The sequence below is a fragment of the Peromyscus eremicus genome, chromosome 5 (genome assembly GCF_949786415.1).
Source record: "Peromyscus eremicus chromosome 5, PerEre_H2_v1, whole genome shotgun sequence".
NCBI classification, from domain to species: Eukaryota; Metazoa; Chordata; class Mammalia; order Rodentia; family Cricetidae; genus Peromyscus; species Peromyscus eremicus.
The window spans coordinates 85,165,643-85,236,811 of NC_081420.1; the positions used below are offsets into that span (position 1 = coordinate 85,165,643).

Genomic DNA, 71,169 nt, shown 5'->3' on the forward strand with positions numbered 1-71,169 from the left:
ATGCACACATCCAAGCTGGCAGGACACTAAGGTGTCCGTGGGCCTGGAGGACGGAGGTCAGGGAAGCTTTCGGATGTGGACAGGAGAGAAGTCTGGTAAGAAGGCAGCAAAGGGGAGAGAGCACAGGGAAGGACCAGAAAGACCCTAACGGGTGAGGCAGGGTCAAGGAAGGGAGGCTTCAGGGCCATTTGGGGATGGCCTTGGGTGGCTACAGGGACTTTAAATGTTCTGGGGTGACAGTCCCAGCAGCAGGAATCCCTGTGTGTGTGTGTGGGGGGGTGCAGACTCCACCCAGCGCTACAGTTTGGCATCCTGTGTGGACTGGGAGCTGTGACAGCTGCTGATGTGTACACGCAGACGTGTAACATGCAGGTCACAGCCAGAAAGCACAGGGCACTGTCCTCTGTCTTTATTTCGTCTCTTTCCTCAGCATCGCCTGACTCTCTGGGACCTGCCCTTAGGAGAGTCAGCAGCCTTGGGCACCGGGGAGCTGGCCACACACAGGCCACAGCCATGTCCTTCCTGCGCTTGTGAGACTGACACACATCCGTGATCTCAAGGATGACACAGCCAGTGGTCAGGGTCACCCGAGCTCGAACAGTCAACTAGGGTAGAGGAAGCCTCACTTGGGGATTTCATCCCAGTGTTTTTGAATCTGGTCAACCTGATTGCAGGGGAGTGGGGCGTTTCCATTCAAGGATCTCTGGGCCTGCTGCAGGGCCCACAGCACATGATCATCAGGGGGTATCTGCTGTCCTCTGGCCTCGGCCCGCTGGCTCCTCTGGTCACGAGGGGTAGAACTGCCTAAGAAGCTCCTTCTTATTCACCTTTCCCATCTGGTTCCGTGGAATCTCCTCCACCAGCAAGAGCTCCGAGGGTATGGCATAGGGCGCCAGGATACCTCTGCAGAGACAAGCACAGCTTGGGATGATTGCCCCGCCCTGGGGGTATGTAGGCATGACATACCCAGCAGCCATCGTGGGCTCACACCCTGACTCTGTGTTGGGTGACAACAGGATGGCCACCTTGCCCTTTGCAGAGAGAACCATCCTCTTCCCTCTGGCTCCAAGGCCTGCGAAGTCAGGTCGGAGGCAGCAGAGTGACTGGATGTGGACATTGAGCGGGGGAACCAGGGAAGAAGGCAGCAGTGAGGCCCCTGCTCTGCTCATCCAGCCTGGTCTTGTCTTGCCCTGGAGGGAACTGACCACAGGCTTGCCTATTGTTGTTCCCTCCAAAGGTGACTCTGGCACAGTAGAGTGGCCCCTGTAGGTGACAAGCATGGTTAACTACAGAGAAGTAGCTTTTGGGCCACCAGCAGACAGGGGACATTCCTGTTGGTAGGAAAAAGCTGCAGTCCTGATCAGAGTCTCAGATGCACTGAGGTAGGATGTACTCCAAAGGCCACATGGGCCAGCCACAGGTGACTCCTGCAGATGCTCTCCTGCTCCTGTACATGGACAACCCAACCGGAGATCGTGTGTAAGGCCTGGAGTAGAATCCTAGGCTGCCCCCAAGTTCCACTGACCAGAGGCAACTGGTCTTGACTTTACCCAGGGTCGTGAGTGACACATCCAGGATTTCACACTTTTAAGTTCAAATGCACTTTTTAGACTTTAGACCACTCATGGCCTTCTATGTCACACTGTGCTCCTATCTGAACCCCACCGGCTCTTCCGCTACAGACCTGCACATGCTCATGACTCATGTGACAGCTTTGCTGGCCACCTGCAGTAACTGCTCAGACTCCCCAGCAGAGCTTGGTGCCCTGTGGCACTTGGGCTTTGTTTCTTTGCCCACCGTGGGACTGTCCCCACTTCTGGTTGGACTGGCTTTACTCCCTATGGTTTTTACCCCAAGGGTTCCTTTTGGAGACCCCACAAGGAAGGGATCCCAGGCCTCGCAGGGGCCCATCTCCCCTCTGTGTGGCTTCTGGTCCTGCTCTGCTTCCTGGTGCCCATCTTTCTCCTTTTGTCCTGTCTGCCTGGCCTGTGTATTTCTATGTAGAAACTGGGCAGCTTTTTACAGGGAGGTCCAGTGTGCAGTGTCACGTGGGGACTGGGTACAAACCTCTACCATGGGCTGAAGTGGCCAGCTGGCACCCAGTACCAGACAGGGAGGCATAGCACAACCACTGTCTGGACTTCTGGTCCCATCACAAGTAACAGACACGCTAGCGTCCGGATGAACTGTGTGTCTGCGTGGGACTGGGAAGAGGCGGTGGGGATGCTTGCCCTGAACACGGGAGGAAATGTCCAGTCGACTGCTGGTGGTCTCTGAGCCCCTTCCCCAGCTCAGGAATGTCTCCTCTCTGGTGCTGCTGCAAATTCCTGCAAGTGGCACTGGGATCTAGAGACATTCTTTCTGTGTCAACTGAAAAGACTGTACGGCTTTCCCTCTGTAAACACGGCACGCCACACGGACGGGTGTCTGAATGTTTAACCTCACATTTCTGGTATAAGTGCCACGCGATCATGATGTGTTGGCTCTTTTGTGAATAGGACCTAATTTCCAGCATTTGGTTAAGCATTTTGTGTCTGTCTGACAGGAAACTGGTCTGGGCTTCTTGTCTGGTTTTGGTAGCAGGGTCGTGGGTCCCATGAAGTCAGCTGGGAGTGTCCCTCCCCACCGGAATGGACTTGTATGCACTTCGTGGTGTGTCCCCCGAGGTGCTCAGTATCATTTGCTGACAGAGCCTTCTAGGCCTGGCATTTGCTTTATGGTAAAGTTTTTAGCTGGGAACTCAGCTTCACAGACACAGCTCTTCAGCCTCTGGCTTTGGGTCAGCTCTGGTACTACCAGCTCCAAGGACACACTTGAGGCTGTGAGGTCGCACTCTGTGGATAACAGCGACACCTGGGTTCTCTCTGCTTCCTTCTGACTCTCTCTCATCTCACAGCTCAGGCTGGCCTTGAACTTGCTACGTAGCCGAGCTGGGTTGAACTCTTGATGCTCCCACGTCTGTTAGCTCAATGTTTAAATCATAGGTGTGAGCCACTGTGCCCAGCTCTCCCTTTCAATCAATATGGAGAAAATCTGGTGCTCCGTTAGTTCCCTCTCCAGACACTCTCTCTTTCTGGAACTTCAGGAGGCGCACTCCCGTCTCTTCTCCCCACCTGCCTCTCTCTAGTGGTAACTGGACAGCACAGCACTGTGGCCTGAGACGGCATGGCGAGCAGGGCTCCAGGGGAGAAAGTGTGGGTCACCAGCAGTGAGCAGCACCCACCAGGCATGGCCAGGACACCACATGAGGGAGAGGAGCACCTGGGCCTCAGGGTCTCTGCCAGCGGCAGGCTAGCCTTCCCTTGCAGGAGGCACCTGCAGGCTTAGACACTGTTCTCTGGGGAGTGGGTAGGTCTGGGGGTTAAAAGTGGGGATATCTCCTCAGGACCCCTCCCCAAGAAACAACGTGTGGGGAGGCTACCCACTATGGGGACAAAATCTGAGGGGCAGGAAATTCCCTTTGGACAGTCTGCAACTTGGCTCTGCCCTTAGGTCTGGCAGTCTTTCTTGCACTGTCCTGTTCTACACAGCTACAACTCCCAGGATGCGCCAAACCTCAGGGTCTTCTTATACTCAACATGAATACCCAAGCAAGGAGCCCGACTTGAAGCTTAGAGACAGGCCATGAGGAAAGCACTCATGGAGGCCAGGGTAGGACCATAGCCTAAGGAATCCAGGCCAGGGTAGGACCTCCACCCACCGACTACTGTGGATCTCAGCAGAGGATGCCTGGGTGTTTTTCTTCTCAAGAAAGTAATTGTTTAATCAAAGCAGCGACCGGCCAAGCAGACTGTTGCCTCTGCTAAGCTACAGAGCTCCAACTGTGATTTTGCAAATCCAGGGGAATCGGTAATTGCCCAGCTGTGCGGCCCCTGATGAAACAAGGACTCCTGCTGTTTGTGAAGTCTTGTTGGACAGCCAAAAATAGTCCTACGCCGAGAAGAAGTGGGGGGGGGGGGGGCGGGGAGACACAGCAGAAAGGAGAGAACTTCTCCATCTAAAACCCAGAGGTATCCTCCTGGGCCACAGTGGAAGACCAAGGTGGCTCACCCAGCTGTGAAGGTCCCAGTGAGCCCCTCTGTCCTGTGGGTCCTGGGAGGACATCAGAACCCACCAGGGGCTGACATGAGAGACACTGGAGTCTAACACAAAGGATGAGGGTGGAAAAAATAAAAAGCCAGCATGTTGGCAGTGGCACAAGCCCTTAATCCCAGCTCTCGGGAGGCAGAGGCAAGCAGAGCTCTGAGTTCGAGGCCAGCCTGGTCTACAGAGCAAGTTCCAGGACAGCCTGTGCTGTTACACAGAGAAACCCTGTCTCAAAAAACAAAAAACGAGACAAGCAAGTACAGTTGACAGGCTGGAAAGGGCCCCACCCTGGGTCTGAGGAGGGAGCTGCAGGCACAGTCCACAGACACTGAGAGCTAGGGGTACGCCAGACTGTGAAGGCTCCACAGAAAGGCTGAGGCACGAGGCCACCCTCAGGGCAGGAACAGAAAAGGCTGCTGGGCCCAGGCCATTCTGTGGCAGGCTGTGCCAGTCTGGCGGGGTAGGGAGAGGCTGTTGCTCAGCTTAGCGCTGGATTAGCCAGGTGAGGGTCCTCGGCCTCACAATGCTTTGGGGTTTATCTGTAAGTTGAGAAACACATATCTCTGCCTCAGACTACTCCTGACTCCCAATCTAGCTTGCAGGCAGAGGCCCTTCCTGTTGCCAGGTCTGCGCTTATGAGGAAAGACAGCCGCTCAGGGGCCACCTTGCTGACCTTTCCAGCTTCTTCCTCCCCATTTCCAAAATCCAGAATGGTTCACCCCTGCTTCCCAGCTCCTGAAGAGGCCCTTCCCATCCTCCCATTCCAAGATATTCCCTTAGATACCTTAGAACCCACAACAGTCCCTTTTAGCCCTACCTGGCCCATTCCTTGAGATCCCTGTGCGACAGTGAGTGTCCTTCTTGAAGAGCCACTACAGCTGTGACCCGCTGGCCCCATGTCATATCCGGAACTCCAATCACAGCCACATCTGAGGACAGCAGAACATGTTGAGGATACCTGGAAGGCCCTGACGACCACTACAGGTGTGGGTAATGCCAGGCAGTTAATGCAATGCCCGAGCGCCCGGAGCAAGACCATGGGAATGTCCCTCATGGGAGTGGGGCAGCATCCCTAGGGGCTCAGCCTGCTCTTGCTTGATCTGCAGAGCAGGTGCACGTTCTGGCCAGGTCTGTAGGCCCCTCTTGTATAGCAGGCAGCAGCCTGGGGTTGCCATCAGGATCCTGTGTGCTGAAGGCCAGGGAGGGAGCAGGAACACATTTCACAGGATCCCTACTAGCAGGTAGAAGAGGGTCCTTGACAGCCAACACTTAACAGAGTAGAAAAGGTGGTACTGTGTCTTGAGGGCAGTGCTCTGCTAAACCCGAGGTCACCATTCACTCACCTGTGATGCTGGGGTGGGCCAGCAGGTGCCGCTCAATCTCCAGGGCGCTGACTTTATAGCCTCCAGTCTTGATGATGTCCACTGATGTACGCCCTCGGATCCAGTACCTATCATCCTTGAACACAGCAGTGTCTCCTAGAAAAGGGGGTTCTGTGATAGCTCTGGAAAGTCTGGGAGTATCTGGTCACAGGAGACCTTGGTGATCCTGATCACCACCCACAAGAGTCCTAGGGGGCCACATGCATATGTGTGAGTCCCACTATTTCCAGTGTCCGGGCCCACCTCCTGTGGGGACTGGTTCTAATGACATGTGTCCCTCTCCATTCTTTATCCCTATGATACCAGCACCTTGCCTCACAGCCAGCAGAATCCACGGCATGCTAGGAACCCATTGGGCCTCTGGGGTCTGTAACTATCCTGAACTTGTAAGCCAGTGTGGGCCATGTTTTTGTCAGAGCAACGGGCAACAGTGTACGGTATTTTCAGAAAAGAGCAGCAAGCGGTTTACTGCCCATGACTCTGACTCAGGATGAACTACAGCAGGAAAGCAGAAGCCTTGACCCTGACACAATCCATGCACAGCCTCACATAGATACACGCAGGGCACCTCCCTGCCCGGTTCCACTCCTATCCACATAGCTCTGTCATCCTACCGTGGGTGGGTCCTGGTCATTTTCAACTCCTTCTCCGACACGGGGATACCCTGTGATGAACATCCTCCTGCTCTTGATTCCCACCACCCCCAAAGAGCTATGGTGCTTTTCTCCCTAAGCAAAATAATTGTGCCACTTGGCTCTTTTCACAAGGGAGTCTGGGACCCCACAGAAACACTGGCAGTGTCAGGAACAGGGACCAGGCCAGAACACAGGGCTGTATTTCCAGCTGAGGCTCCCTCCTGCACAATGGCGTGGGGGAGGTGTGTGTCTGCACATTAGTGCGCGTGCATGTCCATGCACACACATTTGCATGATTATGACTGTGTGTAGGCATGCAGATGTCAGCGGCAGCTCTGACAGCAGCGATGTCTGTTCACACGCTCCCTGCACTCCCTGTGGGTTATTAGCTGGAATAAATCATAAATATTTCATTATACATCACGTAGTCCGACATGGGAAGGCACCATCCATCACCTTACTACTCCCTGGGACTTGCAGTACAGGGCGTACTCCAGTCTATTAAACAAGATGGATGGGTGGCCTGGACGAGCCCAGGGCTTATTTATGTATGGTAGAGAGGGAAGGCTGGCCCCTGGAGCAAGGACTGGCACTGGGCAGTTCTCTCTCCAGTGTGGCAGCTCTGGATGTAGCAGGTGGCAGAAGAGCTGGATGGATGGCCTCAGCCTAGACTAGGATAGCCCCTTGGGCAGGTACTGACTGGAGGGAGAGGACCCAGGTGTGGGCTACGGAGTATACACAGCTTGTCCTGAGTCCTAAGGGACCCTCCATGATCCCATTCCTGTTGTAGCTCTGGGTCCAGCTGTGCCCCTCAGACTGGAAAGCCCAGTCTTCTACTGGATTATCCTACCCTGTAGGTAGGTATCAGGTTGCTCAACCTCCACAGTGAGGTGGAAGCCTGGCATTGAGGGCCCCAGAATTCTGCACGCACAAGTTCCTGCTTTGAGGCTGTGCTCCCATGCCGCTCTTCTCTCTCTTGAGAAAAGAGATCTGGGCATCGCTGGGCACAGTCTCTTCTTAGGTGGACCCAGTGCCAGAGCTTGAGGACTGGCTCTTGCGTGTGACACACAGGATCACACACTTGGGGAGTCAGGCTGATTGCTCCTCAGGGAGGAGATGCTGTGGACCGGGGAGGGGAGAGCACATGACTAGCTCTCTGGGCGAAAGGCTGGAGTGAGGAGGAATGCAGAGCAGAGGCAATGGTGCCGATGGAAGGGTGTGCCGGGCTGCTCCACAGCAAACGCCTGCCACGGGAATGCTAGGTGCCCTCCGAGGATACCAGCTCTGCAAAGCCACCTCCTGAGTACAACAACAGTAGCTGCCATGGCTTGGGGACAGTGTAGGATGATGGTGCCAGTGTCTGACTACCTTAGTGTCCTCTCTGGCTGGAAGGTACCTGTGTTAGCAGCATTCCTGGGCGGATGGAATTAAGAATCGAGCCTCTGCCTATGACTTCAAACTTCCTTGACTTGGTTATCCTTTATAAACTTACATGTTGGGCAGTGGTGGCGCACGCCTTTAATCCCAGCACTCGGGAGGCAGAGCCAGGCGGATCTCTGTGAGTTCAAGGCCAGCCTGGTCTACAGAGCGAGATCCAGGAAAGGCGCAAAGCTACACAGAGAAACCCTGTCTTGAAAAACAAAACAAACAAACAAACAAACAAAAAAAAACAAACAAACAAAAAAAAAACTTACATGTTACCTCATGCTCTGTCTATAGAACCACTCTGCAGAGTAACTATGGAGGCCACACCCCGGGGTTTCCCTCTGCCCAATGCCACGCTGCTTAGCGCTCATGATTTCCTACAGTCCGGAGGACCTCAACACCAGCGTGCTTTCACAGCTCTGACAATGCTGGCTACGGAGTCTGAGCCATTGGGGGTGAGCTTGGCCTTGATCAACCTTGGCCATCGAGACAGCCTGAATCTCTACAGCTGGTGCCTATGCCCAGGTGATAGCTGGGAGGAGAAAGTGCCAGGCTTCTGCAGTGCTCACATGAGCATCACCAGCCCAGGCCTCCATTTCTACTTGGATGACTGGATTCCATTCTGCTGACCAGGCATGTTCACTGCAGAGTCTGATGCAGGACAAGCAGCCTAGGCCTCTCATCAACACCCCAACCAGAGGGGTCCCGTGCCTTTTGCAGTGTGGCACAGTGGCAGCTCCACGGCTCCAGCCATGTTTTTGCTCTTGTCACTGTCTGATGCTTAGGGACACTACTCTCTCCAGGAGTCTTAGGGACACTACTCTCTCCAGGAGTCTTAGGGACACTATTCTCTCCAGAAGTCTTAGGGACACTACTCTCTTCAGGAGTCTTAGGGACACTATTCTCTCCAGAAGTTTTAGGGACACTACTCTCTTCAGGAGTCTTAGGGACACTACTATCTCCAGGAGTCTTAGGGACACTACTCTCTCCAGGAGTCTTAGGGACACTACTCTCTCCAGGAGTCTTAGGGACACTATTCTCTCCAGAAGTCTTAGGGACACTACTCTCTCCAGGAGTCTTAGGGACACTATTCTCTCCAGAAGTCTTAGGGACACTACTTTCTCTAGGCCACTTGGTATCCTTGGCCTTCAAAGGCCTGAAGGACCCGCAGAGCATGCTGGAGTCGAGGTCTCGTAGACTGTAGGAAATTACAAACTGTAAATAATATGGCATCAGGCAGAGGGGAAACCCCGGTGTGGCCTCCAAGGTTATCCAGAGTGGCTTCTGTGGACAGATCTCAAGCTTAGAAAGGATAGCCAAGCCAAGGTTTGAAGGTAAGCCATAAGCAGAGGCTCAATTCTTAACTTGCCCTCCCAGTAATGCTGCTAAGACAGGTACCTTCCAGGCACAGAGGGGACACCAAGCATCCATGTCCTCATAAAAACTAAGTTTTGGAATTCACAGAGTGCACGGGAGTGTATGGGAGGCGATCTTGATGGTGGTGTTCCCCAGTGGAGACAGAAGCAGGACCTGGTCATTCCCACGGCCAGCCACCACACAGGCTGAGCTGCTTTTGCTCCAGGGCACTGTGCTGAGTCTTTATTCCACATACGGCTGAGCATCGGTGGCTCCATATAAGAACTACTCTAGATGTGCCCTGGGGCCTCATTGTGTTGGGTCCTAGGCTATCTCCAGGTTTCTAAGATTGGCTTAGAAATTGGCTTCCTTTCCTGGGTGGGAATATAGAAGGGTGCTGCCTCTAAAAAAGAGCATGGTGCTGCTCACAATACCCACAAGGCAGAGATGTAGGGTGCCATACTCTTTTCAGGCCACGAGGTTTCTGGGAGGGAGGGGATATTGTCATCATTAGAAAGCTGTACTTAGTGTTAGCATGACAGAGGGAGGCCATGACTGCAGCCTAACTCGGTCAGGCTGCCTCAGTGGCTGAGTTGTCTATACCAGGATATCAGGAGGCTGTGAGCCTGGCTCATCCTGTTTGTGCCCTTGGGCAGAAGGCTTCCTGTTGCCTCAGAAGACAGCTCGGGTACCTGCCAGGGTCCTGAGGTCCTGCCCGGAGACTGCCAGCTGGGATCTCCAGCACAGTCATCCTTAAGCTGCTCATGGTGCTATGTTCCTTCTTCCTGGCACTACTCTGCCTCTGCCCTCCACCCCCCCCACCCCCGCTCTTGCCCTATCTCTGGCTAGTACATTCACAGGAAATCTCCTGGATATCACAGACTCAAGCAGCCTCCTGCTACTTTACTGTCCTGAGCTAATCCCTTAGAAATTCACCTAATTTCTGACTTTTAGACTTCTCAGTGTGGAGCCATTTTGGCCCCTCCAGCTTATCCTGGCCTGTTCAGCACAACCCCATTACCAAGGGCCAAATTAAATAATTATTAATTAAATTATTAATTAGAGACAGGGAGGCTAGGGCCAGCGGGCAGGGAAGAAGCTCCAAGCGCCCGAGACACCAGGCTGCTGGGCTGAGAGTTAAAGACAGAGTCTTCATTTTGAAGAGCACATCAAACAAGTTAAGTAACTTTTACTTTTTATAACAACATATTTGTCAGAATGCATTGATCTGGATTTAGCCCTCCTGCCAATGTGCCTCCTTGGTCTGACCTGACGTGTGCATCGAGGGAATTTTGTTCCGACAGAAACAGCATGCGATCAATAAAATCTTATTACATGGATTTATGCACTGCTTTCAAACCCAGTGCTAGTTCATGTCTCTGCCTTAAACTGTAATTGAAAATAAACCTGTGATAGTCGGATTTCAGTTTCTGGATGCAAGGATGGAGTAGGAGCCAGTCCCTTCCCTGAGGGGCCGTGCCAGGGAAGCACTTCCTGTGGTCAGTTCACTCCCCTGGCTAGGGACCCTACAAACAATAGCACAGCACCCACTCTGCTGAGGACTGAGGGCTGCTAGTCTGGCACGATGCCAGGCATCCACAGGCAGCTGCAGAGTGGCATCCTACACTTGGGCTTCTGGTCCTCAAAGCTTTGGGGACCCAGGACTACCTATCCTGTGGCTGCTCTGTCACATCTGCCAGTTCTGTCTCCCAGCAGCTTCAATCCCACCTGGGCCTCTCCTGTCTGATAGAGGAGGTGGCTGAGGCAGGGAAGGGGAGGCATCATGACCTTGGCAGAGGGGAGGCAGCTGTCACTGGCACCAAAGCAGAAAGCCTCTGAGACCTGAGCCTGGGGGCAGAACCTAGGGAGGTATTAGAAAGAGCAAGGAATAAAAGCAGAACAGATGCAATAACTTCCCAGGATCCTAAACCTCACCCAAACCTGCCTGGGACAGTGGCAGACGAGACACAGCTAGGAAACCCTCAGACAAAATTAACTATAGTTTATTTGATCTTAAAGGCATAAACCCTAAACTAGGGAACAAGCAGGAGAAATTATATTTCAGAAGTTGAATGCCAGAAGGCAGACAGGCACCAGGTGATCAAGAACTGTAGAGCAGGAGCGCCACACGGCAAAGAAAGAACGCACAAGTGTATACTGATCATAGGCCTCTAGATGCCGTGGGCAAAAGAGCAGGGCCTCAAGAAGGAACTGTAGGTACCTGAGACCTACGGATTCTGGCCTCTCCAGCACGAGTAGGTAGCATCCACCAGCCTGAGCTAACTGAGCAAATACTGCATGTGGACTAAATGGGCTGTGGGCACCATCTTTGGGAGTAGGGTCCAGCAGAGGATGGAAGAGTATGAGTTACCAAGTGGCAATACTAGCTCATCATCTGGGAATGGGGGGTCGGCATCCCAGAATCCACCAGTAAGGCTTGGGGGAGAGGATGGAAGCAGCAGTGGTTTTTTGTTTTCACATTAACATTATCCTGGAGTCTTGAGTCTTCTGGGCTGGCTGGGTTGGGAGAGTCTAAGCCATGGATGGATAGGCACATAACTCAGATTTTTAGCTTGCAAACTCCTGCCTAGAGTTCACAGCTCATTAAGTAGAAACAAACCAGGGACCTCCTTTTTCCCGTTTCCACCAGCCAGGAAGGTATTGCTATTTTCTCATCCTCCCAGTTGATAGTCACACAGCAAAGCAAGAGTAAGAAGCTCAAAGGTCAAAAATGAAGACCTATACATACCTCCATTGATTGTGATGCTAAGAGTCTATGGGAAGACTATTAGGGCTTGATCAATCAACAATTGATTAAAAAACCTAAAGCTCTCCAATCCGTCAATGCTAACCTTTAGAGGTCGCACTGGAAGCCTAAGGAGAGCTAAGGAGGCTTCACAGCAGCACTTGGTACTAACCTGACCAAACACGTACAGAACCTCACAGAGAACTTGGCATACACTGGGAGCAGAGGAGAAAATGGAGCCCTCTGCCCAGATGGCAGGGTGGATGGGGTAGTGTCACTTCTTTGCCTGGCTATCCTGGCCCACATCAGGTATGTGGTAAGTAGTGGGCAGTGTCACCATCGGGGGTGGCCTCTTCCAGGCTAAGCTCTGGCTTCTGCATGTCCCAAGTCCCCATGGAAATCCATGTTAGGGGTAGCACAGCCTGTCTGGAGGATTCCAACCCCCAAGACACCCAGTGCCTCTGGGGCTCTGCTAACTCACGCCCTCCCTGCTGATGCCCTGCTCTCCTGATGGGCACGCTAGCACAGACTGCCCACCATGTACAGTTACTATGGTGCAGGAAGGCAAGGTTGGCTCCCAGCCCAGGTCTTGGCTGATTCCAATCCTGCAGGTAAACATCTAGCCTCTATTGACTGCACAGGGGACTCAGGGGTTCACAGACCCTGACTCACAGTACCGTCATGCCTATGGAGGGCATGGGTAAAGGTCAACAGGTTACATCTGAAAACCATCTAAAACCATGCATTCAAGACAATTGAAGCCCAACTCTCCAAAAGTACATGATGGTCTAGTGTCGATCAACATAGAAGGGCAAAACCCCCAAAACTAGCCACACAAAACAGACAACAGCAGAGCCCCAACAGCTAGACACACATGGAGGCAGGGTACAAAATCTGAAGGTGGGGCATCTGTACAGGGAAGGCCCGTTTGGAAGAGCAAGTGCATTTCTCTCTCTTTCTCCCAGTAGCTTGGAAGTCCCTGGTGACTTTCCTCAGATCAGGGGACAGTTCTCTAAGGCCCTGCCTTGCTGGTTTATTAGTAACCACACATGTTAACGTGCACACTGATGGCAGTGATTCATGGCTCCTAAGATCCTACCCACTCTCCTGTAGGGCTCTGACCTTGCTCTTTAGCCTTGGTGGTCCTTAACCAACCCCAGGAGAGTTGCTGTTTCCTCCTGTCACCCGCCACGAACAAAAAGTCTAACTCTGCACTCCAGGCTCACCTGTTACTGCCTGCCTGGGCCCAGCTCCAGAATCACAGGGCCATAGGTAGGCCACACATTCCAAACAGTTTTGTTGGAAGTCTCAGAGTTAGGAGGACTAATGCTGGCAGTGAGGGAGGCCTCTGCTTCTTCCTGAGTAGCCACCAACCTTGTGAGCTTCTCTGCACATCCTCTGGGGCAAGAATAATTGCAGAAGTCGGGTGGCGAAGGTGGGAGCATTAGGGGTCAGGTGGGGGACCCCATCCTCTCATCTTAACCCCGAGGATGACCTGGGAGAGCTGGGGATGAGGCCCTTCCCAAGGGCCTGGGACAGTTTTCTCTCGAGCTTATGCCACAATCCGAGCGGCAGGAGGGACAGCTAGGGAAAGGGTTAAGTTTAATTTATCCTGATTTCTACTTAATATCATGCTCTCCCCGTAGGAGCGGCAGCTGCGAGCTGATTGCACGCTCTCATTATGCAGTCTGTATCGCTAATGGCCTGTGACAAAGGCTTGCCAGCTCCCGGCCTTACCCCCGAGAGCCAATTAAACACACACACTCCCTTCCTGTTTGCAGCACGTTACAATGAAATTAAACTGAATTTCAAAATCGTTTTCTCCTGAAGACATCTCTTTACAATAATTAATGCATGCTATTCCTTTTCGGCAGAGAGGCCCACCCGGAGTGCTCACTGCCCACGTGGCTCCTGCTGCACCCCAGGGCTCCATGAGTCCAGGCATCAGTAAAACCTATAGGGTTTGCTCCCTGTGTTTTTAAAGGGAAGAACACAGCTTTTTTATCCAAACCTAAACACAAGAAGGTGACCACAAAGCAAGTTGGGATTCCCACAGGGATTATTCAGAAGGCTGCTGGAGGGGGCTGCTAAAAGCAGGATTCACTCAAAAGCAGGGCTCCCTACACACTGCACTGAGGGACAATAGTGGGAGGTTTGTTTCCTCCTGATAGCTGGCATTAACCAGGGTGTTTATAGAGGAGCACCGGGGAGCTGTGGGTTACATGCCTACCACTTTCCATCACTGATCTACCGATATAATCACATCAGGTTCCCCTGCCCTGAGCTGGTGACACCCTGGAATAGTGGAGGGCAGGCTCAGGAGCTTGTGGGTCTCTCCCTTGGGCACTCCCTGAAGGTGTTAGATTGATGCCCCTGCCTATCTAGGGTATACTGGCCCAAGGTAGCTGGGATAACACACGTTTCCAGGGCCACCAGACTGAAGGTCACATTTGGCAAACTTATAGATTGCCTCCTTACCTACAAGACCTCCCTCTCTCAGATGAGCCATAGTACCCACTCAGGGCACATGGCCCCCACAAGGCTTTGCTTCCTCCCAAAAGAGCATGGGTGAAACTACCTCTGTCACAATGGCCAGGATGTCACATGGGAAACAGGCCTTTCCTTTCGGAAAGTATCACCTTAAGAACTAGAAAAGTAACCATGTACACAAAAATGTTAGAAATACAGAAGGGCGAAAAGGAAAAACTCCCAGAACCCTGACATCTGAGGGCAGTAACTCATGTGATGTTGATGAACTTCCAGGTAAAAAGCAGGCCAGCAGATAGACACAGCTGTACAGCCATACTGTCTCAGGACATGGGATTCCCACACGATGAGGAGGGGTCTCAGGAGAACGGACACACGGGTGGGGGAGTTACAGTATATGCTGTGTGTCTCCCAGCCTGCTTGGGTCCACTGTACTCACCCATGAGCCACACAGGCCACACAGAGGAGACCAAACTGGAATATGCAAATTAACAACCAAACCAAAACAAGTCATGGTAAGTGAGCCTGCTTCTGACCCCAACGGAGGGAGGGAAGATTTTCAGTGCAAGAGTGTGGCTGTGTGGGTGGACAGGAGCGGTGGTGTACCCAAGAGGGAGAGGAGGTCCTGACCTCAGGGCAGTAGACCCAGAATCATGGGGCATCAACAAGGCTGTGGCAATGTGGCCAGCTGGCAGAGGGATAGTGTAGGAGCTACGTCTTGGGGATAAGGGGCTCCAGGCTCCTTATAAGGGCAGTGAGCCTTTAGACCCTCTTTTCAGTAGCCTGTAGGAGGCTGGGGCACCCCAAAAATGTGTCAAAACAGCAGTCTCCAAACAGCCTCTGCCTGCAGTGGGAGGTTCTAGAACACACAGACTAAGAAACATCCACACCGATCAGACCTCCCTCAAGAGCAGTCCCCTCTGCCACTTCAGAGCTTGGTCCTACCTGTTCTGAACCAGCCATCCGAAGTGAAAGCACTTTTAGTTTCTTCTGGCTTATCCCAGTATTCTCGAAACACAGAGGGTCCCCTAACTAGCAGCTCTCCTTCCTTTTCCTCGAACCCCGGGGTCACCTGCAGAAGTAGGAGAGACATGCAGGTCAGAGCAGGCGAGTGGCTTCCACCTACATCAGAGACCAAATGTTTTTGAAATTAGTTGAAAATCTTGGAAAAAACAGCCGTCAGTGGGTGAACCTCAATCAGGCCCAAGCCAAGGCTCCTCGTGTCCTTGGCCCGGGGCCTGAGGTGGAGGTCAGTGTCTGCCCACTCTTAAACACTGTTCCTGAATCCCATCTCTGTGCACTTCTCAGAAGTTGTGAAACACTGTCACCACGACCCAACCAGCACCCCAGTACAGCCTTTGGGCAGCAACAGCTTTTGTTCAGAGTAACCATCCAAGAGAATTCCTAGATGTTAAGTAGACCGTGCGGCCACGCTGGCACTGTCATGAACTCTACATGTCTTTACCATGGAGCCTCTGTTTGTGGTCATGCTGTGTATCCTGCCATGTCAGATCAGCACACAGGGAATGCCTGGAGCTGGCGGTGATGAGGCTGCTAATGTGTCCACTAATCTTTCCTTCTCATTGTTTTTAGAGTATGATCCTTCCACTTTTTTATTGCTTGAGACAGGGTCTTGTTCTGTAGTACAGGCTGGCCTAGAACTCATGTGTCCAGACTGGCTGCATTGGTGGGTGAAGGAGCCTGCTGCTTCAAACCTGAGGACTTGAGTTTGGTCCCTGGAACAACCCACATTATAGAAGATAACCAATTCTCACAAGTTGCCTCTGACCTCTACATGCATGCTGTGTCACATATATGGGCACACGGACACACACACACACCCAGGATGCCCACTTTTCCTGCTTCTATGAGACCCAGTAATGCAAATCCTAATTAGGGAAATAGGGCAAGAAAAAGAAATGAATAAAATTTTGGAAAGAAGAAATAAAAGGCTCCTATTTGCAAAAGACATGATGGCCTATGTGAGAATCCCCAACATATTACAAAATCAATCAAACAACCTCCCTGAACTAGTGGGTGGATCCAGCCATGTTATTAAAGGATGTGAGCATGCCCACCCCAAGTTAGTTGTATTTCTACAGACTAGTGAAGAACAGCTAGAGACCAGCACTTGCAGCCCCATGTTACTTGAAACAGAAGATAAGGAAGAGGAAGAGGAAAGGTAAGAACGGCCTGAGCATAGACATGTACATAGACAAATCATGTACAGCGGCTGTTTGCTGATAATGGCCCCCATACAAGACAGGTCAGAGCTCCATAACCGGAAAAATACCATGCTCATGGATTGGGACTTAGTAATCGTTAATTCTCCCCTCAGGATTCATAGGTGCAATATGATTCCAATTAAGAACCTAAAATGACTTCCTGTAGGTACAGACAAGCCAGTTCTAAGTCTGAGGGCCTGGGAAGGTGGCTCAGCGGAGAAGCCCTTGCCATGCAAATGGGAGGGTTGGAGTCTGGATCTCCAGAACCCACGTAAAAGCCAGATGTGGTCACGTGTGTCTATAATCCACGCATGCGGCAAGACCAGAGGTGGCAAAGGAGGCCCCGGCAGGCTCCAGGGCAGCTGTCTCAGTGTAAATGGTAGAAAAGAGCCTGCAAGACGGGAGGTGAGGACCGACACCTGAGGTTTTCTTCTCATCTCCACATGCATGCCATGCATGTGTGCACCCCTACATGCAAATAAAACACTGGTATGTGCGAGACTGTCGGGAGGAATAGCTCAGGGGTGGAGCACTTGCCGAGTAGGTACAGGCCCTGGATTTGATCCCCAGCACTGCAAAACTTCAATTTGAAAATTGACATTTGTAGTTAAAGGAACTTTGAAAACAGGAGTTAAGCTGCTGGATCCACACTCCAATGTTAAGCCTCCCTATCACGCCAAAGGAATGAAGACAGCATGGTGCTGGCACGGTCCACACATTCACCCAAGTGTGTGCAACTGACGTCCATCAAGGTTGCATAGGCAAGTTAATGAGGAAAGTGGTCTTCTCAGTAGATTACAGTTGACCAGCTGGAAAACCGTAGATAAAAATTATCTCTTCACACACTAGGCAAGAACTCACCCCAGATAACACATGGACTTAACCCTGAACCAGGCTTTCAGCAGAAAACCTAAGGAAGACTCTTTTAGCTCAGACCCCACACAGGGAAGCTTAAGCCATGGAAGAAATAAAGTAGGCTTGATCAACTTTTAAAACTTGGATCCATACAACACAGGAGACTTAAAAGACAAACCACAGAACTGGAGAACTGGCAAATCACGTAACCCAGACAGAACACTTAAACCCCGTTCTGATTCTGCAATGATGAGGACAGGCTGAACGTCTACTAGAGCAAGACCACACGCGTGCCCACACCTAGTTCTCTCCCCAGGTCTGGTTTTCAAACTCTGGTGACACACCAGGTAAAAGGAAACAACAACAACACATCCCTAACATCAGGAAAACAACGCTCTACAATGACCTGAAGCACAGCGCGGCCATGAGAGAACGCTGGAGGGAAGTGGGTGTCTGTGAAGGGGGATGGACAGCACCTTAGCCACGGGAGCTGACATGTGCTGGACTGCAGACTACACACAAGTGTTAGAAGCTGCCAGCATCCAGAGCAGTGGTCGGGGGCAAAGTCTGGACAATAGTAAAGGCTGGGAGGACTGGCGGAACAGACAGAATCTCCCGTGTTAGTGGGAAGGTGAAGCATCACAGGCCCTCTGCAGAAACAGTTCAGGTAGCTCCCAAATGTGCTGGGCCATGCGAACACCTCCCCCGCCCCCCGCCCCCCCTCCCCCCAGGCAATTACCTTGGAGGAAGAGTTCCTTAGTTGCAGGATCTCAAAATTAACATTCATCAAAACTATTCATCACAACCCAAGTCTGGGAACAACTTGTGTTGGTCAGTGTTTGACACATGATGTTTAGGAGGAAACGACTTGAATGGAGAGCTGGGCTGGGTGCTGGATGGAACCTCCCATCTCGGTAGAGGCTCTGGGTGCTGCTGCTGTACACTATTGATGTATTAACCTCACAGCATGGCCATTTCAGGCCTCCTATTCACCTAGCTGTCCTCACTCCATCTGCAGATCCCATACATCCCAATAATGCCATCAGATTGATCATCTGCTGGTTGTGGCACCAGGAGCCATCCTTGATACCTCTTCAGTGGGCAGCTATCTTACCACACCCCACCTTCCCCTCCAGACACTTCCCTAGGGACCCTGCTGAGTTCTAATGTCTTAGAGCGGCTCTCCCACTCACCATGGTTTAGCCGATCTTGATAGTAAATATCACCTGTTTAAAACTCACTGTGTGGTTTCTGTGTGACTGGAACAAAACAATACACACTCTGCTAACTCAGTAACAGAAGGCATTGCTCTACGCCAGAGTCGCTTCACTCCTGTGGCTAGGAAACCAATCACTATAACCCTACTGAGTGTGACTTTAAGATCTAATAAGTGAGAACTTGAACCTTGCGAAGCCATGTTCCACAGCCAGGTATACAATGGCACCCAAAGACACCAGATCAGTGCCTGGCTCATGTGGTGGGCAGGCAGCAGAGATGGGGACCTTTAATCAGGACATCACCTTGAATCTTAATTTCAGCTTCCATACAATAAGAAACAATAGACACGTATTCCCAGAGGAAGCATACCGGCTTATTAACCCCGAGATACATGTCTGCCCCCACTCAACTCTCAACATATTGCATTTCTGAAATCTGGCTGTGGCTCATCTGCCATGGTAACTTGGATTTTTGACATGGATGCTCTGGGCTCCTGAGGATGTGTGGTATTGTTCCCTGGGTGTCACACCAGCTTTCATCACCACATCAGCACTCAGAGACACAGCAGAGTCAGGGTCCTTAGGACACTAGCTCCCCAAGACTGAGCTCAATCCTCTCCTCAGACGCCTCAAACAGGTTCACCATGTCCAAGGCCACAGACAGATGCCCTCAATCCTAACTGTGCTTATGAGGATATGGGCTACTGTCTAGTCTCAGTGTACAACCTTGCTGTGGTGTCACAATGGGACCATGCTTAGCCACCACAAGAAACATACTTCACTCATGGGGAAGCAGTTGGATTCCCAGTCCCTTTCCAGGCTGTGTTGCTGGCCAGAGGCTGTCAGCAGCATTGGCCCCTTCTTTCCCGTCAGCGGCAAATGTGGCACAGCCCGACCTGACTCCTACATACATGTACACTCAGGACTGTGTGGTCCATCTGTGGCTGAGCCACACTGAAGATGCTGGAATCCCAGAAGTAGGGCAAATGACAAGGAGGCAGGGACCAATACAGGACATCCCATTCCTACATGTCACCTCAGGTCCCTTCATGATACCCTCTTCCTGCTCTGACCTTTCTGGAACTTTCCCCTCCTGAATCTTCCATCCTTCCCCGCCTTTACCACCATGCTCTTCTATCCATCTACATCTGCTTTTGTGATTCCACAAGTCATGGGTGTTAGCCTTCCATGCCTGGCTTATCTGGCTTAAGGATGTCCTCTAGTACCACCCATGTTTTCCCAAATGACAGCACTTCCCCCTTTCTTGAGATCAGGTCTCATCATGTACCCCAGACACACCTGGAATTTATGATTCTACATACAGGCATTCACTGGCACGCCCAGTGTGCCCCCTTTCAAAGGCTGAATGGTCCTCAGTATTCCACTGTGCATACATGCCGCATTCTCTTTATTGAGCTATACACCGAAGCTGATGCTAGTCACTGGCTACTGTGGACAGTGCTGTAGCAAACACATCGCCTCCCTGGCATACAGACATACAGACATAGGCTGCTGGATCTAGTCCTTTTTAAAAAACTTTCCATAGTGACTAAGAACATACTAACTTACGATCCCACAGTGAGCACGGGTCCCTTCACATCCTCACCAGCTGTGTTTTGTCTTTTTTGATAGCTGCCATTCTAACATAGAAGAGTGGCATTTACTTAGGCATTCATTTGTATTCCCTTGACAATTAGTGATATTAGTATTTTCACATACTTGTTGACCACATGGATGTCAATTTGTAATTAGTGTCTATTCGGGTCTTTCGCCTCTTTCAACAGGGTTACTTATTTCCTTGCCAGTGAGCAGAGTTCCTTCTAGATTTCAGATGTTTGGTTTTCTTTGTGTTTTTTTTTCAATGTGTAGGACATTAATGTGCTCAGAGGAAGGCAATGTATTCTGTAACCTCCTCACACAATGACCGATTTCTATTGGGTGTGTAATAAACAGAGGAGCCATTCTTCAGGCACCTTGCTCTGAGCACACCCCAGATGTTCGTTCTTATCACATGCATGGTTCCCACGTAGTCCCTCCCACTCTGTCCGACATCTCTTCACCATCATCTCACTGGCAGAAGCTTTCTTAGTTAACCTGATCCAGCAACTGACTTTGGCTCTCGCCTGCTGTTTCTGAAGTCGTATCCAATCATCTCTGCCTAAACCACTGTTACCTAGCATCCCATCCTCTAGTAATTTCAGTTTCTGATGCTGCATTTAAGAACCTGTCACTTAGACTCAGTTCTTTCATATAGTCTGGTTTCACTGGATCTTTGCTTGTTTTTGAGTTAGCACCCCAATAAGTGACTCGGTCTTGTAGTGGGTACCTGTTCCACCTATGACCTTCAAGTACCAGCCCCTAGGGCGTGGCCTCGGGGCTAGCTTAAGATGAGGGGCAGTACACCTGGCCCTCTTCTCCCTCGTGGGCTTGGATGGTGCGGACTAACTCAGGAGGCAGGAACAGCACGGGACAGGACATCAGCCTTCCAGGACTCTGCGACGATTTTGTCTATTCTGTTCAGTGAGTTGTTCTCCCCAAAATAATTTCTGAACAAATAGTTCCTTCATCAATATCTATGGATTATCTGCAATACAGACTGGCCTTGAACTCACTACGTAGGCCCAGGCTGGCTTCACAAGTGCTGTGACGACAGGTGTGTAGCCCCATCCTGCTCTGATTCTGTTTTTCTGTGTGTGGGCATCTGGTTTTCCCAACATTTACTGATGACACAGTCTTCTTCCTAAAACATCTCCTTGGAACTTTTAAAAAACTAGAAACAGTATCTATCTAAGTATGGGCTTAAAATTTTATCTGCGGCCGGGCGGTGGTGGCGCACGCCTTTAATCTCAGCACTCGGGAGGCAGAGCCAGGCGGATCTCTGTGAGTTCGAGGCCGGCCTGGGCTACCAAGTGAGTTCCAAGAAAGGCGCAAAGCTACACAGAGAAACCCTGTCTCGAAAAACCAAAAAAAAAAAAATTTTTATCTGCATATGTATGAGGGTTTGTCTACATGCACATATGTACACCACAAATTTGGAGTGTCCTCAGAGGCCAAAAGAGGGTGTTGGATCCCCTGGAACTGGAGTTACAGACGGTTGTGAGCTCCCATGTGGGTGCTGGGAAGCATACCCAGGTCCTCTGCAAGAGCAGCTATGTTCTTAAGAGCTGAGCCATTTCTCCAGGCCTGCTTTTCTCAACTGCTTATCAATGTTTAACAGTTTCCGGTGTAGAGATCCTTTACCTCCCTAGTTAAGTTTATTCCCAGGTAGTTTATTTAACTGGGTGAATGGGTACACATGGGGAAGCCAAAGTACACCTTGTAGGGGTCAATTCTCTCCTTCCCCATGACTCCTGGGGATGAAGTTCAGGTCATCTGGCTCGGCAGCAAGTGTCTGCTTCTGCCGAACCATCTCAGTGGTGCTAGTTTATAATTGTTTAAATGGTATTATATTGGGATTATTTTCTTGACTTTTTTTTCTAGATAGCTCACTATTAGTAGTGTATGGAAATGCTGATTGTACATCCTGCAACTTCTGACTTTGATCTGATAGTGTTTTGGGGTTGTGTATATATAATTTCCTATCACCTGTAAACAGGATAATTTTATTTTCCCCTTTCCAGGTGTGGTAGCTTTTATTTTTGTATCTGATACTTGAGCTAAATCTTCTAGAATTGTGCTGAAGAGTAACAAAAACCAGTTATACTTGTTTTAGACTGTGAAGAAAAGGCCTTTAGCTTCTGCCCATTCAGGGGACGCTGGCTGCAGTTTGTTGGATATGGACTTTTGGTTGAGGCACATCCTTTTTCTATCTAATTTGCTTAGAATTTGTCATCAAGTGCTGTTGAATGTCAACAAATGTGTTTTCTGTATCCACTGAAATTATTTAAACAATAGGAAATATATAGAGAAAAGAGTAGGTAAGTGGTGGCTTGGGGCCCAGGAGGAGAGTGAGTAGGGAAAGGTATACAACCCTGTGAAAATATTACGGACCACTGGGCAGAACACTCACAGGGTGAACTGTACACAAATCACACCTCAATGAAGTACTTTAAATCAAGGCCCAGGCAGTACTAAACTACATAATTTGTTTTCCTGGGGGCAACGGCAGGGAGACCCCGAGATCCTGGGAGAGAAATCGGTTCCCCGGGAATGATCAGGGCTGGAGGCTCTTAGGACAGTGCCGGCAGAGGAGAGGGCTGAGGCAACAGGAGAAAAGTCGAGGCAGGGTGCTCCCTGAGGGCCTCACATTCCAAGCACTCCTTCCAAGGGCATTTGGGGAGGCAGGCCCCACACTCAGGAGAAATGACCGGGGCTGCAGAGATGGCTCAGCAGTTAAGAACACTAGCAGCTCTTCCAGAGGACCCGGGCTGGATTCTCAGCAACCCAGTTGAGCCCCCAGGTGTCTGTAACTCCAGTTCCAGAGAATCCAAAGTCCTCTTCTGGCCTCCACAGGTACCAGGCACGTACTTGGTGCAGACAGACGTGCAGACAAAACACTCACAAACATGGGGGGGGGGTTGGCGCTGAGAAGCTAAGCTGCCTGCCATCTAAGCTGGTTGCAAGTGACCTGCCTTTTGGTTTGAAGATTCCTCACTTGGGATCAGCTGTCTCCTAAGTAGCCCTGTGTAGAGAGGGTAAGTACACCCATCTCACAGGACACACAGCCTGGCAGTGGTCATCCCCATCTGAACAAGAGCTGTTAGGTAAAGGACGCCCATGTTTGACCCCTCCACGTGAGGCAGGTGCAGCAGTTGGCACATCAGGACAGAAGCAGAGATGAGGAGGTAGGAAAGGAAGTAGGGGGGCGGGGCAGAGCGAGAGAAGGCACAACAGAGCAGTCTGCTGACCAGAGTGACGGCCTGCGTGTGGAGAAGTGATGAGCTAATTAATTTTTGTAGAGAAGCAAGTTTGCTGCCCCCAGCCCACCCTTATCACTGCTGCATCCTCAGCAAGAGAAGTAGTTCTGTGTAAAGGCCCTGCTTACAGGGTGGCATTATCCACAGCTGTGCAGCCATTTATCTGTTGATAGACCCCTATTGTCGCTGGTTGGTGTTTGGCTCTCATGTAAGCGAGCAATTTGAGAAAATAAAAAATAAATAAATAAAGAGACAAAGCCTGATGCACTCACAGGGCTTGCAGCAGGAGCCAGCTGGAGAGCCAAGGCACATGAAATATGCATCAGAGCCAACAAAGCGGGCTGAGCGCACGGAGGAGCATTCACCTCTTCAACAGTGAGGGGTCAGACTCGGGGAGCCCCGTGAGCCTCCACTCGGAGGGACCTGTGAAGGTTGAATAACTTTAGAGGGAGCCCTGTCCACAGCGGGGAAGGACAGGCAGTGTTCCTCCAGAGCCTCACTGCCTGCCCAAGCTGCGGGACTCAGGAAGCCGGGCTACCGGGAGGCAGATACGTGGGACACTGGCTATGATGCACCATGCCGAGGGCTGTGCACTATGGGGCTAACTAGGCTCCAGGAGAGGTGAGGAGGCAGAGGTCTCCGGCACGAGAACCAGGCTTGGGAGCCCCTGCCATGTAGTGAGTGTTTGTCTTCTACTGGTCCCCTTCTGAAGGATCCAGAGGCCCATTCCTCTCACTTCAAATGGGATTGTGCCCAGGGCCACTCTCTGGAGAAGAAAGCCTCAACTCACAGCCCTGAGCTGTTAGGATCCGCCTAGATCCAGAATACACCACTCCCGCCCTCTCCTCCTCCCAGAGTCCTCCTGAGATTATAAACGGTGTCAGGCTGATATCTGGATAAGCTCTTGAGGATCTGAGACCTAAGGCAGCTGCTGTTTTAGGGGCCTGTATCCTCAAGGATCCTTGAGTTTAGAAAGGCCAGGGAATCCACAGCAAGGAGTCATGAGTGACCACCCTAGTGCTCCTGGCAGGCAGGCTCCAGGGCCCAGAGGATGCCAGCTGATGTAGCTCTCAGGAGCTTCAGCAGGCCGACAGGGATGGCCCCTCCAAAGTAACAACACGGTATCACTGACCACAGAAAACATGTCTGTCCTCTGTCTCCGAGATAGACTAGGACAAGATAAGGGGTTTGTTTGTTTTTTCCCTCACCACGGATCTGACCAGGTAATCTTTCCTAACTATGGCAGGGGTATGAAGAGACTTCGAGGCGAGCACATGATAAGTCCTAGGCTTTAGCTGTTTATGTGACTACTCGTGGAACTGAGGGCCTGTGCATGTCAGGCAAGCACTCAACCACTGAGTCACCCAAGTCCAAAGTCATAAACTTTTAAGTCAGAGAATCTGACTTTGTCAAAATGCCACACACTGCCACATACTCAAAGGAACGGCATCCCATCTTCAGACTGCTGAGGATGTGGCACAGAACAGCATGCTCATGAGGGGTCATGCCAACAGGGCATCGTCTCTCATCACAGCAGCCACAGCTGGTTCAGTGAGATGGAATGCACGGTCAGAGCAGAAGCCATGCCGGGCCAGAGGGGCCGGGACATCAGTACCCTGTAAAGGCAGCACCTGGCTGAGGCCACACACCCTGGAGGTCGAGCACAGAGGTCTATGTGGGCAGATGCCTGCTGTAGCCCTGAACAAAGGTAGAAAGTACCTTCTAGAAGGCAGTGGGCAGTGCCCACAGGAAGTTCCACCTGCTAGGCTGGCATTCTCGGGCTACCAGCAGCAGCCCCAGATGCATGTCCCCCATGGACAGTGGGCACAGTGGACACAAGTCACTGACTACAAGTGGGGCTTTTATTAGTGGGAGAAAATCCCAACATTTAAAGTCAGGTTCTGGAAGCCTCACAGATAAATGGCTTAGGACTTATAAGTATGAGCAAACAAAGTGTCTATGAACTCAGCTCAAAATGCTGAGTGTCTGTGTACTGTACACTAAATACACATGTACATACATGTGCACGGACAGAGACAGTCTAATCTCTGTCTCTGTCTCTGTCTCTGTCTCTCTCTCATGCCATAGTCACCATCTCTAGCTAGGAACCCAGTTTCCCCGACGATGGACTAGGATGTCGAAGGCACTTAGCCATCAGCAAGGTGATAACAGACTCAGAATTGACAATATTTGGGCCAAGCAGACACCCCATGGAGGGCTGTGGCCGTGGAAGAGCCCATACAATCTAGGCCTAGGTGTGGAGGTGAGATCTCAACACGGGCATCCTCCTGCCCCCACCTGACACTTCTCTTTGTGGGCGCTTTCCATTCACTGACAGATACCACAGGTGTGTGGCTTTGCCTCTTGCTTCAGGCACAAGAGCCTGGCGGCCATCTGCCAGACTTGGTTCTCAAGTCTTGAGAACCATCTTTTCATGACAGCCAAAAGCAAACCTGACCAGACAGGATCTGCAGTGAGGGAGAGGCCACACACGACATCACAACAGGTTACAGTTGCCAATGGTGCCCCGAGTGGGTTCTCACTGCCCTTGCACGAGGGCAGCCCCGGGCACTGGAGTGCAGCTGGGTGATGCAGGGCCCTCTGTCCAGCTGGGGTGAGACACTGAGTGCCAGAGTGGGCCAGTGCCCTTTGCATGACTGCTGGAGGGAGAGCAGGCTCTTCTTGGCCCAGGCAGCATCCACTTTGCCTGCCATCTGGTGGAGTCTCAGGGCATCTCAGACTCTCAATCCAGGGAGTCTGGCTGGTGATCTCTAGGGAATGAGGGTCCACGCTTGCTCTGGGGCTCCAGAGCAGCTGCTATAAATCTTAGCCCCATGATAACCCTACACTGGCATGCACCCCTCTTACCTCTCGGAGTCTATCCGAGCCACCCCCATCCCTGGAGCCCTGAGTATAGCTGTCCCAGGCTGGCTGCCGATCCTTTCAGTTTTAAGTGTCTCTGCAGACAGCATCAGCTGAAGAAATGTGAGCCACGGTGGTTCAGGTGAGCAGCAGCTTGCCGTGTAGGTGCTAAGCAGCTACATCTCACCCTCAGACAGCTGTCCTTCCTGCCCCGACCCACCCTGTCCTCACAATGATTCTGCCATTTTCTGAGGAGCAGGTGTTCCTGAGGCCCACTGTTCAAGGACACCTGAGTGAGAAGAGTCACCGTGACGTAGCTGTTAACCTTCCATCTACCCTCCTTGGCAGAATCCATCAACGCACAGAGGCCTGGGACTGGTCAAGCCGGGCAGAGGCAGGAGGCCTGAATGTGCATTGTTACCTGAGCTGAGGGTGGGGTAGGCAGGGCACAGTCTTAAGAGCCAGGTGAAGTTTGGTGATTACAGACATTTCAACATGTAGGGTGGCAGAGGCAGGGCCAGTTAAGGGGGGGACTCTTGGGCCAACTTGAGGAGGCCTGTGGTCAGGGGAGATAAGATAGCCAGTCAGGTCAGGGGATGAAGGGGATCCTTCAGAGAAGGCTGACCACAGAAGGAAGAGTCCAGAGAAAGGCACTGAGACAGTTCCAGGGCAGGCAAGAGACCGCTGACCCCCACCCCCACCAGGGAAGGGGTGAGAAGTGTTCCCGGGACAATGGAACATTTCATGACATCACTGCTTTTCAGACTTAAGCTCAGAGCCACCAGGTCCCACTTGCCTGCTCTCAGGAGCACCTGCAACCATTTCTCCCTTGGTGGAGGCTAAGGTTAGTAAGGGCAGGCGCACAAAGACCTTAACAGCTACCTCTGCAGGGGTGGACTCCAGGGAGTGCTGGAGCACCTGTCAGCAGGGTGAAGGAAGGGACGCAAGGGAGGACACAAGACTCCTTGCCCATTGGCCTTTCCCAGGGCGACAGCACCAGCTGCACGTAACACCCAGCCAGTCTCTGAGATAATCATTTCCTTTCAGGTCAAAATTCCACTTCCTATGAATCTTAAACTTCTCTTTGGCTGAGGTGCCTTATGATCAGTTCTTAGCTCTTCTTCTTTTCTTTTTAAAAAAAGAAGATTTATTTGTCTTAATTTTATGTGCACTGGTGTTTTGCTTGCATGTATGTCTATGTGAGGATATTGGGTCCCCTGGAACTGGAGTCACAGACAGTTGTGAGCTGCCACGTGGGTGCTGGGAATTGAACCCAGGTCCTCTAGAAGAGCAGTCAGTGCTCTTAACCACTGAGCCATCTCTGAAGCCCCCTCAGTTCTTAGCTCTTAAAATCCTCCATGAGAGAAGAGAGCATCCTCCTCTTGGCCATGGCTGCTAAGTTAAGAGTCATGTATAAAGTTGAGAACCACCTTCCTGGAGTTGAAGCATTACTTAAGCACACAGGGCTCCAGGTGGTACCAGCACCTGACATCTCAATATTCCCACAGGCCCAGTCTGTGGGAATTACTGCTGTGCTACCCCAAGCTTCTTCTTAGTAAAACCATAGGACCCCTCTGGATGTCCCCCAGGGACAGAGCTATGGGGAGGAGCTGGAACCAGCAATTAGGAGCAAGGCACATCCAGGCTGAGCTCCCTCCTGGGAGGGTACGGGAAGACCCTCATGGGTGAGGCCCAGACACGTTAGCCTATAGCCCCAGTCACAGGCGGGGAAGAACCCTCTAAAAGACGGCCTCACCTTTGTCTCCTTCTCATTTCCCTCTGCATGGATGATGTAGGGAGAACCCTTCTGCGGGTTTTCTGAGACGATGCGTACTTCCACTCCTGGCAGTGGGGTCCCCACAGAACCTGTAAAAAATGAGAAGGAAGGTAGGAATTGGATAGTTGCCCTCCTGGGTTTGGGACAAGCGTCCTCGTGTATATGGGACACTGGGATCACTGTCAGGAGTGGATCACGTGCTCGGTGACTGCAAGGAAAGACGTGGGGAGGGTTGCAAACAGTGCATGTGAGCAGCCAGCCAAAGGCCTGCCCAGATCTCACTGACACTATGGGAGTAGCTGCTGGTGCACAACCAGAGACACTCACTGCTGATCATACGGCCTTGCAACTGCCATGGTGGGTTCTTCACTGCTCCTGTCTGGTCAAGGAGAGCGGGCCACCCGGCTGGATGTGCAGGAACTGACTAACGCAGGCCACTGGTGTGTCCCAGAAAGGGCTGAGGTGGAAGCGGGTGGGGTTCTCTGTAAACTGGGCTGCCCCATTTTTTTTTTTTAAATTACACTTCCTCCTGCAAGGTTGAGACAGAATCTGGCTGGTAGGGATGTGTCCAGAAGCCCCCACACTTCTGGACAATGCCCTGTGTTGAAGCATCACTCTGCTGTTGGCTTGGGGCCCAAGCTCACATGCCTTGGTGCCAACACATGAACAGCAGGAACAGAGTGGAGAGCAAACAGGTCACCACACCCAGGAATGAGGTCAATGTCCAAACACACCTTTCTCCTGAGAATTCACTTTATAGTTTCAGGGTCTTTATTTTAAGCACTGTAGTTAATGGGAGTCTGTGACAGGACAAGTTTTCCAAGTGGCAACTCAGTGAACCACACACACACACACACACACACACACACACACACACACACACACACACTTTGCATCCTGGGTTCAGCTTCTTAGTGAGGTGATTGCACTGTCCCTGTTTTAGGTAGGATCCTCCATGGCTGGGGTTCCACACAGAGGGTCAGGAGGCATGGCGATGGAGCAGGTGCTCTAGGGCATTCTCGGCTCCAGGTGTGGAGGTGCCTAAGCCTCACCTTTAGAGTGAGTCACCACCAGTGAGACAGCTAAGCAGCATCCTTCCTGCTCTGACTTTGGGGTTCTAAGACTTTAAAAATCAGGGTGACCATGTGTGGCATCCTTAATCATTTCAAAATGCAGTGAGGATCCATGAAACTGTGGCCTCTGCTCTGTGGTAGAAAGGGGACAAGGGGAGAGGGCGGCTGTCACCTTGAGGAGGTGCTTCTGGCCCTGTAGTCTGCTGCAGAGGACAGTGTCCTCTGTGTCCCTCTCGTCAAAGTGCAGGTGGACCGGGAGTCACATGTAGGGCACTGGGAATGGAAGGGGACAGCTGTGGGGCAGCCGGTACCTGGCAGGCGAGCCTCCATCAGGGGGTTGGACAGGGCCATGCCAATCTCCGTCATACCATAGCGCTCCAGTAGCGTGTGGCCCGTGACATTCTTCCACTTCTCCAGCAGGGGGACAGGCAGGGCAGCCGAGCCTGACACCATCAGCCTAGGCAGCACAACCACAGGGGCTTAGCTCTGATGGGGGCAGCTCACAGCACACTTCCCTGTGAGCGCGCAGAACAGGTGCGTGGGATGGTCCTCTCCTATCTCTGTACTCAACATTCATGATAAAGGTGAGTTTTTAGAAAAGTTTCTTTTCAGTGTGTTTCTGTAAATTCACGCAGGTCTTTCAAAGGGATGTTAGCTAAAGCAGCATCTTTGGTGATACCACAAATAATTACGATGCTGCTCATCAACAGCCCTAAACAAGTGATCAGGACAGGATGGTGGCAATGGTTGCGTGCCTCATGGAGGAAAGGCCACAACACTGCAGGAGGCAGGTGCTGTGTGAGCAGAGCTGCTGAAGCTGGAAGACACATGGGGGTGGGGGTGGGGAGAGGCGGGGGGAGGGGGACGGGACCGGCAACTGGAGGCGACAATGGCAGAGACAGTGGGTGGTGCTCAAGTCCCTGAGCCGCTTTCTGCTACCATCCCATGCCCGCCACTTGCAGAAAGGAAGGCCCTTTGTGTGTCATCTAAACTGAAGCAGGAAGCAGCCCCAACCTCCTCCAGAGGTGTATGGCCAACAAGAGCCCCGACGGTCTCATGCTGAGGATTCTGTATTTCAGAAATGGCAACTGTGCCTGTGGTTCTTTGGGGTTGGTGGAATCTACTGATCCTTCCCTAGCTCTGGATCCTGAGCACTGGGTGCCCCCGAGTGCTTCAGCTGACAGGCCTGGGTAGGGGCCCAGAGAGGAGGCCATCAGCAGCACCATCTGAAGCAGGGCTCTGATTTCCCCAAAGCATCTATTTGGAAAGGGAGCATAAGAGCAGAGCAAAAATGCAATGCTATCACATTTGTCTCAGATAATCCAGAAGTCTCTTAGGGATACAAGGCACTGCTTCCTGAGCCCAGATGTGTGGCAGGAACAGTGGCTGCTGGGTACCCACATAAGTCGTGCTTGGAGTTGGTTTTCTTTCTTTCTTTCTTTCTTTCTTTCTTTCTTTCTTTCTTTCTTTCTTTCTTTCTTTCTTTCTTCTAATTCAGGATTTAATACTTTCCTTAAGAGTCGGAAGGTTGGGAGGGAATATAGCATCAGTGAGCATCTGTTAAAAATTGACGCCATGTGAGGATTCTTTCATCTCCAAAGTAAGATAGGATCACTTCCTGGTCAATAGCCTGAGCTGGAGCTGGCGGCGGACACATCAGGGTCAGGCCCTGTCCTAACTCAGCTTGGAGTTTTAAGTCAGAGCTGTCCCTGCAAGTCTGTCGGCCAGCTTCAGTCCCCTTCCCATGTGCCACATCCTTGTTCCTCTGGCAGAAGAGAAGCACCCTAGCCCTGGTCTGTGTGTGATGATCAAGTAAGCCACACTATGATCACTTCTAGTGAGCAAATCATATTTCGACATAAAGCTGGGAAAGAAATGATATCCGTGGCTCACAGGAGAGAGAAGGGCAACTTCACACCACTGAACAGCCCACAGGCCTCAGCTCATGGCTGTGAGGAGACAGGAGGATGTCAGCAGCAGGTGCAGAGTGAGGGGAGGTCTCAGAGACAAGTCAGAGAGGACCAGGGAAGAGGTTGGTTCAGTCCTCAGCCTTCCACAGGCAGAGAAGCTGACAGATGTAAGAGACAGAGGTACCAGGAGTAGACATACATGGGGGTACAGACGACAGAGAGAGAGGGAGAGGGGGAGGGAGAGAGAGAGAGAGAGAGAGAGAGAGAGAGAGAGAGAGAGAGAATGAATTCAGGCAGAGGACACACATGTATGCACAGAGCCACCATTTAAAGGGAGAGAACTGAGCAGACACTAAAAATGAGTTATGCCTGCTGACTACCAAGCTTCATGGGGCAGGGGAGGGGCGGGGGAGCGGAAATATGGGCTCTTTCCACCCACCTGATCTTTTCTTCACAAACTGCACGCACGAAATCCTGGACACGGGGCTGTGTGAAATGCTTGTCATAGTAATCCAGCAGTTTGCTGTAGATCGTGGGCACTGCCATAAACACATTAATCCGTGGAGCTTCTGAACTCAAGAACTTTTCCCAAACCTAGAGGGAAACGGGAAGCGGCATTCAGCAGCTGGAAGACAGCACAGCGGCCTCCTGTCTCCATCCCAGATCTCTCCTCCTGACGGAAGCTGTTTCCTGGGTGAGATGAATGTGGCCATCAGTGGCCTCCAGTTCAGAGGGACTCCTGTAACACTGAAACATTCCATGGGACACTGTGTCTGGCCTATGAGGAGGAACATTCCAGAAGCAACTGCAGTCAGAAGCAACCTTAGCTCAACTGCAGCCACACCGTGGGGCAGCCTTGGGAATCTGGACAGTGCTCAACACAGGTAGGAGGCAGGTCTGTTGTCTTATCCAAAAAGCTTCACATGAACTTTGCCATTTTACTCCTTAATAAATTTCTAATCAGATTTCATATAAAAGCATTTAAATTTCTTACCAGTTGGGTTTTTATTTCAATATAATCAGTATAAGGTATGTAGGACAGGACTGAATAGTATCATGTTATCATCACAGGCAAGGGCAGAGTCTGGCTCATGAATTAAAAATTCCAGATTGTCAAAAAGTCAGTTCCTCACACAATCCTCCAATTCCCAACAATCTTCACCTTGCAGAGACTGACCAGAGGTTCTGGTATCTTACACTGACAGGCAAAGGTCCCAAGAGTCAGAACAAAGGTGAAGTCTTGCTCCTCCCTGTTCCCAGAGTAGAAGCCACTAACAGTGTGAGCCCAGCCTGTTCTAATGCAGTGTCCTTAAGCTGCTCCTCTGGAGACACTGCCATTCTCAGTGATGATGGCCTCATTGTCATTTCCCCTCCACAGGGCCAACACCATGTCCCTGATGCCTGTCTGCTGGAAAAGGGGGGAGCACAGTGACTCCCGTGGGTCCTCCAGCAGGAGTTCCTCTGCAGTGGAACCAGAGAAGATGTGACAGGGGACAGCCTGCCTTCTCATGTCCCTGAGCTTGTAGAGGGCATCAAGCCGTGGGTTTAGACACGGGGAAATGATGCTGATTAAACACACAGTGATTTGGGGGCATGAAGGAGAGGTGACTACTGGAGTTGGGTGCACTGAATGGGGAGATGCAGCCTCAGGCCCAGGAGCAGATGCCTCCAGAAGCCATAAAAAGAAAGATGCAGAGACCTCCATGAACCTTCCGATGGAACTCCCTCCAATACCTTGGTTTGGGCTCTACCAGGCAGCTAGGAGAATAAATGTATGCTGTTCTAACCCTCCAGCCTGTAGAGTCACCGGGCTGCTAAGAACCCTGGATCAGGACTCACCTGCTGAGCACTGAACTCCGGCAGCATCACACAGGTGGCTCCTACCCAGAGCGGACAGAGCAGCTTGTTGACCACGCCGTGGACATGGTGCAGAGGCAGGACGTGAAGGATCGCGTCATGTTTTGTCCATGCCCATGAATGGACCAGCCCAGTCACCTGTGGGGAAATAGCACTGCCTAAGAACAGGGATGAGAGGGTGTGGGCATGGCACAGGTACACAAGTGGTCCAGGGGGTCCTGAGAGAGAGAAGGGAGAATAAAGATGATTCTTCGCTCCTTCCTTTCAGTGGCTCCTGAAGAAGGGAAGTAACTGGGTCCTCCCACTTATTGTGTGAAGGGAACACAGACACCTACCTGGAGACTGCAGAGACCCTAGAAAGCCTAGGAACAGAACAGGCTCTGCAAACACTGTGGAAGGCAGAGGTGGGATTTTGGTACTGCTGCCCACAGCATGGTCCCCTGCAAAGGACAGATGGCAGCCGAGTTCAGGTTTGAACCTGCACCAGCCTAGCATAGCTGCCTACCTGTGGTCCCTGTACCACTCAGCTGTAACAGGAGTCACGAGGCAGATGTCCAGGCGTATCCTCAGCTCTCACTGAGAAGCCATGTGGACAAGGCTCCTTCGTGTTCCCTGGACCATCCACGTGAGGATGCTGGCCCCACCACAGCCCAGGTTCACTGGCTGCCTTCCCTTGTGTTGGCTTTCATTTTACTGTATTGCTTCTACTCTACAGAAGACTTCGCTGTACATACACAAACTTTCCAGAAAGTGAGCGGAGTCAGACAAGGAGCGAGAGACTGACAGGTTTGCCAAGGTGGTTCCGGAAGTGACTGAATACAAGGTAGTGTACGAGGCAGGGGGCGACACAGGAGCTACTCCTCTTTCTGGGGTGCTCTTACAAATCCCAACCTAATCACACAGCCTGACTATGCGACTCTACAGTCTTGGTGGTCATTCAGCAAAGCATGTCTGGACCCTACTCAGTGGTGGCTGGGATAGTGAGAGGGGAAGAAGCAGAGGCCTCTGGAGCACACCCAGCACTCACCACGGCTGCTATGTTACGGTGGGTGCTCAGTGCACCCTTGGGCTTCCCTGTGGTCCCACTGGTGTAGAAGATCATAGCACCCCGGTCATGCCAATCCCTCTCTTGGACCAGCTGCTCTATGGGATGCTCGGCCGCTCCATGGTAGATGGCAGGCGTGAGGGGCAGAAGAGGGACTCCCAGCCTCTGGGCCACTGGCCTTAGCCGCTCCAGGTACTCCTGGCCAACCACGAGCACAGAGCTCCGGGAGTCCTGGATGAAATACTCCAGCTGGGCCTCAGGGTGCTTCCAGTAGAGTGGGACGGCAACACCACCACTCATCCAGGAGGCCCACTGAGTTACAACATAGGAGACATCATTGGAGCACAGGAAGGAAATCCTCTCCTCCGGGAGGTCCCCAACCTTACAACCCCGAAGCCTGCAGATCTCCTGGGCCAGGCAAAGGCTGCGGTCATAAAGCTCCCTGTAGGTGTGACGGCCATGTTTGTCAATAAGGGCAATCCTGTCCCCAAAGGCCAGGGCGCGGATGAACACTGGGGCATTCCCATCTGTGCAGGCCTCTGGAGCTGTATGCAGGAGGCCATGTCCTCTGTGTCTTCTGGGAGCCAGCTGACTGGAGGCCAAGGACCAGATGAGACGCCTGAAGGGTAGTGTCAAGAGGGGTGGCATCACACCAACAAACCACTGGCTGGGCTGGGGAGGAGAGTGCAGTGTGTGAGTGTTTGCCCGGGTCACCCAAACCTTGCCCACAGCAAGGTTTAAAATATACCCTCCAAACACCCCAAAAGGCTGCAGAAACTCTTAACATACCACCCCCTAAACAGAGAGGCTAACATTCTTGATCATACAACATCTTTAAAAAGTGTCTAGCTTTTTAGTTAGTTTCTTTAAAGATTTCAAAAACATGCAAAATTCCCAAGTAATTTTAAGTTAGGAAAACCAAACAAAATATACTTAAGGTAAATCCTGAATAGGAGTTTTGGGAATTTTGAGCCTGGAAAATCACTAGTCAGTAGAAGCAGGTATCACAGGGACTCAAAAGGCACCCTTGTGGAATATTTAACTGTGTAAAGGTGTGTTACATTTGTTTCTGCTGAGGAATGTTACTGTAACTGTGTAAAGGTGTGTTACATTTGTTTCTGCTGAGGAATGTTACTGTAACTGTGTGAAGGTGTGTTACATTTGTTTCTGCTGAGGAATGTTACTGTAACTGTGTAAAGGTGTGTTACATTTGTTTCTGCTGCCTTTGTTTAATTATGTAAAATTGTGATGCTGTTTTATTTTGTCTGCCTAAGGCATCTGATTGGTCTAATAAAAAGGTAAATGGCCAATAGGTAGGCAGGAGAGGGAGAGGCGGGGCTAGTGGGCAGAGAGACTAAGTAGGAGGAGGAATCTAGGCTGGAGAGAAGAGAATGAGGGAGAAAGAGAGGGACATGCCTGGAGCTAGAAGCCAGGCAGCCGCCAGACAGACAGACATGAGAAGCAGAAAAGTAGGACATTCAGAAAGAAAGGTAAAAAAGCCCCAACACTTTAAAATGTAGATAAAGAGAAACAGATTAAAATAAGAGCTAAGGGCTGGGCGGTGGTGGTGCACGCCTTTAATCCCAGCACTCGGAAGGCAGAGGCAGGCAGATCTCTGCGAGTCGAGGCCAGGAAAGGCGTAAAGCTACACAGAGAAACCCTGTCTCGAAAAACAAAAACAAAACAAAACAAAACAAAACAAAACAAAAAAAAGCTAAGGCTGAGCATTCTTAACTAATATGAAGTCCCCATGTCATGATTTGAGAGTGGGTTGGTGGCCCAAAAGAAAAAGCCTGGTACACACCCTTGCCACTTCTCGACAGCACACCCCAAAAGGTAGCCATTCAGGAACTGCAACCCAGCAGGGCTTTAGGAAGGCAAGGTCACAGGCCAGGGAGCATCAGTTTGTTTCTTTTCCTCCCGCTTTAGGTTGAAAGAGAACTCTTCAGTCTGTCTTCTCAAAAACCACTACTAAATTACAACTGAAATAAGCAGAGGAAGAGCGCTCAGGGAGAGGGGAGATGTCACTGCTTAGTTCTGTTGGGATGCTCCACAGGATGCTCCTCTGGGGACCCTGAAGTCCATTCCAGGACAACACAGAGGGGCCATCATACTTCCACACTGGCTCTGCATATGGCATCTAATAGGTCCAGAGGCCACCCAATATTCAGATCTGCTTCCCAGTGCTAGCTAGCAAGATCCCTTCCTTTGGTTCTATAACCCTCATGTCACATGTCATCCCTGCCTAGGCGCCTGGCAGCGAGAAGACAGTCCCCATCCCCCGTCCATTTGGCCTCCGGCGGTTAGAACACATCACTCCCCACTGAGGCCCTCTGGCTTCTGCTACACCTATCCAGCAATCACCGTGGCTTTCATCAGAACAGCCTCCCCAATCACAGTTATGAGACAAGAGGCCACACCTGCTTTGGCAGGAGCAACTGAGCTGGAGGAAGTGACTCAGCACCAAGTTTATGGTGAGCTGATGGTGTTGTGACCTGTTCTTACAGAGGCACTAAGTGCTGGAATGTTAGACACTACTCAATGCTAGAGGTCAGTAAAGACACCTGCTGAGGAGACCTCTGCCACCGTCCCAGGTCACGTGTCTAACATTTCCCCATAGACATAACAGCTGGCACTCTCTGGGGTGAAAGCTGGAGGCCCGAACTATCCTAGAAGGCCCAGGAGAAGGACAAAGGCAAGAATGACCATACCTCGCCCCACCTCCCTTCTGTTCCCTCCACATCTCACAGCATGACCTCATGTAACATTCCCTCTGTGAGGTCTGTCTCCATTAGCATGCTCTCTCTGACACATACTCTGGAAACTTCTCTTTCATTAACTTGCCAGGGCAAACCAACACATCATTATCTGCTACCGGTGCTAAAAGCAGCTTTGTTGCTTGTTTGTTTTTTCCGAGACAGGGTTTCTCTGTGTAGTTCTGGTGCCTGTCCTGGATCTCACTCTGTAGGCTAGCCTTGAACTCACAGAGATCCGCCTGGCTCTGCCTCCCAGTGCTGGGATTAAAGGCGTGCCCCACCACCACCCGGCCCATTTTTTTTAGACAGAGTTTCACTATGTAGCTCTAGCTGTCCTGGAACTCTCTCAGTAGGCCAGGCTGGCCTCAAACTCAGATCTGCTGCCTCTGCCTCTTGTCTCCAGAGTGCTGGGATTAAAGGTATGTTGTCACCACACTAGGACAGCTTTGTTCTCTTAATACTTAAATAATTTATCTAACAAAACAAATTCTCCATCAATAAATACTCCTAGAACTAAATTTTGTTCTGTGCTCGAGATCTTTGGGTATGACTTTGTTTCCCTGGCTCCTTGCTGGGGTTAGATAGCTTCTCTAGCCAGGCACTCTGGTCAAGAGAGCAGGGAAACTCGGCCTCACTCCTCTGTGCAGGAGTCTAGCTCATGGCTGCTTGGAGGCCCTGTGCACACTGGCTCTGCACATGTCAGTTCTCAAGCACACTGGCCCCTGGAGAACACCTGCGGTCTAGACGAGGCAGCGAGGGTCCAGAGCTGCTCTCAGCCCTACTCCACAAGGGCTCAGAGCTCCTGGCCTGTTCACACCCTGGATTTCCACTTCTACAGGGCTAGGCAAGAGAAGCCAAGGACTTGACAGCTGTGTGGGCTTCCAGAAGTCAGGGAGCATAAAGTAAATTAGGGAGCTTTAATTCTCACTCCAACAAATCCCCCTCTATCTGTTTTACAGTCGGAGATGCCAAAACCAAGAAAAACTCAAAGACAAGACCTACTGTGTGGAATTTCAGAATTAAAGACTTGTGGCCAGATTCCTGTGGGTTAGAGTGTGAGATGTCTCGGAATGCTCTGGATGAATGGGAAGGACAAGACATTTGGTATTCGGCTATTGTCTCTGCACAAGGGAACAGGAAACAGAGAAACCCAAACGGAAGACCTGCTGTGTGAGAGACACCAGGAGTCTCCCCCACAATTCTATACCACAGCCTTCAAAATGGTACAACTCTCCTGAAGTACCTGGAGAGGGGATGGAGCACTAGGGAAGTAGTACCTGCCCTTCACCCAGGTGTGGGAGCTCATCAGCATCTGGAAGCTGTACAAAGGAACCCCAAGGACCGGGTTCCTGATGAAGAGCTGCCCCGAGAGACTATGGCACACAGGAACAACATACAGGGCCATGGGAGAGCAGTCTTGATCTAGGCCTCTAGACCTGGGGAGACCAAGAACTTGAGTCATGAGAGAGAAGCCCTCTCAGCGGTAGCACCAATACTTAAAACCCTTTCCCCCCATGTTAACACTATGACCTTAGTGCAAAAAGATGTGCACAGCCGGGCGGTGGTGGCGCACGCCTTTAATCCCAGCACTCGGGAGGCAGAGCCAGGCGGATCTCTGTGAGTTCGAGGCCAGCCTGGGCTACCGAGTGAGTCCCAGGAGAGGCGCAAAGCTACACAGAGAAACCCTGTCTCGAAAAACCAAAAAAAAAATAAAAAAATAAAAAAAAAAATAAAAATAAAAAAAAATAAAAAGATGTGCACATAGGATGCTCACACAAGTGGTAGTTAGTTAAACTGAAACTAACCAATGGTCCTCAGAAAAAGCCTAGGGAGATAGTGCACAGACATTCAAATATGCATGTCCAACAGGGTGCTGGCTTCCACTAATCTCTGTGTACCTCGCTTTTGACACCACCATATCATGTGAGGTGGTAGGGCTGAGCCAACACGGCTAACCAGGAAAAGCAACATAGTAGCATAGCCACAAGATTCAGAGCAGGCAGTTGGTTATGTAGCTGCAGAACTCTGTATGGACCCTACTTATAAGGAAACACCACTGCCCTCTGGGGCAGAGTCCTCAGCCCTGAAGGTTGGTGGCATTCCTATCATGAACAGACACTGAGGTGTCAAAGCAAGCTCCTTGTGGAAAAGACTTACAGTTCCCATGGGGCCCCAATGCTGTGAGAAGATGCTCACAGCAGGAAGAACAGTGACAGCCATGAGGAGGATACACTGCCCCTGGGGTGGTCAGTCAGGGAGGATGACAGAGGGTAAGGGCAAACTGAATCCTGTATGGACAGCTGTACACATGCTGGGAGGCATTGCTGGACCACCTTCAATTCTTATAAGTTCTACCATGCCCACTCTGAGGCATTGCCTTACTCTCCCATATGTGAAAATGGGACCAGTCCAGGCCTCCAAAGCTGCTTTGGTCTTCAGGCATGAACCTGGTCCAAGCACTTATTCATCTGTCGGTGCTGAGCTAACTCCCAGCTCATCCCATCAGAGCCAGCTCTTCAGAGCAAAACAGTCTGTCTATTGACAGCATCTGGCTGTGCATGGTCCTCTGACCCCCTGCAGGTCCAGGGATGCCAGAGAATGCCATGTCATACCTGTGGCTTAGGAACTGTCAAAACTACAATTTTAAAGTAGCACTCACAAATTAAAACAAAAAACAAACAAAAACCCAAAAGGAAAAAAGATATCCATTCTACATAATAAACTATCATTTTAAAAAGACATCTGGAGCCGGGCGGTGGTGGCGCACGCCTCTAATCCCAGCACTCGGGAGGCAGAGCCAGGCGGATCTCTGTGAGTTCGAGGCCAGCCTGGGCTACCAAGTGAGTTCCAGGAAAAGGCGCAAAGCTACACAGAGAAACCCTGTCTCGAAAAACAAACAAACAAACAAACAAAAAACAACAAAAAGACATCTGGGAGCTGGGGGTGTATTGCTAAGTGCTTTTGCCTAAAATGCAGGAAGCCCTCATTCCCCAGTACCACCTAAAACGGGCCAAGTAAAGGCAGGAGGTTCAGAAGTTGAAGGTTACTCTTAGCTAAATAGTAAGTTCAAGGCCAGCTTGGACACATGAGACCCTATCCTTAAAATTTCAAAATGAAGCCATGGAAAGGTATGTTTACATCCATCTCAAGTCCAAGAACAGCAGGGAGACCTGTTTCGCAATAATCACGTTGGCCTTGGGGAGAGCACTTAGAACATTCACGTTTTCAGTTACTCCCTTGAGGGACAGCACAGGTTCACCTGTGCTCCTGCAGCAACATCTGGAGCCTCCCACAAGTCTTAGTGGTCGGCCACAAACAAGTCCCTCCCAGGATGAAAACCAAAACAACTTCTCTTTTAGAGAAATTCCCCGTCCCGCTTCCAAGTCCAGCAGCCCTTCCTTGAAGGCACACTTGTCCTGCCCACGCCGCCATAGTCTGCTTTCGGGACCCATTTGCCTTTCGGAGCCAGGCCTCTGGGAACTTGCATCCCACGTGGAACAAATCAAAGGGAGAAGCTCCGCTATGACTTCAGCTCTGGGAGAAGGGCATGAGTTTAACATACAGCAGAAGTTTCGCGCACGCGCGCGATGACGGACAGCTGCCCAACAGCTCCCACTATCACCTGATCAGCTCCAGCTCACCTCAACACCCCCTTTCTTGTTCTCTGCAACGCGCTCACCTGGGGTCAGACGAGGGTCACTGGGGGTGGGGCACGGGCCTGAGAGGCCAGGTGGGTGGATCAGGCCGGAATGAGTCCTACACCTAAAAATATCCGCAGGCGAAATGTGTCCGTCTCCCTAATCTGTCCCTGTGTGCATAGCCTGGGTAATGAGTTCCGGACTCGAGCGTTCCGGCTTATTCACATACCAAGACCGGTCTGTGCAGGACTGCCAAAGGGTGGTCTTCAGGTGCCTAAAAGTCGTCACCAGACCTCTGGATCCATTGTCCTGATAGATTAAGTGCTGCGGGTTGCTTGCATTGCGTCAGCTTTAACTTTTTTTTTTTTTTTTTTTTTTAGACAGGGTCTCATGTAGCCCAAGCTGGCTTTGAACTCATTATGTAGCCAAGGATGACCTACCTCTACCCCTTGAGTGCTGATTAATGACAGGTTTGTCTCACCACATATGGCTTATGTAGTGCTGAGGATCAAACCCAGGTCTTCACACATGCACTCCAACAACTCTGAGCTATATTCTCAGCCCTCAATGTTCATTTTAATAGGCACCATTGTCGCCGCAGCAGGAGGGACTATACAACTATGGACAACATCTTCTCCAAATAGAATGTAAGTGGATCCCTTGGTCCCTGAAGAGGGGCTCCCTGGCTTGCAGCTAGGAGTCTGAATATTAAAGGTGATTTTTAAATCTGTGACACATTGTGTGAGAATTCCTCCTCACAGGAACTGTGCAGGGTCTTCTTTTGTTCTTTATTTTGAGACAAGGTCTCGCTCTATAGCATAGGCTGGCACCAAACTCATGGCAATCCCCCTGCCTCAGTCTCTTGAATATTGGGATTACAGGTCTGTGCCACCACAGCCAGCTTTAGGGTAGAATCTTACACTTTCTGTACAATAAAGGAAAACATTAAATGTTAGACACCGAGTCCATTTGTCAGTGACAGAAAAGCCAGAGACACAGCTCCACCACCTGCAGCAGCCCGAGAAGCTTCACAGACCTCCACATCAGTCAAATGGGGATTCTTGACTTTCAAGATGTCAGTATGAAGCAAAATTGGAGTTGTTAAGCCATGGTTTCAGCATAGTTTTAAGCATAGACATTCAGACAGACTGATTGGTGGGAGAACTGATTTAGGGCAAGGATGGTATAGATCCAAGTATGGATGTGGACTTCTGAGGAGAGCACACAGTGTTTTTACAATAGCCATATACACAATTCAGGCAGCTTCTGAAATTGTATTGGAATTTATACCCTAGGCCCCAGGACTTCTATGCTTAAATGTCTACTTCCAAAGCAGAAACCTAGACATGACCTTGAGATGCGAGTTAGCTTCTGTAACCCCTGGATCTCGGGGACTGTCAAGAATCTGGATTTGGGTTTGGAGTGGCCCAGTCGTTAGCATAAACCCTGGGTTTGATTCCCAGCACTGTATAAGCCAGGCTTGGTGGTATATGCCTATAATCCCAGCACTTGGGACGTGGAAGCAAAAGGATTAGAAATTTAAGGTTGGGTTACATACAATTGTCTCAAAAATGAAACAAGAATGACAGAAGGGATGGAGAGATGACTCAGCAGTCAAGAGCATCTATCCCTCTCCCAGAAGATCTGGGTTTGATTCCAAGCACTTATACCGGGAAGTTCACAACTGCCTGTCACTCTAGCTCCAGGGAGATCCTGCTTCTGTGGATACACCCATACGTACACACACACACACACACACACACACACACACACACACACACACACACACAAACAACAAGAGACCCATTGTTTGTATGAACAGGATGGTGGCACTGGTAAGCATGGTGGTGGTAGTGAGTCTCAGTGGTCACTCTGCAGGGGAAGCCTGACAGTGTCCAGTTCCACCCATCGCCCGAACTTCTGATTAGCATTTCAGTGACCACAGCACAAGCTGTCGGGAATGAACAGCCATTGGGGTTAGCCAGATAGCCATTTATATGAGAGACGTGGGCTAACACAGTCAAAACAAATGTGGAGAGCAGGGATGGCCACGTGAGGACTACTTCAAAGCAACCCCTGTCACTGTCATCAGAGCTGAGGTACAAGGTCCCACAAGACCAAGAGCAAGATTCTGCAACAGAGAGCTTCGCTAAGACCTGATGGCCAGGAAGACCAGTGGCCAAGCATAATCCCCCACCGGAGGACTGGAAACAAGGAACTATCTGGACAAAAGGCTGAGGTGGTAACAGAAGGTGAAGAGATTGGGTGGGCCTGCTGGGGGAGTCCAGCAGGCAGGATTTGAGGTTTCTGGAAGGGAAAGTAGAAGAGACAAAACAAGAGAACTCACAAGAGAAATTCAAAAGAGCCAGCAGAGACAAGGAGACAAGGTCACCGAGGGCCTGGGACAGTGGATTAAATGGCCACTTCAACTTAGCAAATGGAAGAGTGGGGAATGTAGCAATTGCCGCCCCCCCCCCCCAGGCTGTGATCACAAGGAACCAGAACACTTACTGCTGCTGAAAAGTGTCATCTCCGTCACCGGCTCCCCACAGTGGTTCAGGGCAGGTACCTACCCACAGCTGTGAGATAAATGGGGGTAGCCAGACAGCAGCACCTGCAGCCTTAGGCAGGAAGCCAGTTCCCACCTGCCCCCCACCCCGCCCCCACGGAGGTGGCTGAGCCATCCCACGTGACATTTTCAGCTCAACTCAAGATGCAATCTCTTTTTTCACCTTGGGTTCAGGTGGTCAAGATGACTCTGTACGTTCTACAGCACCCCTCACACCTCAGACACCAGACCTCAGACATTTCCCCATATCACCTGCCTCCATACTCCAGACACCTGCTGTCCCCCCACATACATATACCTGCCCTTCCCAGAAAAGAAAATCTCATAGCTGGAGCATCTTGGAAGGGGACTCAGCCCCTCCCACTTAGTCCTTTGCACCTCCAGCTTAATGAGCACAAACTGCTGGGGGCGCCTGGGTCACACCTTCTCACTTGATTGAAGCACAACATGGATCTGGCTGGCAGGGGTTTGCTCATGAGGGGAACTTCCGCAAGCTGTGAACACATTACCTTCTGCAGGCAGTTCTGGGAGCTGCTGCTGCCTGTTCTGGGGGACTCTGCACTGGTGTCCTGGTAAGGCCTGGCCCCTAGGAGCACCGGGGACACCTGCACCTGGTGACTAAGAGAAGAGGCCATGACAGACTGACCTGTCACTGGCTTTCTGTGCCCAGGCTGGTCCAGCCTACATGGAACGGGGCTGACCTGAATCTATAGCTAGACACTGCCAGTGGTTATGTGCACTTCCAGGGAGGTCGTGGAAGGAACCATAGCCTTCTTGCTCCCTTGATTGATTGATCATGTGCCTAGGGAATCCAGCGTCCATGAAGTGAACACTGGGGAACAGCCCGTGGAGGGTCTGCCTGGCAAAAAACAGAGGCTTCGGCACACTACTCCATGAAGAGCCTGCTGGCCAGCAAATCCCACAACACCTGTGGACTCTGAAGGCCACCTACAATGTTGTGGGAGGCTTGACCTTCTATGTTATCCTGGATTCCTGATGCTCATAACTGTGTAGGATAACTTTGTTATTTTCACCCATGAAGTTTTGGTCTCATATATATGAAGAAATGGTCTCATATATTCCAGGCCGCCCTCAAACTCATTTTGTAGCTGAAGATAAAGATGACCTTGGACTCCTGCTCCTTCTGTCTCTGTTGTTCAAGCTCTGGGATTACTTTCATGTGCTACCATACCCAGTTTATGTGGTACTGGGGATTGAACCTAGGGCTTCATGCATGCTGGCTAAGAGCTTTACCACCTGAGCCATATCCCTAACCCTGTAAGCAGTGACATTCTGAGGCACTGTGAATATAGCAACAGAGGAGTAATGCAAGACTTCCATCAGTGAGGGCTGTGTGTGTTGGCAGATGAACTTCCTGGACCCTCATCTCCTCATCTATAGGCGAGGCCATCTCCAGTAAGTGTTATAAAAATCAAATAAAGAATCCCATGTAGGACACAGTGCCAGAAGAGCAAACACTAGACACAGGCACCATTCTGTTACAAATCATCTTTATAAATCTATATCATAGAGCAGTAAGGACTCAGACAATCTGGTTCAAGAATCAGGCTTCAAGAAAGGCTGTATGTGAAAAATGACAGATTGGTTCCCAAAAGGCCAGCAGTATAGGGACATGGGGAGCTAGGAGGAACATCATATTTAGCAAAAGGGATAGCAGGACAAGGTCAGTGTGTCAGGGATGCCAAGTGCTCATTTGAGGGTGCCTGGATGGTACACAGGATGGGAGGCTGTGGGTTTGTGGGAGTCAGAGGAAAGTTCTAGAATTAAAGAGACTAGTAACTAATTGGAGGGAATCAGGTCTGCTGGAGAGCTTAGAGTCACTATGGGGCTATAGCCAGGGCCTTGAGGCTATGACTCATCACGGTGAGGTAACCCTGAGCCCATGAGGCAGATATGTGGGGTTTGCTGAGGAAGTGGAGGAGGAAATAGACAGAGGCAATGGGTTGGAGATCAGAACTTTGGATGACCATGTAGTTCATGATGGTATCAGCCTGAGGACACTAGTGCTCCAGGGTCATCCTGAAGCTGATGGTTGCTCCAGCTGAGAAGCAGACTCAAGGAGGTCATGACAGATGAGCCCAAGGAGTGAGGAGAGAAGAAATCATAGGACTCAAAAGGCAGCTGCCACCCATGACCTGGTTCCTACTGTGCAATAAGTAATGGACACCTTAATCCAGGTCCCCAGTCCCCTCGCAGAGCTATTGGTAGGTACCTTGACTTAGAGTGGGATTACATCTTAGTGAACCCCTTGGAAATCCGTAAAGCATTTTAGACGGGCGTGATGGGGTGGGGGCTGGGGAGATAGCTCAGAGGATGTGAGTGTTTGCTGCACAACCATGGGGTTCTGGGTTTGGATCTGCAGCACCCTTGTGAAAAAAAAAACTGGGCATGGTTATGTGTGCCTGTAACTCCAGTAAACTGGTTGTCATCTAAGCTGAGAACTCTGTGGACTTAGTGAGAGACCCTGTCTCAAGGGGACAAGTGGAGAACAATAGAGGATACCCAATTCTCTCCTCTAGTGTGGATAATGACCCCACATACACACGCCACGTGTTGAGCATGGTGGCGCACACTTGTATCCTAACACTTGAGAGGCTGAAACAGGAGGATCATGAGTTTGGGGCCAGCTCATGGGCTACATAAACCCTGTCTTCAAAAAAGTCTTAACAGAAAAGACTTCATGCACACAACCTAAAAGTACGGTGGCTTAGCGGTAGGACACAGCGGTGCCGCTGTGTCCTCTCTCCTGGCTGTGGCCCGTTGCTGCTTTGCAGCATCTTGAGGGAACGTCATGCTTCAAGTGGCTGGTCTAGGAAGAGATCAGTATCTAAAATCTACAGTTTCTACCGAATTCAAACTCGTTCACACCATCATGAAGCTGAGGATTTTGGTGTTGGGTTTGGTGTGGGATTCCTAACACACTTGTCAATGTCCTGAGCAATGGGAACTCAGATAAGATGTCTAATTTTTGGGTTTGTCTGTGGTCCCTGACTCATAGCCACCTCTTTAACAAGTCATAGAAATTAGAGATTAGAATTTCTCTTCTTCAAGCAGGTCACAGAAGCTTAAGTCCCAGAGAAGCATCTAGATAGACAAGCCTTGCTGAGTATCCCCAGCTGGGCACAGGGGTTAGCTCTCCCTTTGCCCAGCCACACCTCCACACATGCCCATGGTTCTGTCATGCTCAGACTATGATGTCTGTATAAAGGCCCAAGAGGAGAGGAGAGGGGAGCCTGTGGGCAACTAAACACCCTGGAGGCTGGCATACCCAAACTGTAGGATCTGAAGTTCCTGCACCGAGGACACTGACAGGCCTTTCCCTATCCCTCTTGTCTAGCTGGCCTTCTTATCCTGATTTACTTCCTTTTAAATAAACCAGTAGACATTTCCTTGAGTTCTATGAACTGCTTCAGCAAACTGACTGAACTGGCTAATCAGAACCCAGGATTTAAAGCCAGGCGGTTGGAAGCACAGACCACGACCTATCGCTTGCTCTGACTATATCCACTTTTTGGCTCCTCTGTCTAAATCCATGCCTAGCCCACAAGGCCCACTGCCCATGTAAAGACCTCACTCACACAGCCTCTCTGTCCACGTCTACACTTCATCTACACATCCCCTCTGTCCACATTATCTATACTTCCTCTACACAACCCCATTGCCTGGGCTTGGAGAAGGTTCTGGGCACATTCCAGGAACCCACAGAGGGCCTGACACTACATTTACTCCAGTACATACAGCACATGGCCGGCCTCTTCTGAGGTGTGAGTAAACAAAGCAGCCCCACAGGGCCATGTGGTAGACAGGGCACTGTGTGGGACTGACTAGGGGTCGGAGACCCTGGCATGGGCATGTTGAAACCCCAATCCTGCCAGAACGCCTTTCCCATGAAGCCATGAATGCCAGGCCTCACAGGGCAAAAATATCCAAGTGCCACATATGTGGGTTCCTGCAGCTGACACCAGCTTGGCGTGGGTGCTCCCAGGGACTGGCTCCTTCCACATGGCACAGCAGCACAGCTGCCAGCTTTGTGAGGCAGCTGTGAGAGGTGCCCCGCCTGCCCCTTGAGGTGCCAGTTGGGAGGCAGCCGACTCTCTTCCGCAGACTACCTGTGGCTGGGGATATATTTCCTGGCGACTGAAAATTTGATTTGTTTCCAAATCTTCCATCCGCTTCCCACCTGTCATTCCTCCTGCCTCGCTCCTCCTCGCCCTCCTCCGCCTTCCATCAGCAGCCCCAGCCCCCACCAATCTCATCACAGCCCATGTGCCTCTCAGCACCGGTGCCAGGCGGCAGGCACCACCTACACCATCTGAGGAGTAGCATCTCCCTGCCACTGGTGCCAGGCTGGGGCAGATGAGAACTGTCAGTGCCATGGGCCATGGTCCAGGGCTCCCTGAGCTCCCATATTGACCTCCAGGGAGAGAAGTACCAGTCTGAGGCCCCTGAAACTGAGAGAATCCAGAAACGAGGGCCAGGTTCTGTGCTGCCTTTGAGGCATGAAAGGGAGCTTTACGATACAGCAAGGCTCCGCATGAACCGAGGGAAACGGATGTGAACGGGGAGATCCACCGAGGCTACGGCCTGAACGGGAGCCCCAAGCAGACCATGTGTGTGCACTCAATGAACCCCTCAGCCTGAGGAAGAATCTGGAACACAACTTAGAATGTTTCCATTTCCCAGGTGTGCTCCTATCTGAAATTGCTCTTTCTGGCATCCAGGTCACCCCAGACTCTGCAAAGGGCCCCAGGTATGTGGCCTAACTATGGATAGCACCTGGTCTGACCTGGGCTTTGAGTGCTGGGATAAGATGGTGGGAGTTCCTCCGTTCTCCATGGCACAGCTGTGCGGGAGGGAGGGAGAACTGAGATTAGGATGGACTGGAAAGGGAGACAGGACCCTGTGAAGGGGTTAGGCCTTTGAAACCTTCTCCTCTGGGAAGACTCTCAGGGTATTCGAAGAGTCAGGAGTCAGGAGGGGCTAGCACCCACCCCTGGGGGAGACTGGCTCCTGAGTCACTGACAGACCCAGGTCCCCAAGGCTGACCCCCAGGTAAGGCCCCTGGGCTGCTACAGTAGGAAGAAGAAGCGCAGGACTGTGGGGGTGGGGAGAGCAAAGCCTTGAAAAGAAGAAAGAACAAGTATTTAAAAAATAAAATGAGCCAGGCAGTGGTGGCGCATGCCTTTAATCCCAGCACTCGGGAGGCAGAAGGCAGGTGGAGTTCGGGGTCAGCCTGGTCTACAGAGTGAGTTCCAGGACAGCCAGGTCTACACAGAGAAACCCTGTCTCAAAAAACCAAAAGTAACTAAGTAAGTAAGTGCTGCAGGCCACGGGAATATATCATAAGAACTCAGCTGGTTTTGGCAAAGTCACTACCTAGAGGGATCAAGGATTTCCTCCAGAGGAAGCCAAATTCCAAGGAGCTTTTGGTGTTACTTGGCTTGTTATATATCAGCTGTCTTCTGTTATGAAAATCATGTGTGCCTTCATAGTTTTCCCAATTGACTTTTCCCTAAGAAGGGCTAACAGTAAGGACTGATCACTCTCTGAACATACACATTCCAGGTATTTGGAGAACAGCCTCAGGAAAGGCTTTCTCTGGAATCAGATATCTCTCTTAGCCACTTTCCAAGACTAGCAGTAATGACAGTCCACATGCAAGTCTCCTGATTTAAGGTAAATTCCGCAAGGAGACACCGCCTAGGTCAGGTGGAGGTTAAGTAATAGCTTTACACAATTTAGCTCGGACCCTCCTTTCTTACAGCCTTACTAACTTTATAGACCTTTAACTCCTTACCTAACCACTTCTAGGAATATTTAGATAACTTTCTGTGCTGACAGCTATGCTCAGCCAGAACCCCAGTTCAAGTCTCCCTGTAATTATCATCATTGGCAGCATCCGGCCAGGTCCATCCCCAGATGGAGGAAAGTACCTTATCAGAGATACTTCCGTACTCTCTAAGAACAGACTTAAGCATCCAGACTACCTGTTTGAGAAGGCCTGACGGATGTGCTAATTAAGCTTAACTTCCTCCTTTCCCAAATCTTACCTCCGGTTCCAGATCTCCCTTTAACTATCACCAGAGGCATCTACCTGTACACAGGTTGCCTAGCGACCAAGCACACTTTCCCCCACCCTGCAGAAAAATGGCAGATAGCTTGGACAGATAGGAGCCACAGGAAAAAAGAAGACAGTTTTATTTTCTCCCATTGACCTAGCAACTTATAGATTCTTAACATTTTCTACTAATCACATTTAAGACTATAGTTGAGCACATAAGATTCCCTCTTCTTAGATATTACCCGAATTTAGCCTTTAGTTAATTCATTTCCCCATTGGTCACTTCCCTTTGGGGTTACAAATGATAATTAATGGTTATTGCCTCTCAATGTGATTCTTATCACCCCTCCGTTTGACCCTGGAAGCCCGGCTTTATATACCAGGACTTCCAGGGCACAGAGACAGAGAAGAGAAAAGAAAATGAAAGAACTAGATGAGTAAGAACTTGAGAGGAACAAACTGAGATGGGGAAGAACTAGATTGAAGGGCTAGAAGAGAGTACTAGAGGAATGAGATGGAAGATGAGGAAGAGTCAGATGGGAAAGCCCTAGCTGGGTAAGAACAAGGTGAAAAGGACCTAGATGAGGCAGAGTTAGGACGAGAGAATTAAGATAGAACTTAAGAGGGAACAGTAGATAAACTGAGAGAAATCAGGCAAGAAAGGATCTAGGCACGAGAACAGAACTGAAGCTGTGTATATAGGATGTTATGCCAGAGGAATTAAAGCAAGTGGACTATAGAGCTCAGTGTGCTGAGATTCTATTTCCTGAAAATAGTCCTCGCCGTTAGTAGTTCTCTCTCCTGAGCCCCTGGGATGTATAATATTAAGGCTGGTCCCTCTAATATTATACAAGAAGTAAGTAAATAAATAAATAAATAAATAAATAAAATGATGCTAGTTGTGTTAGTCAGGGTTCTCTAGAGTCACAGAACTTGTAGAATAGATCTCTCTCTCTCATATATATATGAATTTATTGGAATAACTTACAGGCTGCAGTCCAACAATGGCTAGCTGTGAATGGAAAGAATGCAGTAGTTGCTCAGTCTCACGAGGCTGGGTGTTTCAGTTGGCCTTCTGTAAATGCTGGAATCCTGTAGAAGGAGGTGCCAATGTCAGTGAAGGAACGGATGTGCTGACAAGGCAAAGAACAAGCAAACTCTTTTTTCTTCCATGTCCTTACATAGGCGTCCAGCAGAAGGTGTGGTCCAGATTAAAGGTGTGCCTTCCCACATCAAGGTCTGGATTAAAGGTGTGTGCCATCCAGCCTCAAGATCTGGATCAAAAAAGCCTGAGTCTTCCTGCTTCACGATCCAGATCAAAGGTGTGCCCTCCACTTCTGGGTTGTAGTTCATTCCAGACATAGTCAAGTTGACAGCCAAGAATAGCCATCACCCCAGAAGAGGGAGAACTCCACATTTCCTGAATCTTTTCAGACCTCCACACTGACAGATGTGACTGAAGCGACCAGCAGCTTGGGTCACCCTACTGTGAGTGGCCAGGAGGTCCCAGGAGATGAGTACCAGGGCCTTCAGGATGGACCAAGCTTTTGATCTGCTTGGTGTGGAGGAAAAGGAGGTCTAAGGGTCTTAGTGCTGCGCCATGGGGGTCTCTGGAAATGCTAGAGAATCAAGACTCCAGAGAGGCTCGATACAGTTTGTGGTGGTTAATCTTGAGTGCCAACTTGATGAGATTTAGTGTCATTGTGGAAATAAGTCTCTGGACTTGTCTGTGAGGGACTGTGTAGATTAAGTTAGCTGAGGTGAGAAAATATACCTTAAATATGGGCAATGTTGTTCTGTGGGCTGGAGTTCTGGACCACATACAAAGAAGACAACAAGCTTTCTGACTATGGAAACAGCGTCCTGCCACCATGACTTCCTTCCCCATCATGATGGACTCTACCCTGGAACTGTGAACCAAAATGGACTCTCCCTTAAGCTGCTTTTTTTTTTTTTTTTTTTTTTGGTTCTTTTAGAGACAGGGTTTCTCCGTGTAGCTTTGCGCCTGTCCTGGAACTCACTCTGTAGCCCAGGCTGGCCTCGAACTCACAGAGATCCGCCTGGCTCTGCCTCCCGAGTGCTGGGATTAAAGGCGTGCGCCACCACCGCCCGGCTTTAAGCTGCTTTTTGCCAGGGTATTTTTTCATATCAATAAGACAAGTAACTGATACACAATCCAAGACACAGCCACAATGTGCTGGGTGCTGTCCACGGGGCCTCTAGCAGGGTTCTCCAAGACCTGAACCCGACCTCCAGATGACCCCTGAAAGGTGAGGTGATGCATTGATGAGGAGCCACCAGGCCTGGACCTGTATCCCTGCCCCCAGCCCTGCCCAGTCACTTTTAGAGTCACTTGTGATCATCTTGCCCCAGGTCTGGGCCTGACTCCGTGAGTGAAAGGCTATGATGCAGGTTCCAATATCAAGTAGGACATGCACAAGCCAGCTGCTTTCACCATCCTTGGCCACCATCAAGGCCAGCTGCTGCTTCGTTTTCTGGGATAGCTGTGTTGGGGTGGCATCATACAAAGACAGTCTTCACTCTTGCTGCTTTTTGGTAAGCAGTTCATTTGCCAGGACAGGGATGTTATGGTTGGTGACAGCTACCTGGAATTCCTACACCACCTTCCCTTGCAGAAGGCTGGTCTGCTTGGGGGCCTCATGGTTTCTTGTCCCTTCTTTTCTGGGATCTAGCCCCTCCCCCAAAAAAACACTTTGGGTCTCATGTCCTTGGTACTAAGTGAGGCTTTTTCTTGGTGGTATCAAAGGTTGACAGACAGAAACAGAAGCCTCAGGAGTTGAGGATCATGGGCATTTCAAGGAAGCTGAGAACTGAGGATCTTATGTATCTTCTAAACACACGTGAACACACACACAGACACATTCACATGGGTGTACACCCTCCTACACATGTACAAGCTCACAGTCAATGACCAAATGTACTCCTGTATGGCTCTGTATACGTTTACACAACACAGTAGACAAAGGCATGCAGACTAATCTGGGGACTCGTGCATTCGTGCACACACCCACATGTAAACATATACACATACACACAAATGTCCACAGTACACACACTCTTACACATATTATCAAATGCACGCATTCATCTACATCTACCTCACCATGAACCTGAGCTACTGATAGCACAAAAGGTGGGCTCAGTGGGGACACAGGAATCAGTGTCCTGCTGCAGTCATGCTACATCAGCCTGGGATGTGACATCAGTCAGAGGCTGGGCTTTCTTTTCTGCTCTGCATATCTGTGAGCCCAGTTAGGGGCTGGGCAGGGCTCTAGGAGTCAAAGTGCTCAGACTTGCCGTCCTACAGACATGCTGGGTCAGAGCCTTTTTCCTCCTCAGGCTCTGGGGCCAAGCACACTACACAAGCCTGAATGTCACCAGCTGGACACACCAGTGAGAGAGGGTACCCTGTAACAGGGATGAGGCTGCCTCTGGTGACCCATCTGTCACACAGGGCTAGGCTGGCTCTATGGTGGTCAGCAGCGGAGTAACAGGTACACAGGTCTCAGAGGATGGGAGGTGTAGCCATATCTCTCCTCTTTTTCTGAGGACACCACCCACCCCAGTAAGCCTCATCTTAACTTGGTCTCCTCTGCAGAACTCTTATTTCCAAACAAGGTCACCTTCTGAAGGTCTGTGCAGGCGTGAATGCTGGGGATGAGGGGATAGTGCTCACCCCAGTTCAGGAAATGACATCAGAAGGGCTGGGACTTCTCTAAGGGGACTTTGGCCTCAGAATCCTGGATTCTAAGGAAGAGAACTGACTGGGCTGGATGCCTCTCAGAGCACTGTGGTAGAAGCCAGCTTTCTTGGATTGATTTTACCTTTTCCAATAAATTTCCTCCATGTTACCAAATTAATTAATGTTTACTAAAGAAAAGCTTTTTTTTTCAGTTTAGTTTAGTTTAGTTTAGTTGGTAGAATGCCTCTATAATATGCACAAAGCCCTGTGTTCCACCCCCAGCACTACATAGACAGGGCAAGGTGATGCATGCCTGTAATCCCAGCACTCAAGAGGTAGAGACAGGAGGATCAGATGATCTCTGCTAACAGAAAGTTCCAAGACAGCCTGGGCTATGTGAGATCCTGTTTATAAAGAATTACATGTATTCCCCAAGGCAGAAGCAGTATGTTAACGTTTCGACATGTCTATGCTGTTTTCTACAACCAGAACCCCTTTTGTATTTAGTTACTTAGTTATGTATGTGTGTGTGTTGAGGCATGTGGAGGTCAGAGGACAACCCAGAGGAATCAGTTCCTTCCACATACAATACGGGTCCCAGGGGTCGAACTCAGATCCTTAGGAGTGGCAGCAACAGCCCTTCCCTGCTGAGCCATCCCACCGGTCCACAAATACTGTTTAAAAGCACAATTTTGGGTCATAGAGGGATCCTGTATTGTCACTTACTTGTACTATTTCAGGTAGTCTTTTGAGGCCTCTAAATAGTCACCTCTGTAGCTGTGATTTATTTGTTATTCATTAATATTTTTGGGGTGCTATATATCAAGTCCAGGGAGAACTCATCCCAACTTGTCATGGTAGCAAGTCACCAGGCTCTTCTGTCGCCTGGGATGGTAGGTGCATGATTCCTGCTTTCAGTAACATAAATCATGGGTATTCAGCTTCCTTGCCAACAGATCCCCAGGATAAATAAATTCCTAACAGAGGAATGATGAGATCAAAACATAAAAAATGTCTAATTTTTTAAAATGTCTTGCCAAGTTGTCCTTAACCCCAAAGTCAAGGTTTGTCCTCATTGCTGAAGCAGATGTGGGCCAACCCACACTCTCTGCTACCTGGCACGGATGCCAGATATTCATCTACACGTGTGTTCATCAGCTCAGGCCATTCTCAACACTCCAGATGAGAAGACAAAGGCACACAGAGCAGAAGGCGCAGCCCCCCCCCCCATGGAAACACCTTTGCACAGCCTATGGCAGCACCATGGCCAGAGGGAAAGGCAATTTGCAGCCAAAAGGTAATGGGCACAGGTGAACTGCTGAAGTTACCTCTTTCTTAAGAGCCTTGGCTAGCCTGGCGGTGGTGGCACACGCCTTTAATCCCAGCACTTGGGAGGCAGAGCCAGGCAGATCTCTGTGAGTTCGAGGCCAGCCTGGGCTACAGAGTGAGTTCCAGGAAAGGCACAAAGCTACACAGAGAAACCCTGTCTCAAAAAACCAAAAAAAAAAAAAAAAAAAAAAAGAGCCTTGGCTAACTCATCACCACAGCTGCCTCCTGGAATGTGGTGTGTCAGAGTGCATCACGGAGCAGCAGGCCTGAGGTAAGCAATGTCTTTATAAAGAGTTCTGCAAGCTTTTTAAGACAAATGAGTCTCTGATCTGCCACACTTCCCAGGGGACTCTAAGGAAAGTAGGCAACCCTTCAAGGCCAAGCCTAGTGATGAACCACTGCTTGTGTGCCCACTCATCAGCTCGGACATCTACTTTTCCAAATGACAAGACATTTACTTCTGGACCAGCATAACCAAGATGGCGTTGCCGGTGTCAGCCTGCTTTCCTCCCGCAGTGAGATGTCAGGAGAGACTCCCGGCACTCAGCATGTGATGGGGCTGGGCATGGACCAATGGGTCATCTGGGCTGAGAGCAAAACCTTCAGAACTGCCTGTTTGCTGTTCTCCCCAAGCCCTGGCTTGGGCTCCACCTGCTGTTCCCATTCACCCTCCGAACAGCCCTGTGCTTATGTACCATCATCCACCTCCAGACAAGGACCTAGAGTCAGGCTGCTCAGCGTAGCTCACAGCCAACTGGGTAGAGCTTCCTGGCAGGTCACCTGCATGGGCTCCCTGAAATGACAGTCATCAATTATCATCCCCTGTAGTTGAGATGATTCACCGGCCTGCTCGATATTCAGTCCTCTCTCACTGGCTACCTTTGCGGTCTGTGGCTGTGGCCAGATCCGAGCAGATGTGGGCTGGCTTACGATCTCCTGGGACTATCCTATTAGGTCCCCCAGAGCGCCTCCTCCCCTTCTCCCCACCCAGCGATGCCTGGGAACCTTCTCTGATCTCTGTGTTTCTGATTTAAATGCTCCCCAGAGCTTGCCTGCTGTGTGCAGTATGGCATCTGGGTAGAATAACTGTAACAGCTGAGCACCATGCGCTTGTGGCTCTGGGCATTCTGGAGTGGGCTTGGTGCCAGTCTGTCTGTAGTGCAGAAGGCATTGCCCTCATGTGCCCTTTATGAATCTACTGAGCCTCTCTGGGCCTCGGTTTCCCTTCTTGCACTTCTCAGGGTCCTTACTACACAGCGTGGCCCATCTGCCCTTGAGCAGGAGCCAATGTCTGTGGGAAGCCTGTGCTTGACAGCTTGGGTAGTCTGCCAGATCCAGCGCCTTGTGCCTTACAAACCGAAAGCTCAGGCCCGGGAGGACGTGGCTTGTGGGGATAGGAAGAGGGGAAGTATTATGGGCAAGGAATGATACCTAGGTAAGGCCCATACCCACTGTGGCATTATCCCCAGATGAGTTAAGATGGACACACTGTTAACATTCACTGTCTTCCTGCTCAGTGCCAACACTAAACTGGCGGAGCCACACAAAGCTCCCCCATTTATACTTGTCACACCCTGCCTGACATACCAAACCCCCAGCATGACCAGGGGTGTCTGTTTTGTTTTCTATTGCTGTGATAAACACCACGACCCAAAACAGCTTAGGGGATGACAGGGCTGATGTGGCTTCCATGTCATAGTACGTCATTTAGGAAGTCAATGAAGGAGCCCAAGGCAGGAGGAACCTGGAGGCAAAAACTGAAGCAGAGATCATGAGGAGTGCTGCTTCCTGGTTCACTCAGTCTGATATATATATATATATATATAGATAGATAGATAGATAGATAGATAGATAGATAGATAGATAGATAGCCAGGCCTACCAGCCCAAGGATGGCACCACAATGGGCTAGGTCCTACAACATCAGTTATTAATCAAGAGAATGCTGCTCCACAGACATACCCGCAGGCTAATCTGATAGATGTCAATCCCACTCATGAGGTCTTCACTCTCCTCCTCTGCCAAAGGTCTCACTGTTAATATCACTAGACCAGTGGCTTCAGCATGTGGATTTTGAGAGAATAAAAAAGCAGTTAGTCCCTTATACCCCTTAGAAGACCTCGGTGTCCTTATAGGGACACTGAATCTGTCCTCACAGACTCCTCTAGAATCAGCCTGGAAGGGGCAAAATGACAAGGACTTAAAGGGACCCATTGAAGCTTAGCCTTTACCACCTGGGGTTAGAGCACTTTCTCTAACACTGAGCACAGGACCAGGCTGTCTAGGCAGCACCCTGTACACACAAGAGTCACAGCTGTGGCCAGTGCTGGCTTGTGTTCTCAGTACCCAGGCTTCCTGCTGCGTGACTGTCAGGCCCCCTGGCCAGACAGAGCACTGCCAGGGATGAAGTCCTGCCAGCAGTGTGTCTGGCCTTGTGGCCCTGGGGACAAGGGCATATGTGTTTGTGCACAGAAGCTTCCCATCCATAGCGGTCACCCGGCACGTACCTGCAGTCCCAGGACTTAGGAATTACAGTAGCATCATTAGCATGGCCTGGTCAGCTCCAGGGCATCCTGAGGACTGTTGCTTCTAGCCTCAACCTTGTTTCAGCTGGGAGACTCTAGGAGGCTTTCAAAACAAAACGATAAACAACAACAACAAAAAAATAAATAAATCTAAGCATCTAAAAATAGGGAAAAATTCCCACTGAAGGAGCCCCCTTGAGGCCAGTCTGTATTTATCCCCACACCGTGTATTACCCTTTTGACAGATGGAGAAACTAAGGCCCAGAGAGGTCCATCAGCTTTCTCAGGACCTCATAGCAATCCACAGCAGAGCAGGTTAGACCTCTGCACCTGTGTGTCTGTTTAGACCAGGGCAGGTGTCTGTGCTGCTTTGCAAATATTTGCTGATGGCGTTGATAACGCAGGCAGCCCTAAGGCCCATCTGTGTCGGAAAGAGCTCCTGATGGTGCCTGCAGGCAGGCTCAACTCCATTGTCTCTGAAATGAGGACCTGGATGTCAGCCAGAGAGGTGTTTTATTTGGCCAACATCATGAGCATATTCTAAAGCCTGGCCTTCCTTGGGCAGGATGCAACCTCTCTGTTCACTGTTCCTCCTCTTCCCACCCTCTCCTTACCTCTGGCACCCTTCCTGTGCCATTCCTGCTCCTGTCTACAGAGGTGGATCGGTACAGCATCAGGACAGGAGGCAGAGCTGGCCTCCTCCACCTTCCCATCCTTGACTTGGTGGATCCCAGAAGCTTTTCCTAGTTTTCAAATCCTCGATATAACAAGTATGTACCTGCATCAGGAGCTCAGGTTGGTGGCACAGGACACTGCTATCATCATTCCCACTGTCAGGCACAAAGCCCAAGGGGCTTTCCTGGAGGAAGTGTAAGTGTCCCCTGGGAGACAATTCCCAGGAGCTCCAGGTGGGTGGGCCTCTGCTTGGAGACCAGCTCATAGCCTATCCAGACAGGATCTCAGTTTCAGGGAAACCTGGATTTTGGTTCCAGCTGCTGTTGGGACCCAGTCTTCCTTATGTTGAATATAGGATTGGATGGTTTACATGTTTTTATCACATTCATATGGCTGTAAGTCCTCCTCCCTGAATGTCTTCCATGGAAGGCCAAAACTCATGTATTCCAAACCTGTAAACAGAACCACTCAAGTTCCTGGAGGCAGGTTGGAAGTTTGCTATCCCAGTGCGTGAAGAGAGAGAGGTCACAGAACTACCATCTCTAAGGAACCTATTTTGAGAAAAGGAACAGACATTAGATCCTCCCCAGGTACGTGGTTCTCTGACCACTCATTCTCCAGGAGTGGAGGGGCTGAGTGACCACTCAAAGATGCCATGTGCAGGGTCCCAGAATATGACTGACCAGTTTTGCTATTTCAAAATCATGTGCCCTTGGACAGGTGATCCTGAACCCTAGTGCTCTTGTCCAGAGTCAGTGGCTTCCAGCCAAGGGCTAAATGACACCTGTCACCTATTCAATAAATAAGGCCATACCTGCCAAAATCCCAGTGGCCACCCTGGGTGTGATGTAGGCTGATGGCTCTGGTCCCAGCCTCTGGTGTTCATGGTTGTGGTAGTTTACATGACAAATGTCCTTTATAAGCCAGGCATTTGGGTACTTGGTCCTCAGTGGGTGGAGATGTTTGGGGAGGTCTGGGAGATATGGCCTTGCTAGAAGAATTACTTTACTTGTGGGGAGGCGTTGAGAGTTCAAAGCTGTGCTCCACTTTCAGTTCACTCTCTGCTTCCTGCTTGTGGTAAAGATGTGATCTCTCAGCTTCCTGCTCCTGCCACCCAGCCCGCTGCCATGTACCCTCATCATGGTGGACTCTTTATCCCTCTGGAACCATAAGCCAAAACAAAGTCCTTTTTCCATAAGTCACTTTTGGCCATGGTGTTTTATCACAGTAACACCAAAGTAACTAATACAAGGGTATTCATTTCATCCCCTCAGCCATGGGCAGGGAGTGGAGGCTGGCCAGAGACAGGGGCCAAGTGCTGTACACCCTAAGGGAGGGCTGTGTGGGGTTGAAGCCCCAGTGGGCTCTGCATAGCTGTCTCAGCATCCAAAGGTTTCTAAATCAGGACCACGCTTCCATTTCTACAAAGCTCTGATGCTATGACTGGTCTTGTCTCTGCTTCTAACCTGAGTCGGGTTGACAATATTGCAGCTACTTCTCCATTCAGTGCTGAGCAAGTGTTCACTGGGTCCTGAGGACAGGGATATGATCATACTCCCAGGCCAGTCGCCATGGTGCAGAAGCCAGTGTGGGAGAGTAGCGCCCTGTGTGTGTGATGTGCCAGATGCCCATCTGATTGACCATTGTGCAGAAAATTGATTCCACTGAGACAACAAGGTGGTGCAGTGGGTACAGGTACCTGCCAACAAGTTTGACAACCCGAATTGGGTCTGTGGGACCCACAACGTGGAAGGAGAGAGTCAATTTCTGCAAACTGTACTCTGACTGCCACATACACACTAGAGCACATGCACACACACACACATAAACAAGCAAACAAACAAATAAATATTTAAATAAAACTTCCTTCACCTCAAGGGCAGACAGCTATGCTGTGTGTGTCATTATAATGGGTAAGTGGGGGGAGGGTCTCAAATCAACCAGCTTCCAACATGTTTAAGAGGCAGTTTCTCCCTCTTCAGCTGACACCCAGTGCCCCCCTCAGATGGAGTATCAAAAAAGACCAACCTCGCCGGGCAGTGGTGGCGCACACCTTTAATCCCAGCACTCGGGAGGCAGAGGCAGGCGGATCTCCGTGAGTTCGAGGCCAGCCTGGTCAACAGCGCGAGCTCCAGGAAAGGCACCAAAACTACACAGAGAAACCCTGTCTCGAAAAACAAAACAAACAAACAAACAAAAAAGACCAACCTCAAGATGAGGAGGGTATCATGAAACTCAGGCTGCCATAGAGCCCTCTGGTAAAGAGGCCCATGAGCTAGGACTACCATTTGTTCTCTACTCCAGAGAAAGATATCTAGAGCATAGTGATGTTTATCTGTAATTCCAGGCAGGAGGGTCATGAGTTTGAGGCCAGCCTGGGCTATATAGCAAGACATTGTCTCAAAAAAAAATTCAAAAGAAAAAGAAAATAGATTGGCCTCTTACCTTGATAATCTTCCGAGTGAACTCAAATACCCTGGCCAGCCACACCCAGCGCAGACTGAGCAATTTCACTTCCCGGTCCCCGGGGTGGGTGGCACCCGGCACTGCGGTGGAATGTTCCGACACCCACACACTGAACACTTCTGTTCTGGCACAGCTGTGCGGACCTTTGGGAACTGGAGGCCTCAGAGCTAGAAAAGTCTGGCTCTCAGCACGTCCTGGCCAGGGCCTCAGCATGGCCTGGCCGGGGCCTCAGCATGGCCTGGCCGGGGACAGCAGCATGGCCTGGCTGGGGACAGCACTTCTGCTGTCATGCGTCTGGCTACAGCTGCAGCCCAGAAGTCTCAACCCTTTGGTGGATGACGAACTACAGAGCCAGCTCACAGGCTCCTTGCTCACCTGTGGGGACTATGCCTTGGTGCTATGGGGGTTCTATGCCAGCCCTGGCTCTGTGACACCCTCCTTTGGCACTAGACAGAAAAGGCCTTTCCATCCATGGGGGTGAAAAGGGGATAGATATTTCTGGAAGCAGAGCCAGTGTGGTCTGGCAGAGGTAGAGCCTCTAGCAGGTTGTGGCCTGGTTTTCCTTATACTTGAAGCCTTGGGTGCTTCCAGAAGAGGATTGTAAAGGCCACAGGATAGCCTCTGGGGGCAAGGCTGGTTCCTAGTCAAGGTTGGCCTGGACTTGTGGTGACAGTCTGAGGCGCCACTGGAGAGGGTGTCCCAGAGGAAATGTCATAGCATTGTGGTTTGTTTACAGCAGCAGATTGGTGTAGTTGGGAGAGCTGGGATGACCAAACACACAGTGTTCCCCATGAGTGTCCACACGGCTTGGCAGCTTGCTTCCGGGGAGAGGAAGCAGCAGCCAGCAGGATGGCTGCCTGCGCTGGGAAAGGAACAGGAACTTGTAACTGTTCTCACTGGCAGATGACAGGACTGAGGTTCAGAGACGAACACAAGCTGTCCTGGGCAGCTGTACTAGGTAGCAATCCTCGGGAGCCATCTTGGGTCCCAGTATGTCATGCTCTACTGTCTCTTGCTTGAGGCCAGAGGAGCCAGTAAATGAGGGGTGGTGTCTTGTACACAGCAGAAGTAGAGTAGACAGGCCTGAGCTATGCGGACTACAGGATGTGAGACAAAGGTAGAGCCGGAAGGTGGCCAGGGCTCTGACGCTCAGCACAGGGGCAGTCCTGTGTTTTCTTCCCCCACTGGGCCAGTGACACCTGGGTCAGACTCAAGGCTGATGGATGCACGCCTTTCAGTAGACTAGCCCTGGGTGACCCATGTCTCTCATGCCACACGGCTTTCTGTAGTCCCGTGATCTAGGATGGGTGGGCGGGGAAATTCAGGACAAAAGCTCAGTCAGCTCAGGTGAAGCTCATCTCATTGTTCCCAGGCCATCTTCAGGTCCCCCTGGGAGTCTTTCCTTGGCCTAGCTAGCTGGAGCACCCCTGGGGTCATGGTCTACCTTGATGTTATCTCTCACCACGGCTCTGGTCTTCTATAGGGACTCTATGGCTGCCCCAGATCCCTCAGAGTCCAGGAACGGTCTTCCTCTTCAAAGAGTGGCCTCTGGTGTGGAAACCTCAGAGACCCTGCTGCTCACGATGCAGAAAGAAGAGCTCAAGGCCAGAGCACAGAGGACAGCGGCCCTCAGCTACATATGGGGTCACTAAGCAGCCAGTTTCTGATGTCTCCAGCCCACTCCCACCTGTGCCCTGACAGGCGTGCGGCACTTTGTCACTCGGTGAAGAGTGTGGCTCTTGGGGAAGGTAGGATGTGACCTCAGAATCCAAGTCAGTATCTTCTAAGATGGGCTGCTCTGAACAGAGGACACTTCTGGGAAAGAGAGGAGAAGGGAGACACCAGAGCTGGGCCATACTTGGTCCCCTCAATGACCAGAGGTATGGTTTTTTTTTTGTTGTTTTTTTTTTTTGCTTTTTGGTTTTTGTTGGTTCATTTGTTTTGTTTGTTTGTTTGTTTGTTTTGGGGGGTTGGTTTTTCAAGACAGGGTTTCTCTGTGTAACAGTCCTGGCTGTCCTGGAACTGGCTCTGTAGACCAGGCTGGCCTTGAACTCACAGAAATCAGCCTGCTTCTGCCTCCGAGTGCTAGGATTAAAGGTGTGCACCACCACTGCCCAGCTGTCCTGAGACTCTTGATTAGGAAGGTGAACATGGGTTCAGGGACGTCCATGGTTAGGACTGGCTTGAAGCCAAGGATGTCACCTCTGTCCTTCCCAACACATCTAGCTCGAGGGAAATGCCGGAGCTGCCTTCCAATATTTTCAGACGAGCTCAAGAACAGCAAGGGGACATTTTGATGGGGACATTTGAAGTCCAGCAGCTTTCACACTTTTCACTTTATGAACACCCTTAGGTGTCTGTCTGCAGAAGCCTCCTGGGTGTCCCCCCTCTCTCTTCCACCTGCCAAGCTCATGCCCTTACTCCATCACAGCAGACCAGTCTGCTTTTGATTGGCTCTGTCTGCTGTTCACAGCACTTCCTGCTTTCCTGTCTTCTCGAGCCCTACGACCTCACTGAAGTCCCCTTTAAGAGTCTGCTCCACCCACTGCCATCTCTCCCAGCCTGCATCCACGTGGCTCTGATGGTGGGAAGCACCAGCAAGTGGCACCAGCCAGTGTAAGCCACATGCATTACCACGTCCTTGGCTCTGTGACTCCAGCTATGAAGAGCATATCCTGAGAACAGCAGTCCTTGGAAACCCATCACTGTTCTCTCCAAGAACAGACCTCACAAGCACACGACCTCCCTGAGCTGAGGGCATCTGTGCACTCAGGGCCCCCGAAAGGACTTGCTGAATGGTAAAGATCAAAATCTTGGTCTTGGGCCAAGAAAGTTGGGGCTTCTCTAGAAGGGCTGTGTCAGAGATGTGTTTTACTTCCTAGTTTTTAAAGTCATAGAGTATTTCTTCTTCTCTTAAACATTTCCCTAAGTGTCACCTGTACTTTCTTGTAGGGAAAAGCACCAACCGTGAGGCAGCAGGGGACAGTGATGACACCAGGCCGACAGTGAAGGAAATTCTTGGTGTTTCCAAGTAGGCGTTTTCAGGGTACAGACTCTGCAGAGTCACGCTGGTGTTGGTCCAGCACCTTCTGAGTACTGTGCAGGTGAAGACAGATTACAGAGGTGAGGGATCTTGAATGCGAGCACACAGGGCACTTCAGAGAAAGTTCCAGAACTCCAGGAAAGATGAACTGTCCAAACAGACTCTGGAGGCCTGTCCAAGTCTTCCCTGCTAGGCTGGAGTGGGGGCAGGGCAGCATGGCCAGGGAAGGGGCTGGGCTTGGCTCTGCGGATCTAATGCGCACACAGCAGCTCCTCCTCACTAGAGGATCACTAGAGGTTTCAGAAACAGAGTCCATGTACCTAAAATTTTTTTTTTTTAAAAGCACAGACAATCCTTTTAAATCTCTCCTTAACCACACAGGAGGAAACAGGAGAAATGAGATACCCTCCCCTAGACGGCTCATCATAAACCCAGTCTCCACATCTTCCTGTCTTCAAACTTGTTCACGGTGGCTTCTTTCTTCATGCCAGGGGAGCAGGCCACAACCTTCAAATACAAGTCTCCAGGGGAGCCATGGGAAGGCTCAAGGTAGGTGTGTGTGTGTGTGTGTGTGTGTGTGTGTGTGTGTGTAGGGGGCTCACTTCTACATACCCAAGACTGTCCTCCTACCACAGGAGAAGTTCAGCCTGATATGAGACTTCAATCAAAATGATTTATCTCCCCAAACCCTGAAAATATTTCTGTTACTTCCAGAATTTATTGTTTGAATAAACTGACATATTTAATGCAATGCTTTAAATGTGACATTTAAACAAACTTATTAATCTAACATGATGCTTGAACCTCTTCTTCCTGCCTAGAAGTTAGTATAATTATTTCCTTATTCTCAATATTCTAAATACCTTTCTGAGTTCTTGTTTTTGTTTTTCAAGACAGGGTTTCTCTGTGTAACAGCTCTGCTGTCCCAGAACTCACTTTGGAGACCAGGCTGGCTTCGAACTCACAGAGATCCACCTGCCTCTGCCTCCTGAGTGCTGGGATTAAAGGCCTGTGCCACACGCCCCCAGCCTTCCTTTACCAATTATTTTAAAAAATAAGTTCATTATGATGTACATTTTCATACACGTGGTAGCATCTTTCCTAGTATTGTTTTCTTCTCAGATCATCTAATTTCACCAGATGAACAATTTCCCTTTAAATGGAGGAAAGTTTTCCCAGGTTATATCTTAGGTCATCGCTCTGCCCCTCCAGGAACATCAGCTGCCTGGGATGGCCACTGGCTTCTCTGCTTTTCATTTCCTGTAGCCATTTCTACAGCTGTGGATTCTGTTTTGCATTCTAGCATAGCTTCAGGTTCACTTGTCCAGCCACTGGCACAAAGATCCGCCTGCCTCTGTCTCCTGGGTACTGGGGTTGAAGGTGTGTGTCACCCTACTCTGCCTGGCACCACTTCTTAATAGCTTGTTTGAGATGTGGCTGACATGTGACACAGTGCATGTATTTTAAAGTGTGGGTTCCAGGGCTAGTAAGATTGTTCAGAGGTAAACGTGCTTGTTATGCAAGTCTGAGGCTCTGAATTGGATCCCTGGACTCCACAGTGGAAGGAGAAAACTGACTCCTGAAAGTTGTCTTCTGACTTCTGTTTGTGCACAGTGGCGCAACGCACTCTCCCCTTACCCATAAGAACAACAACAACAATAATAAATAAACACAACTGAAAACTCTAAAGTACAAATCCCCAAGTCTGACTTAGTGTTCAGTCACAAAGCCATAGCTGCCATCTGGTCCCTGGCAGAGCCATCTTCCAGACTTTCTCCTAATACTCTGTCCACTGTGCTAATCGTGCTGGCTAGTTTTATGTCAACTTGACACAAGCTATAGTCATTGAAGAGGAGAGAGCCTCAACTGAGGCAATGCCTCCATAAGATCAGGCTGTAGACAAGTCTGTAGGGCATCTTCTTAATTAGTGATTGACGGAGGAGAGCCCAGCCACTGTGGATGATGCCATCCCTGGACGGGTGATCCTGGGTTCTATGAGAAAGCAGGCTGAGCAAGCCAGTAAACAGCACCCCTCCACTGCCCCTGCATCAGCTCCTGTCTCCAGGTTCCTGCCCTGTTTGAGTTCCTGTCCTGACTTTCTTCAATAATGAACAGCAATATGGAAGTGTAAGCCAAATAAACCCTTTCCTCCCCAACTTGCTTTTGGTCATGATGTTTCATCACAGCAATAGTAACCCTAACTAAGGCACTATACATCCTTGTCACTCTCTCCTGTCCAGATGCACAATAACCAGTAAGTGTCTCCCCCCTCACCATGTGTGTGCATATGTCCTGTGTATAAATGCAGATGTGTCCATACTGCGGCAGGTATGTGGAGGTCAGAAAACAATCTTAGGTATCAGATGTCAGTTGGCATCAGTCCTTGCCTTCCACCTTGTTTGAGGCAGGGTTTCTGAGATGCTTTTCCATTGCATCCACCAGGCAAGTAGCCCGAGAGCTGCTGAGGATTCTCCTATCTATGTGTCAGCTTTTACATGGGTTATGGTGCATCAAAGTGTCAAGAGCTACCCACCTGTGGCTGTTTGGAATCATCTTTGGTGTTGGTCATGGGACAATGTTAGCTTCACAAAATCTGTCAGAGATTGTTTCTTCCAGTTGCATTTTCTGGAAAAATTTCAGGGTGACTGGAGTTCATTGTTCCCAGAATGTCCCAGTGAATGCATCTGGGATTGGAGATTTCTTTGTGGGGACCCCACAGGTGATGCATTCAACCTCCCAAATGGTTGTATGGTGTGTAGACAGGCCATTTCATCTTGGTTGAGACTTAGTATGCTGTGCTCTGGGGTAATCTACTCACCTTCCCCAGTTGTGGAGCATGGGAGAGCGACGTGGACCATGGCATTCCTCTGCTGCCTTTTCCTGTAGGCAGGGCCTCCCCAAGTCAGCCCTAATAGCCTTGATCTGTCTCCGCACATTGAGCTTTGTCAAGCTTGCAAAAAGCCTATTGGTTCTATAAAAATCTCCTAAATGAACAAGCATTGCACTGAAATCTATATAAAGCTAAATGTCTGGAAAAACTGTGGATAAAATGGCCGAACTCAAGATCGGAGGTGACAAACATATTACATGCTTCTGTCAGACTTTGACTAATCAAATTAGCACAAAAAAAATTAGAGGAACTGAGAACTATTGTTAATTAAGTTAAATAAGTAGATCCAAATTTAAGCTCTGTACCCTCCCTTCAGGAAACACCTCTTCAAATTCCCTTATAGCAAGCCCTACAACTGTTCATGTTTTAGGTGGCTTTGGGAGTTTTGGAAAATCTCCAAAAGCAGGATGGAATAACCAAGCCTGGTTTCCTTAGGACTTGCCCAGTAAGAGTGGCAGAGGACTCGTGTCCTGGGAAACTAAGCCTGCATGACCAGATGAGCCAGAATCAATCAGGTTACCTTCTCACACCTCAACACACTAAAATCAGTGGTTAAGAGTCTGCTATGAGCCAGGTGGTGGTGGCGGCGCACGCATTTAGTTCCAGCACTCGGGAGGCAGAGGCAAGCGGATCTCTGTGAGTTTAAGGCCAGCCTGGGCTACAGAGTGAGTTCTAAGAAAGGCGCCAAAACTACACAGAGAAACCCTGTTTCGAAAAACAAAACAAAAAACAAGAACAGGGCCGGGCGGTGGTGGCGCACGCCTTTAATCCCAGCACTCGAGAGGCAGAGCCAGGCGGATCTCTGTGAGTTCGAGGCCAGCCTGGGCTACCAAGTGAGTCCCAGGAAAGGTGCAAAGCTACACAGAGAAACCCTGTCTGGAAAAAACAAAAAAACAAAAAAACAAAAAACAAAAAAAAACAAAAACAAAAACAAAAAAAAATAGTTTGCTATGACCCCTAATTTGGAAGGAAAAGCACAATCTGGTTGACGATTTTAATAAAAGGGAAACAAATACTTTAATTACAAGCTATCCAGAAAGAATGCACAGTCATCTAGACCTTTATCTTGTACAAACTGCCAAAAGCTGTAGCTCACACAATGTCTTTGTCATATGTGGGGAAAATAGTATCAAAATGGAAACTAAACCAAAAGTAACAGGTAATGAATATAGGTAAAGCAGGAAAAGTCAACTAGGATAAGGAGTCACGAAGGAGGTGTTGGGAGATTTCCTGATGAAAGAGCAGCCAGGACTGGAGAGATGACTCAGAGGTTAAGAGTCATCTCTCCAGCTGTTCTTCCAAAGGTCCTGAGTTCAATTCCCAGCAACCACATGGTATACATAATAAATAAATACATCCTAAAAAAAAAAAAGAAGTCAGAAATTGCACACAGGCCTGGGGATAACGCAGATGGGTCCTGCATTAGCTGAGGTGGGCAAGGCTGTGCAACACCTAGGGACAGCGACAAGGGATAGCACTGAAGGAAAGGTGCTGTGCTCCACCCAAAGCAACAGAGTGGAGAAAATGAAAGAAATGGTTGTTTGTGTGATGGTGCTAATGCCTGTCACACACAAGGAATTCTCATCAATCAACAGCTAAATGAAAGGCCAGTAAGAAAATGAGTGAGAAATAAAACATTATAGCTTAAGAGTAAGGGGGAAAACCCAGCTGGCCAAAAATTGATACCTGGACACTAAGAAGCGCTGAACTTCCCAGAACTAGGAGTTAACATTGCTAACTTCACACCCACCCATTTTACCTGTTGAGCAGGTGCACAAGAGAAGTGTGACAAATAGAGACCGGTAGGTGGCGGGAGGGAGAGCTATTTTCATAAAGGAGCACCACAGAAGGCATGCAGGCCACATCCATGGGTCACACATGGCTCACACACGTATATCACAAGCATTTATCACACGTATGAATTGCTGGGGCTGACCCACCAGGGCATATTTTAGAAAGTTATCTTCAGGAAGTGTAGAAGGTTTACTTAAAGACCTACCTAGGAGCTAACTAAATAAACACAAATAGATGAACAAGGCCCTAGGCCCAGCCCAGACCCATGTCAGACCTAAAGCCATTTGGGTACCCTAGGTGGTTCAACGACCCTGCGCTGTCCTAGTTAGCTTTAATTGTCAACTTGGCATAGTCCAGAGTCAGCTGCAAGTTGAAGCCTCAGTTGAGGAATAGCCTTGATCAAGCTGGCCTGTGAACATGTCTGTGAGGAACTGAGGTAGGAAGGCCCATCCTGTTGTAGGCAGAGTCATTCCCTAGGCTGTGTGAAAAAGCTCGTCAAACGTGAGCCCGGGAACAAGCCAGGAAATGAGCCAGTAAGCAGCGTTTCTGTTTTCGGCCCTGACTTTCCTCAGTGATAGACCCTAACCTGGGAGCTGTGCAGTAAAACAAGCCCTTCCCTCTGGTAAGTTGTTTTTGGTCACAGTGTTTATAGCAGCAACAGAAACCAGAATGCCCATCAAGGTCAGCGGTGGGTCCTCTCTCCTCCACTGTCCTGCACCAAGGTCAGGGGTGGGTCCTCTCTCCTCCACTGTCCTGCACCAAGGTCATCACCTGGGTCACTTTTCTGGAGCCATGCTGGTCCAGGCTTAGGTGCAACAATCCCCTTGAGTGATCAAGGACACAGTATGGACACAGCCAGGACTTTTCCTTCATTCTCTTGGTCCAAAGAACATCCATCTCAGGCTAGAAGCTGAGAAGCTGCTGAGTGCCAACTCTAGATGCCCCAGGCTTCGCAGGCCATTGAGGCACCATAGGAATGATGGCCAGGTCAGTCCAGGAATCTTGAACATGGGGACCTCCAAAGGCAGAGAGATGGCCCCTGGATCTGCTACCCTAAGCTCTGGACCCTTCTTTCTAAGACAGGAAGCCAACCTTACTTCTGTCTCCTGAACTCCAGGCTCGGGGTGACACCTGTGATACAGTCTCCTGGAGATGGCCCTGAAGCAGGGTGTACCCCAGGCTGTGTCCTGTTCTCTCACACTTAGGCTCTCTTGGGGTGACACCTGCCTGACCAGACCACCACCTCAGAAAGCTCAGCCTAGGTCTACTTAAATGTCTGATGTTTCACTTTGACAGTGGGGTCCCCAACCCATGCCCAGGACATGCATATGTTCAGTCACAGGTTCAATGACAGTGGCTGCTTAGCCCTCTTCATGTTATTTGAAGGAACAGGAACTGTCAACACCACAGGGTAAGGTAGGAGATCCTGAGAAGCTTTTCCCACATAGTTCTGAATGTGCACAGCCATTCTTGCTGGTGGACAGACGCCTGAGAAGATGCACACACTCTCTAGGCTGCCCCATTGTCAGAGGACAGAGAGAGCTTGGAAGCCGAGGGTCTTGGCAAGCTTGCAGGCATACACTGGAAGACTGAAGATTGGTACCTACTTGGATTAGAGCACCCAATGCTGGACTTAGACTTGGGGTGTGGGTATAAACCAAAATGGGATGGTTCCTGATCCTCATTTTGGGGGTGTTTCGAGGATGTTTGAAGCTAAGTTTAGGTCAACTACTACTGAATATAGCGAGTGAAGGAAAACTTAACTCCTCTGACAAAAAAAAAACCCCAAAACAAAAAACCCACAATGCCTGAAAACGCAATTAGGCCGAACAACTAGGTACAGATTGGTCTCAAGTGAAAGAGCCTGGGATGACCGTTGACCCAGAGCCAGCCAGATGGCCAAGGCTAAGAAGACAAGGGTCAGTGAAGTAGATGGAGGGAAGGGGCTGCTTGTCGGCTGGCCTCGCCCCGCTGACCTGGGCTGGTGCTGTGTTCAGTTCTTCCTGCCTTTGATGTCCTTCCTGCACAGGAGATGGGGTGAGCAGGGGCAAAGGTGAAAAATGGGTAGTCAAGGTTGGATGGTCACTGAGGAGGGACGGAGTCCAGTTCTTTCCTCTCCTTGATCTCTCTCAGAGGGAGCAACTCTCATGACTGGCTGTAGTACCTACAACAAGTAAAGGGATTGGTTACCGGATCCGGGAGAGGTGAAGTGCAGTCCAGCGGTGTTCTCTGGAGAACTCTACTCGGTCTACCATCCAGCATCCAGGATCACCAGGAACCAAGAGAGCCAGCATATCTGGATCTTGGGTCTTAAGGGCTCCTGTCTTGGCCCCACCTCAGGGGCAGGTCATAGGTAGGCGTGACAGTTACCGGAAGCCTCACTGGGGGTAGTACTTCCAGGTCAAAGCTGGAGCAGCTACCCACTACAACTGGCCCCGATTCTGGGCTCCAGATCAATTCTAAGAAAGGAACGGAGCAGGTCAAGGGATGAGTACCATGTGACCACAGAGTCTGCCTTTCATCACAGAAGCCATACTGTCCCGAGGCCCCACAGAGCCTCTACCACATCTCTCAGAAGCATGATCTAGTCGGTGGACAAAACTGAAGTCCTTACCCACAACAAAGAAAACAAATGCCATCAAGAAGGCAGGAGGCTCTGATGGTCTCACTGCCCTGGGGCAGCTAGCTGGAGGTCTGACCACTTTCCTCTTTTTCCATTTTCTGTCCCCCACCTGGGTTTGGCCTTGGCTCTCATGTCCCCTGGGTACCTCTTCTGGTCACCCAAGACTGAGGTCAGGACCTGAAGGTTAACCCAAAACACCCAGAAATCTCTGTTCTGTGGCTACTAGATTCTTGGCCAGTGAGCAGACCACACCAGGGTTCTCAGTGTATGTTCCAGAATTGGTCTCAAAAATCAATACCCTTCCAGGAATGGGCACCAGGGGTTGGATGTGGTCACAGTAGCACAGGCCAGTTGGGGGTGTCCAGCTGTATTAGACAATGATGAGGGAGGTGGGTAGCGAGGCAGGGTTCAGGATGGCTGAGGCCAGAGCATGCTTGGAAGGACCAAGCCAGTTAAAAGGTGTACCCAATCAGGAGGCTCCAAAATGTGACATGGATTTGCGTTTCCTTTTGATTCCTTCCTGGTGGTTTACGTAAGAGGCAGCGTACTGGGGCCAGGAAGGGACGGAACCATGGGGCTGGGTTTACACCAGCTCTGCGAAGCCCCTCCGCTCTGCCCCCGCCTGCGAGGGGCTTTCTTGGCTAGGTCTGTTCCTGACAGAAGGGATGCGTGTTGTCGGGGGTGGGGGGCTTGGCATGTGTGTGTGTGTGTGAGAGAGAGAGTATGTGTGTGTGTTTAAAATACAGAAAAAAGAAGCATGGCTTTCCTCAGCTGCAGAGGCGGGCCGGGCTCTGTCCGTGCCAACTCCCTCACAGCGGGCACCATGGGGACACAGGAGGCACAGGAAGACTGCAGAGGTGAGGGATGGGTATGGAGAAAGATGGACGCTTGCCATCTTGAGTGCCGGCGGCTGCATGAGGCCAAACCCCATGAACAAAACCCACAGCAGATTGCTGGCAGCCCATGTTAGGAGGCAGAAGACAGTTGGCAGCGGTGCCGCAGAGGACAGCCTGGGAGCAGGTGGATGTAGGCAAGGCCAGCATGGAACAGGTAAGGACAGAGTGGGGCTCGCTAAAGTGTAGGTTCCTGGTATCCGTGTTGGGGTGCAGGTGGGGGCTGAGTCTGACCTGGGTGCGGGTCCCTTGGCATGGCAGCTTTCAGAGAGGGCCAGATCTGAGGGAATCTGGCTGCCTCCTATCCAGATCACCTCCATGTAACCTCTGGGCCCTTTAATATGTCTTGGTGCCCGCTACTTCCCCATGTGTACTTGACTGGTGCTCTAA

The 71,169-nt window shown here is 50.4% G+C and overlaps 1 protein-coding gene and 2 non-coding genes across 3 annotated transcripts; 1 reads left to right on the plus strand and 2 right to left on the minus strand.

Moving 5' to 3' along the window:
* Positions 1-394: 394 nt before the first annotated feature.
* On the minus strand, positions 395-34,462 carry Acsf3 (acyl-CoA synthetase family member 3). Its single transcript, XM_059262503.1, has 9 exons — positions 33,777-34,462; positions 32,732-32,887; positions 31,332-31,486; positions 29,294-29,439; positions 27,889-27,998; positions 15,063-15,189; positions 5,430-5,564; positions 4,904-5,015; positions 395-903 (listed from the first exon to the last, which is right to left on the minus strand). The coding sequence occupies exons 1-9, from the start codon at positions 34,440-34,442 to the stop codon at positions 786-788; spliced, it is 1,725 nt and encodes a 574-aa protein (XP_059118486.1). The 5' UTR covers positions 34,443-34,462; the 3' UTR covers positions 395-785.
* Positions 17,413-17,541, plus strand: LOC131912127 (small nucleolar RNA SNORA72). Its single transcript, XR_009379537.1, has one exon. It is a non-coding gene; the product is annotated as a small nucleolar RNA SNORA72 (small nucleolar RNA).
* Positions 20,276-20,406, minus strand: LOC131912150 (small nucleolar RNA SNORA11). Its single transcript, XR_009379556.1, has one exon. It is a non-coding gene; the product is annotated as a small nucleolar RNA SNORA11 (small nucleolar RNA).
* Positions 34,463-71,169: the final 36,707 nt, after the last annotated feature.

Excerpts from the sequence above, each read along its gene's own strand:
- Acsf3 (XM_059262503.1), bottom strand. The coding sequence starts at position 34,442 with ATGCCACCCCTCTTGACACTACCCTTCAGGCGTCTCATCTGGTCCTTG. Across the intron at positions 15,190-27,888 it reads GAAATGAGAAGGAGACAAAG|GTGACCCCGGGGTTCGAGGA; the intron begins GTGAGGCCGTCT and ends CTACTTCTGCAG. Across the intron at positions 5,016-5,429 it reads GGCCCACCCCAGCATCACAG|ATGTGGCTGTGATTGGAGTT; the intron begins GTGAGTGAATGG and ends TGCTGTCCTCAG.